General features: G+C 32.6%; 5 protein-coding genes and 1 non-coding gene across 9 annotated transcripts; 2 read left to right on the top strand and 4 right to left on the bottom strand.

The window, feature by feature from the left end:
* Positions 1-16830: 16830 nt before the first annotated feature.
* LOC132315925 (NAC domain-containing protein 100-like) lies at positions 16831-18700 on the bottom strand. Its single transcript, XM_059814376.1, has 3 exons — positions 18182-18700; positions 17790-18067; positions 16831-17661 (listed from the first exon to the last, which is right to left on the bottom strand). Exons 1-3 carry the CDS (start codon positions 18366-18368, stop codon positions 17038-17040), a joined length of 1089 nt encoding a protein of 362 aa, XP_059670359.1. The 5' UTR covers positions 18369-18700; the 3' UTR covers positions 16831-17037.
* Positions 18701-27241: 8541 nt separating this feature from the next.
* LOC132267430 (casparian strip membrane protein 3-like) lies at positions 27242-28445 on the bottom strand. Its single transcript, XM_059768590.1, has 3 exons — positions 27967-28445; positions 27767-27890; positions 27242-27457 (listed from the first exon to the last, which is right to left on the bottom strand). The coding sequence occupies exons 1-3, from the start codon at positions 28185-28187 to the stop codon at positions 27242-27244; spliced, it is 561 nt and encodes a 186-aa protein (XP_059624573.1). The 5' UTR covers positions 28188-28445.
* Positions 28446-35793: 7348 nt separating this feature from the next.
* LOC132315923 (KH domain-containing protein HEN4-like) lies at positions 35794-40949 on the bottom strand. Of its 2 annotated transcripts, none has more exons than XM_059814371.1 (8): positions 40808-40949; positions 39012-39615; positions 38002-38430; positions 37641-37898; positions 37249-37515; positions 36922-36992; positions 36417-36487; positions 35794-36235 (listed from the first exon to the last, which is right to left on the bottom strand). In XM_059814371.1, exons 2-7 carry the CDS (start codon positions 39585-39587, stop codon positions 36439-36441), a joined length of 1650 nt encoding a protein of 549 aa, XP_059670354.1. In that variant the 5' UTR covers positions 39588-39615; positions 40808-40949; the 3' UTR covers positions 35794-36235; positions 36417-36438. The 2 variants fall into 2 exon arrangements, with proteins under 2 accessions (XP_059670354.1, XP_059670355.1); XM_059814372.1 differs by having other exon boundaries at positions 39012-39609.
* Positions 40133-40219, bottom strand: LOC132268038 (small nucleolar RNA Z221/R21b). The gene has a single exon (XR_009469180.1). It is a non-coding gene; the product is annotated as a small nucleolar RNA Z221/R21b (small nucleolar RNA).
* Positions 40950-42128: 1179 nt separating the features above from the next.
* On the top strand, positions 42129-50045 carry LOC132315924 (polypyrimidine tract-binding protein homolog 1). Of its 3 annotated transcripts, none has more exons than XM_059814375.1 (10): positions 42129-42517; positions 43639-43848; positions 44719-44781; positions 44874-44947; positions 45103-45198; positions 47316-47373; positions 47446-47550; positions 47629-47710; positions 49108-49173; positions 49440-49606. In XM_059814375.1, exons 1-10 carry the CDS (start codon positions 42335-42337, stop codon positions 49457-49459), a joined length of 957 nt encoding a protein of 318 aa, XP_059670358.1. In that variant the 5' UTR covers positions 42129-42334; the 3' UTR covers positions 49460-49606. The 3 variants fall into 3 exon arrangements, with proteins under 3 accessions (XP_059670358.1, XP_059670356.1, XP_059670357.1); XM_059814373.1 differs by having other exon boundaries at positions 42131-42517; positions 49108-49220; positions 49440-50045; XM_059814374.1 differs by lacking the exon at positions 42129-42517 and adding an exon at positions 44476-44569 and having other exon boundaries at positions 43726-43848; positions 49108-49220; positions 49440-50045.
* Positions 50046-60254: 10209 nt separating this feature from the next.
* LOC132315922 (expansin-A10-like) lies at positions 60255-62037 on the top strand. The gene is made up of 3 exons (XM_059814370.1): positions 60255-60459; positions 60605-60893; positions 61312-62037. Exons 1-3 carry the CDS (start codon positions 60300-60302, stop codon positions 61616-61618), a joined length of 756 nt encoding a protein of 251 aa, XP_059670353.1. The 5' UTR covers positions 60255-60299; the 3' UTR covers positions 61619-62037.
* Positions 62038-71868: the final 9831 nt, after the last annotated feature.

Below are 71868 nucleotides of genomic sequence, written 5' to 3'. Positions count from 1 at the left end.
CTGCCCAAACAATTTTACTGACTTGGATTTGTAATTTGCAATTCACTAGTTGGGCAATGAGAAAAAAATTAAAAAATTAAAAAAAAAAAAATAGTTGGCAGACAAAGATTGAATATTCATACCATGGTCCTCGTCTGAAATGGTGAAACTGAATTTTAGTAAAGTCTAAAATGATTTTTAATTTTTTTAAAATATTTTTAAATACCAATATGTGTGATTGGAAAGAAATATATATATATATATATATATATATATATATATATATATATATTTTCAAGAATTTAACCTTCAAATTAGATTATTTTTGTAACTTTTCTTTGGATTAGATGCTGCTTACGTAACATCTCAAGATTTTGAGAGGAAATGTTGGACTTGACCTTGAAATAGGCACAATTTTATCTAGAGAAAAGTTTTAAATTTCGCTTTCAATGAAAATTTTCTAACAGAAGAAATTTTTCTGAGAACAGGAAAAGAATATTCTTTAACTAAATGAACTTAATTTTGAACGTTTTATTTTTGTTATATGATAGTCTAAAAGTACTGTTCTAACAAATTTAAAATACCCCCTAAACATATTAATCATGTTTCAAATGACAAAACGCAATTAATGGAACAAAAAGACTATTATACCCTTCAATCCTTTCGACCAAATGTTATTATGTTTTTCTTCACGCTACCCAATATTGTGCAAAGACTTTTATACCCTTCAATCCTTTCCACCAATGTCTCTCGTGCTGCCAAAATATTGGGCACAATTGTCTTTGTAATCATCCTATTGTCTCATTCAATGCCTGTCCCTTGCCGCCTCTATATATTAATGGGTGTACGTATTAATGTTGACCACGTCACCAATGAAATCATTACAATGATCTAGTCAATTGATTGGGGACACGAGGGCAAAATCGTCAATTGATGCATGTTATGTCATTTTACAATAGCGACTCCGTTTGAATCGTATATTTTCATGGTCTATATGTTGTTCTATTGTGCTCGAGTAATTGGACTGTCTTGATTGCCAGCGAGGACGGACCTATTAGCTAGTGAGGGGAGGGTGAATTTTTAATTTTTTAGTAATATACTATGTTATTTTTTTTTATTCATTTTGGAATATATATTTCTAAAATATTACTAATGCCGCTCCTAAAATTATTACAAAATTTAGTCTTGTTTCCCCGTGATTCATAATATCTATCACGGACGGTATAACGGATTCGGACAAAGTTAATATAAATTGACTGATACGGATTGCGTATCGGACTTAAAAAAAGAGTCGCGTATCGGTCGATACGGTGAACTATATCCTTACCTAAAGTTTTAGGTCTGCCCCGATCGCCAGAATTGAAGATATGTTTTGTTTGCTTTGAAAAAAAAAAAAAAAAATGTTTTTCACAGTTGCGTACTCATTTATTGAAATTTTGGGTCGTAATTTATTTCTTTATAATTGTTGAGATTGACCCTAGAGCTAAATAAAACAATCTTAAATCACATTCAAAAGTTCATCAACTTATATAATCTCATGTAATAAAATATAAAATTAACTTGGTTGAATGGAGGTTTGTCCTTTTGTATACAGTCAAGAATGAAGTTCATTTTGGAATTTCATCATTTCTATGGCCCGAGTTTGAATAATTTACACTTTGTTTTGTTTTACATGAAAGACATTGAAATGTGGGGATTTGAATCCCTAGTTTTTGAAATCAAAGAAATTTAAAATATAAAATAGATTTCATAGAATTTGAGGACGAAATTGTTGTCAATGCCATTCAGGATATGTCCAGATTAGAAATTCGGTAGCTCGTGCACTTGGAAAGTTTTTTTCAGTTAAATATAATGTTACGGATAGCTTAAGAGGTGAAATTTGATCGTATTTTTTGTCTTAGAAAAATATACCAAGAAAATTGGTGAAATTTATAAATTATTTAATATATGAGTTTGGAACTTACTCAATTTTTCGTTATTTTTAATAAAATATGCGATTTCAATTATAATTAATAATGATAAAATGATTTTAAAATATTATATATATTTAAATTTCAGTTTATTCAATTTATTTCACATCAAAATCTCAGAATACTTTTAGTTCAGACAAAGTGTCACAATAATTGAATAATTGAATCCCACATGTGAGTTCTATAAAACCCAATAATTATGGATTTCATTTCAGAAAGTAGGCCGTGAAATTTATATCCACGTCCACACATTCATTTATTAACTTAATTCCGAGAATTGTGAGGGTGGTACGGTAATTTCACTTGGCCATGTGAAATTTACAAGGGTGGGCCATGGAGCTTGTGAGAGTGGCATGTCCGGTGATTTGACATATGAAAATACAAAAATGGGGCCCACGAAGGAGCAAAAGGGCTTGCAAATGAAAAAGTATATGGTGTTTTGTGGTGAGGCAAGCAAAGGGCCTTTAAGGCCCAAAGATACGTATCGGTGGTAACAACACAACAGTGGGGTCCACCTTCTTAAATTGTCTTTGATTATTGCCAGCTCTATCCCTTTTATATATATGGTCCAACTTTGCCTTAATTATCCTATTAAATAACCCACACTAGACTTGTCCAAATCTTACACGTCCACGTGGACAATTTCCTCTCAACACAAAAAATATTTAAAAATTAAATAAATAAATAATTTTAAAAGATCGTATTGAAATGGGTTGGTTTATCTTTGTTTGAATTGAATGATTTTAAAGAAATGAATTTAGATTCAATTATGTAAGAAATGTAGTTTGATTGATGTGAGAAGATTTCAAATGAATGGACTAGAGAGTTATATGTGTGAATGTCAAATAACAAGGTGTAAAGAATTATTTGAAATTTATTGGGGATAAAATTCAAATAGCACTTCTAATAAAATGCTTCTCCTATTTCTCTAATCTAATATAACTTGAATTACCCAATTTAAATAATTTACCTATGTAAACACAATTTCAAATCCATTTATTTATTCAAATGGACTCAAGATTTGACTTTATGATGACCTTCTCAATATCACAGAGTATAGATCCTCCTCTGTACTAAATCATGTTGTAGCATTATTATAGTGTTTTTCAATGTATTTAAATCACTTTTCAACACATTTGTTTTTTATTTTAACATAATCTGGAGAGGAGAATAACTTGAATGGGTTGTATACCATATTTTTAGGATCATTTTGAAGACAAACTCTAGATTTATTCACTTTACTCTATTAAGATATAATAAGAGTCTTCCACTTATTTATGTGACCAAGGGATTGGGACGATCAGGTACGTTGAACGCTGCAACACAGCAGCGCTTGTACTCTATTAGGTAAAATCAAAACAAATATGTTGAAACATGATTTAAGTACGTTGAAACTAGAATGAATGTGGTAAAGAGATTTTCACACATTGAAAACTAAAACGAATGTGTTGAAAATGAATTTAAGTATATTAAAATCTAAATTAAGTGTGTCGAAAATGGATTTAGGTTTGTTCAAAAAAAACATTCAGTACCCTTACAATAGGGACTACTACTGCAGAGGATTCAAATTCCAGACTCTAAACTAAATTTTAAATTTTTAAATGATAAGAAAAGTAAATAGAACATATTAGCAAAAATCTAGAATATTGAAAAAGTAGAATTATAAAAGTTGATTTTTAGTTTCATAAGATAATGACTGAAGGTACTGGTTTCTGACAAGCATTAGAATTCAGTGACAAGGAAACAAAGATGGACTAGATTGAATTAGCCAAAGGATATTTGTTCAAATGAACTCAAGATTTGACTTTATGATGACCTTCTTATGATGTTTTTCAATGCATTTAAATCACTTTTCAACACATTTGTTTTTTATTTTAACATAATCTGGAGAGGAGAATAACTTGAATGGGTTGTATACCATATTTTTAGGATCATTTTGAAGACAAACTCTAGATTTATTCACTTTACTCTATTAAGATAATAAGAGTCTTTCACTTATTTATGTTTATGTGACTAAGGAATTGGAACGATCAGGTCTGTTGAACGCTGTAATACAGCAATGCTTGTACTCTGTTAGATAAACACAAAACAAATATGTTGAAACATGATTTAAGTGTGTTGAAACTAGAAAGAATGCGGTAAAAAGATTTTCATAGTTTGAAAACTAAAACGAATGTGTTGAAATCTAAAATAAGTGTGTTGAAAATGAATACCCCTACTAATGGCCAACTAAATTTTAGAATTTTAAACGATAAGAAAAGTAAATAGAACATGTTAGCAAAAATCTAGAATATTGAAAAAGTAGAATAATAAAAGTTGATTTTTAATTTCATGAGATAATGACTGAAGGTATTGGTTTCCGACAAGCATTAGAATTCAGTGACAAGGAAACAAAGTTGGACTAGATCGAATTAGACAAAGGATGTTACTTAGGTAACGGGCATGTGAGTACATTGAATAACCGATATGTTTGAATTGTAAGTATATATATTATCATTATTATTATTTTGCTAGATGTGAGCCTGCCGATGGAGATCAGCTGAAATGTACCACAATTTACCTTTTTCCATTTGAGTTGTAATATCACCTCTAATCTGCTACACTGTCTCTTTCAAGAAATGAAATGTTTTTCGACATTGTTATGATTTGATGTTGTTTATCACATATTGATAAAGATCTAAAAAGGATCTTAGGGTGCGTTTGATTGTAAAAAATTACGATCTGATAATTTGAGTTCGATTCTCAATGTGTAACATCTTAGTATAATTTGGTAATTTTACCATAAAAGTTTGAAGAACATTCTGCAAGCTGATTATCACTATATTATCATTACTTTGCATAATTAAACTAAGTCTCACAATTTTATTTTTTACTGTTCCTTATTCAACCTCTATTATTATTATTATTAATTTTTGAAAATTGACTCCTAATTCCACCTCAGCGTAGTTTTCCCTTCAAATAGTAGTCATGTGAGACCCATAACATGGTGGAACCTAAAAAATCACCATACTATTGATGGTGACTGGGGATGAAAATATCATGAGGGCAAGGAATGGATAGTTACAGCACAATTGTTAATGTGGTTATTGTAACATATATGTGTTTTGCGATCAAATTTAAAAACTTAAATTATGTGTTTTGCGATCAAATTTAAAAACTTAAATTATTAGGTGGAACTAACACCCAATCTATATATATTTATTTACTTTTTTATTATGATTCGATATGGGACAAGTTCTCCCTTGTTACATTCTTTCTCTACCTGAACTTGTAACACCCTCATTCGATTCAAAGATGGCATGCTCGAAAGCTTAGCGTAATACCGGATCAAGAATTTGATCGGACTCTGATATCAACTGTAACGGGTGAGTGCTTTATGATCTGACCCAAATATTTAAACTAACGTGGAACAAATCCACCTTGTTACATTTAACCGCTTTTCAAAAAATAGAGAGCTAATGTGGAAACTCCCAAACCGATCAAACAATGAGTCATGAATTCATGCTAAAAAGTCTAGATTGTTATATATATGTGTGTGTGTAAGTGGGGTCCACTCATATTTATCCGAAATATTAGCTTATAAGAGAAGTTCCTTGCTTAACTTATAGAAGAAGCTCGTTACTTAGCTTATAAAGGAAGTTCATAATCTAACTTTTAGAAGAAGTTTCTTAATTAATTTACAAAGGAAGTTCGTTATCTAACTTTTAGAAGAAATTTTTTAATTAGCTTACAAAAGAGGCCCATTCTTTAAGCTATATATATATACACTGTGATCTTATGTTTGATAGATGTACTTGACAAGTGAATAAAAGAAAACTTTTTACTTTATTATTTTCTGTCTCATTGTTCTTTGATCTTCGTTTAATTCTCTCTCTTCTTGTCAAAAGCTTGGCATTCTTGTTGCCCTATATATATATATATATATATATATATATATATCCCGTGATCTTATGTTTGATAGATGTACTTGACAAGTGAATAAAAGAAAACTTTTTACTTTATTATTTTCTGTCTCATTGTTCTTTGATCTTTGTTTAATTCTCTCTCTTCTTGTCAAAAGCTTGGCATTCTTGTTGCCCCATAAGGTACAGAGAAGTAACAAGACCTGAAATAAATGGTATTTTATGCAGTTAAAAGCCCACAAACAACTAGCAGAAGTTAGAGAAACAATAAATTTGGGCCCTTACACAACAAAAAGATAGCCCACACAATAGGCGGACTCTAGCCCACATTAGTCTGAGTACCATGTTTTAAGTTAAATCCACATTCAACATTGCATCAACGATTTCAAGCTCTTTAATCTTTAATCTAATTTAAGGTGCAATTGTAGGAAACATTTTCATGAAAACTAAATCTGTTTTTGTTATTTTACTAACATTTCTAACGAGTTTAGATGATGGGACAATCTTATTAGCCTAATAGAAATAATGTAATTTTTTTTTTTTTTTTTTTTTTTTCTCGTAAATAATACACCTATTATGTTCTTCTGAAACTTGGGACCTTCTACTTTAAGAATTGGAGAGATATTCTATTAATAATACACCTATTATGTTTTGTAATTTTCCCTTTTTTTCTTTCTTTTTGGCAACCTGAATTCTTGTTTCATTATCACCCTTCCATTTTAGGGGGGAGAGCGAGAGAGTTAATGGTGTTTTTCCACCAAGATGTGCCTCATTTCATGATTTTGAACAACTCATGGACCACGTCAGTTAGCCAGGTAGTTTTGCTGATTAAACCCTCTTTTTGGTTACTCTTTCCGTTCTAAAATAGTTCACTATTTTGAAAAATGTGACTCTCCCAAAGTGCCAGAATATTTTGGAACAGAGGGAATAGTTAGTTTCACAGTTGTTCATTGCATATATGCTTTATATTAGTGTGTGTGTGTGAGAAAGAGAGAGAGAGTGTGTGTGTGTGTGTGTGGTGTTTTTCCACCAAGATGTGCCACATTTCATGATTTTGAACAACTCATTGACCAGTTCGGTCGGCCAGGCAGTCTTTCTGGCTAGCTAGTTTCATCGTTGTGGTTCATTGCATGTATGCTTTATATTAGTGTGTGTGTGTGTGAGAGAGAGAGAGAGAGAGTGTGTGTGAGTGTGTTTTTCCACTAAGATGTGCCACATTTCATGATTTTGAACAACTCATTGACCAGTTCGGTCGGCCAGGCAGTCTTGCTGATTAAACCCTCTTTCTGGCTAGTTAGTTTCATCGTTGTGGTTCATTGCGTGTATGCTTTATATTAGTGTGTGTGTGTGTGAGAGAGAGAGAGAGAGAGAGCACCGAAATGTTTGATGATGCAATGGATCAAATCTTATCACATCAACTCATCAACTAAAGCTACTGCATGTTTCGTACGTTCACATTCATTATTGTTTTAAATATGGATGTATTGTGTTATGCTTTTTAGGCCCTTATCGTTTCCTTAGAAGTAGATGGATACAAGGACATTAAGTTACTTGTTTGCACGTTTAAATTAATGTACTATACATGATTTTATGAGATCAGATCTTCATCAGTATATATATATATATATATATATATATATATATATATATAAATCTTTGCTATTTTTTTTCATACACTATATATATACGGTCATTCACAGAAATATCTCGGATGATGAATGATATATACTGATGAAGAATATATATATAATTTTTGGGTTTTTTAATTAAAAAAAAGGAGCAAAGATTATCTTCAAGATTTCTTAAAAGGAAAGATATGTTGATTGCATTTCTTAAAAGAGGTAAAATCGTGAATGAGTTTGACACAACCATGCCTATCTGATGCCAATTCATCGTAGAAATTCAGTAATGTACATGGTGTTGAAGCATTAATTATCTTATGAAATTTAATTTATGAGACTAGAGAAAAATAATAGTTTAAATGACTATACAATAATAACTTTTTATAACAACTAAATCATATCCATCAGGGATGGAGTCAGAAAATTGTGTGAAATGAACAATGGTGTAATTTTTTAATAATTTCAGTGAGGGATGGTAGTGTAATCTTGTAGGTATATATATCAAAATGAATAAATTAATAGAATATCTATATCTATTTATTTATATTATTCTAAAAGTGTAAGTCCCTCTCCTAATTTCTTAATATTTTTTATTTTTTTTTTAAATACAGACAACTCTAAAAAGATCTCATTAAAGCTGAATTACATCTCTAGTTTGTTTTTTTCTTTTTTTCTCCTAGGCAGGAAAGTTAGCTTGTTAGTATGTTGAAGGGGGTGTAGATTCGAATCTAGGCCAAAAGTCTCAAACATCACATTCCTTGCCACTCGACTATCACGCCTTTGGCCCAAACATTACATGCCCTACCACTTGACCACTACACATATTTTCAGGAGTTACAACTCTTTGAGTTGTCCATTTCTCCTTATTGGAGTTGCCCATTATTTTATATTTACTCTATTATTTGTTTTAAGAGATACAATTCTTGAATTGTCCTTTCTCCTTATTTTTATATTCAAATTTAATTATTTCATGAGTTACAACTCTATCCATTTCTTCATTTTTTATGCATGTTTTGTTTATATATAATTGTTATTTATTTCAATCGTTACAAAAAAATATTAAGTACCGAACAAACTCTAAGGGCATGTTTGGTTAGACAAATTTTTTTATAGAGAGTGAAAGTGAAGTGAAAGAAAGAAAAATCAAGTTTTCATCATGCATATGGTTAGCAAAAAATATTTTGAAGAAAGTTGGAAGAAAAAATTATTTTATTAGTTTGGATAGTGAAAAGGAAAAGAAAATGATCTACTTACTAAAAATACCCTTATAATTTTAAATAGTAAAAAAATAAATAAATTTATGTTAGATCGATAAATATTATTTATACTTAATTATTTATTTTAGTAAGGAAATAGTGAAATGTGGAATAGAATAGTATGTAATATCAAAATATAATTTTTTTTACTTTCTCCTCTCTCTCTATATATTTACTTGTTTATGTTTTATTTCAAGATAATGTTTGATATTAGATATGAAACATATTGTCTTAAGATAATGTAGATTAGTTTTCACCTAAGACTTTTGTTATCAACAAATAGTTATGTATATATATAATAGCTCTTAATCATTATTAATTATAGAAAAATATATTTTAATTATTTAAGACATGTATATCAAAAAAAAAATGAAAAAAATTAATTAATTTTGGATGCACACATAAAATTAGTAATACTTGATTTTATAAAAAAGTAATTTACAGAAGAAAGAAACCCTCCGGTATAATAGGAAAGTAATATATAAAGTGCACAATTTTTGCGGGAAAGTGAATTTTCGTGTGTTTTTTGCACGAAAAATTTTGAGGAAAATTTTCAGATACGGGAATTCTACTTTAATTCTTCAAAACTTTCACTTTCCCTTTAACCAAACTTTCAAAAAATTTAAATATTTTTCTTTTATTTTCCTTTCGGGTTACCTGACGCTAACCAAATGAACCTTAAAGGTGGATAGATCAATAGGAAGAAGACCATAAGGGTACTTCGATGGAGAGAAGATTGTATGTTAATTTAACATGTTCACTGCTATTACAAAATGATAATTTCATTTGAAACCTTGTATTCTAATTTTTTTTTTTTTTCGAAGGGTGGTATTCTGATATTGATTTTTAAGGATTAAAACGTTTGCGAAACATAGTAGGAAGGTAGCAGAAGTAGGGGACTCAAATAACAGAGGAAGGCGGAGCAAAGGAGTCAAGCTCTCAAATGAGTCTGGACGTATTGAAGAAGAAAATGCACTAAATAGTTATTGTCTTTGAATTAGAGGGGCATGTGTTTATTTATTCAAAATGATATTTTTCTTTCAAAAATTTGTCACAAAAATTTTAGAAACTCAAATTTATTTATTTATTTAATGTTGTCTTTATTGTATTTATTTTATTCAAAATGATATTTTTATGTTATCATTATGCGTATAAGTTATAAAAAGAAATTTCTTATAATAATAATAATAATATGACTTTCTATTTTTTTACAAAAATAAAAATTTGGATGATAAATTCTCAACCGGACTTTTCAATACACACTTCATTCCTCGTTTAATATTTCCTACACGCTAAAAAAATTCTAACCCAAATGGTATAACCTTTCATTCCCAAACGAGGGTTGAGGTCCCATTAAAGACACATGAGATATAGATGTGTTGTTTGCTTTAAAAAAATTATTTGCGTTATCACTCTAAAAAAAAAAAAAAAGAGTGAACAAATATGTTATTTCTCCATTTTTTTTTTCCCCAAAAATATTACACTCTCAATTCCAATTATAATAGTAAGAGTGTTTTCATGAAAAATGTGATTCTTAATTTCTTATACCCCTATAATCATTGTGTTTCAATACGGAAAAGTAAGAAATTATTTTTATTTTGCCTTTATTTTTTCATTGAAGTAATTTCAGAAACAAAATTTAGGTAAAAAAAAAAAAAAAAGAGATCAAGAATAGCTTTTTTAATAGAAATATATTTCAAGAATATAGATAACTCTCTTAATATAAAGATACCTCTTACAAGTTTTTTTTTGGTTGGCATTATTATGAAATCCATTACATACAGCAAGTTTTCATATTTTATATTATATCTATAATGTTAAATGTTAAAAATATATTATATCTATAATGTTATATTATATACTTTTACTAGCAAGTTATTCATCAACTCTTGAACGGATTAACTAAGATATTTAACAAATTTTGTACTTATAATAAAAAAAAACATATTAATTTTTTAATTTAGTATTCGCTGTAGGTTTTTAATCACGTGGTCTTTTTTCCTAGTATCACTAATATATATATATATATATCAGTGACAGACTTGTGAATGTATCTGTCGCTAAACAGTGAAAAAAATTATTATCATGGTCCTGCAACTAGTGTGATCCAAAAATACTGGGAAAAAGTCGATGCACGTGGCAAGCAAGTGATGGCATGATTGTATGGAACAGAAAATGGTGGAGGTCCAACATGAAAGCTATGGTCTTCGACGCACGATGGTTGAAGGCTTTGGCAACCAAAGAAAGCAGGAACACGTGTCGAGTAATGAAAGTATGGGTAGTGGGCTCCTCACATGCTTCTCTATGGAGTGAAGGTGGACCTGCCACCTGTTTTCGCCTAACCCAATCACAATCTTATCATAACGTCGGCTCACATTTAAGAACTTCCAAACATTTTATTTTATTTTATTTTTATTTTATTTTTATTTTTATTTTTTTTACGTGCATTGATCTCACAACTTATATACCATTCAAATGTACCATTTAAATCAAAAATATTATTTAAAAGTGAGACATTAAGAACTTACCTCTCAAAACCCCATTGTAACCTCAGGGACAAGGACCTCCAACCTTAACCCCACTTCTTTTGTCCACTTTTATTCTTTGTTATTCCTGAGTGTAATAATATATCAACAGCCAAGATGGCTTTTAGATGCCTTTAACTCTTGATTGTGTTTCTTCTTTTATTCTATGATTTGGTTCTCCTGCTTGGTGCAAAAAATATATATATATATATATCAAGAGTAAAACATTTGATTAAAATTATATAAATAAAAAATAAAATAATGATAATATATTATAATTAATGTCATTTATATTCATATGGGTTATTTTCACTGACACTCTCCTCAGATTTGATCAAATATCACATTTAATTATTTGTCAAATTTAACTATCATTCAGACCCCAATTTCCTTTTTTCGTTAAAAATATACAAAATAACAAATTTATCCCTATTTTTCAATCTATTTTAATCCAAAATATCAAAAATTTAAAATAACTAAATTGCCCTCATTTATTACTCTGTCAACCCAAAACTCTTCATCTCACTCTTTTCTCTATAAATATATATGTATATATTTTGTGTACATGATGAGATATATATATATATATATATATATATATATATATATATATATAAAGAATAATTTTAAAAAATAATTATAAATTTATCATTATAATTTGGTTGGTGTAAATAATGAGAAATATATATATGTATATATATATATAAAGAATAATTTTAAATTTATACAATAAAGGTCAAAGGGTATTCAAGACATTTTAACCCTTTTTTTTTTTAACATATTTTTAGAAGGGTAGTAATGTCATTTTACATACAAAAGATATCTGACATACTTGAAGTATATGTAAAAAACGAATCTAACCATACATTTATAATGCGAGTGATAATTATTTTTAAAAAATAATTCAATTTAATATTTGACCAAGTTTAAAAAGGTATTGATGAAGTTAACCCCATTCATATTTATAGTAAGACTTGAAATCTCAACGCTGTATCTTCATTTTAGAGTGTGAAGGGCTCGAAACCCTTTGGTAAGTCCATCCATATCCTAGTTGATTTTTGTACTCTCATATGATCTTTTAAAATAAGGTATAATTTCCGCATGTCAATTTGAATCTCTTATTATTTTGATTTTTTTATTAGTTTCAACAGTGCTTTCTAAAATTTAAATTGGATGTAAATTGAAATTTAAATTGAATTTTTGCTATGACAATCCTCTCAAGTTAAACACGAATTTTTTTTAAAAAATAAAATTGAATCTAAACCCATTCTCTTTATTGATGATTTCATGTAGGCGATGATGAAATTTTATTTATTTATTTTTTTACTTTATCAAGTGAAACATTTTACTTAATCATTTTTTTTATGATAATATTTTAATAAATTTTTTTTCCTCTTTAATAGAGATTCATCAATAACTTAAACTTAAATCGAACTCAAAATTTTGAATGTTATAAAAAATAAAGTCGTAGAGAGTTCAAGTTAAAAGACAAAGTTAAAGAAAATAATTTAGAGTTCGACACTCAAATAATGTGTGAGTGGATGCTAATATTGTCATCATAATATTCGCTCTCATTCAAATAAAATTATTCTAATCTGTCCTATTGTCGGACTTTTATTATTTACTCAAAAATTATTTGTTTAACCAATTCGTTTGATTCATTCAAATTTGTACACCAACTTAATAATTGCAAACATAATTCATTCTTGTAACATATGAATAAATTCCAATCCTATATAGAGTAGTTCATTCTTGTAGCATACGAATTGATTCCATTCTTTGAAACAAATAATTGCATGATATACTAAAATACCTTCCCATGAATCTTGTATTGCACATGAAACGACGATTGAAGAGAGGGACCCAATTTTGTCTAATGGCTTCCCACTTTACGCCACAATTTTTGTCTTTTTTGTACTTGAAGACAAAGAAGACTAAAAGCCAAAACTTAAAAACTTAAAAAAAAAAAAAAAAAAAAAAAAAAAAAAAAAAAAAAAAAAAAAAACTGTATATTTTTTTTTTTAACATGGGATGGACCATTTCGTGCAATGCTAAGGAAAATTATTTTACTATTTTTAACTTTAGTATATATCACATGTGGGGAAACTGGAAATTAGTTATGGAGCCAAAAAGATTAATAATTGCGCATCATGTCATTGGTCACAACAGATTGGTACTTTAGACTTTGTCGTGTGTGTATTTATATACTCCATAAAATATATATACAGATTTTTTTCCCTCCTTCCCCTGACATTAATATATGAATAAAATGTAATATAATACTGGTCTACATTGTATTATTAAATTAAAATTAATATACATTGTGATTTTATCATTAAATTAAAATTAATATTCATTGTGATTTCGTTTATTGGAATGTGGCCAAAGATAGTTAATCACATGAGTCTATTCTGTTGGGTTTGTGGCTCAAAATTTGTGCGCAGAAAATTAGTTTCTTTTTTTGTTTAGGAAGTTGCAAGAAATAGTTTCCTGATTGGTTTTAGAAATTAATTTTAGAGTTGAAAATGGATATGATAATTCCTTATAAGTAAGTTGATCCTTGTCCAACAAGGAATTGAATTTGAGGAATACTTGTGTAACAAGGAATTGAGTTTTGAAAACTCTATAAATAGAGATGGGTATGAGGGGTTTAGAAAGGAAAGAGAAGAGAGAAAAGATATAAAGGGTTTAAGGGTGAGTGTTGTGAGGAGAGAGGAGAGTATATGTAATTCTTGAGTGTATACATATAATCTCAAAAGAGATGATGAGTGAGTGAGTGAGTGGGTGGGGGTTTTGACATGTGGTTGTATATTCTCTTCTTTGATTTATAATATTAAAATCTCTTCCCCATGGACCTAACCTAGAGTTAGGTGAACCATGTAAAATATTATGTTGTGCGTGAATGTGTGTGATTGTTATCTCTATATATGTTTGTATTGATGTGATTTGATAATATTTTCGTTGTGTGTGATGAACGTGGGATTTAACTCTCAACAACAATTAATCGTCGAACGAGTTAGAAGGAATTAATTATTTTCAACATATTCTTTGTAGTGTTGTAATTACATATGTTTAAAACATATTTATTATATATTTTAACACAATTAAAATATAAAATAACACGAAAGTTAAATTTATTTTAAATAATTTGTTTCTTGTTTCAATATATTTATAAATATATTAAAAATAGATGGTATGTATAACATACTACGAGAAGTTGGACTCATGTCATATATACCAAAAGTTACTTTATCTTGATCTTGTCATATTTGAATATGCTCACCGACCCAGACTTTTATCACCACCATACCAATAATGGGTGTAAAAGTCTTCCATTTCTTTAAAATCTCCACAGATTCCATTAAAACCAATCACAAAGATTACATGAGCATTTTTTATACTTCTTCTACCTTTTTCTAGTTGATTTGAGTATTTACGTTCTCTTATTAGGTAAAACTAACTCATTATCAATGTTAGATAAGTTTTTCCTCGTAATATTTTCTTCTATCCGAACTCGTAACGCTCTCATTGTGGTCGAGCCACCCTATTTATCCAGAATAATGTATCTAGATATATTCGAATTAAACGCTTAACGTGATACCGAATCAAATACTGAGTTTAGTTTAAATATCCATCTCGTTTTGATATAAGACAAGTCTTTTTTTATATTCTCTCTGTTTCATAAAGTGTCACTTTTAAAGAATCGTAACTCTTACAAATTGAACTGACATAATTTCTCAAAAACGACACTATTTTTAAAACGGAGAAAGTAATACACAGCATCTATTGCCAGTTTGCCACACCGTATGAAATCTAATTTTCATAGATAAGGTTTCACGCGTGCGATTACACCAACTAGTCTAACCAGCCATTAATTTCACAGGAAATGTATAATAAAATGAAGAAAAGTTCAAATAAATTAAGCTAGCAGCTTGATAAAAAAATTTTAAAACTTTTGTCGTGATGTATTAAAATAGTATAAATCTTTGAGGAAGCCTATAAATGTAAACCGTGCTTCATATATTTATCTTTGTAAACTAATTCGGTCCATATTCTGACTAGACTAGGTATTTATATCATGAACAATTCAATGCCACCCAAAGATTATTTACATAGACAACTGGATTATATCTTTATTTTATTATTGAATTAAGGTAATTGCTTTTTTCTATATGGAAATGATCTTGAGTTGGACTTTCTTGTTCAAGAGTTTTTTTTTTTTTTTTTAATCGTGATAAATTAGAAGACGGAGACTCAAATAGAGGTATATTCGTTCGTAAAATTGGTGCTCCATCAAATTATTGGGTAATATTTCTTACCCAAGTGTCTGCTATTATTATTCTAGAGGAAAGAAACGTTTTATAATTTTTATTTTTATTTTTATTTTTTGCCAGGGGAAGATGGACTTCAAAAAAGCAAGAAATTAAACTGTGGACATGGTTTAATTGCAATTTAATTCTAGTTTGAAGAGCTTTTTATATGGGACTAATATCATTTATGAACTTGACTATTCAAATGTGTGATCGGTACCCAAATGTTGATGGATTATGCGCTTTGAACTATTTAAACATTCGTAATTGCCAAATTAGACTTCATGTAGTTTAGAATAGCCAGAAGTCAGATGCAACAAATACTATATGTAAAAGTTACAGCCACAACAAAATGACTTGGATTTGAATTGTCCCTATCAAATAGGGGCTATTGATGCCCAGGGCATAGTGGCGTTAACAAGGGATTCGGAAAGTAAGCTATTAAGATTTTGTTTTTGAACTGTACTCCTAAGTTAAATAGTGTGTGTGTTGTTAGGTCGATATACATACTTTAAGAAAGAAAAAAAAAAAAAAAATTAATAATAAAAATAATAATAAGGACTATTGATAAACATGATTTAGAAATAATCTGAACAAAATAATAAAAATATCATTCAAGATAGAAATCCTTTTACACTTCGAATTACGAATAACGTTTTGTTACTGTCCCGCAAAATTTCAAAAAAAAATTAGGCAAAAAATTTATTCAGTACAAAATAACTTACGTAAGTATCAATACATTTGCAAAATAGTCGAGTACTACATACATGAAATTAAGAAAGTAAGCTTAAAGATTAGGCATCGAGATTCTTTCTTATAAAACGAATGTCGTACCGATATATCGACTGGTTTAACGCTTATGATACATATTATATGGAATGTGACATTGCAATGACTTGACTTCAAAAAATGTAAGAGAGTCCGGTTTTGAAAATTTAATTTTGAGAAGAAAAAAAAAAGGGTTAGTAATTTTCTTTGAACAACTAGGGATGCAGTTGCAAATTATGTCATATATTCTTTAATTAGCCACGAAAATTTGGTTGGTGGCCTACCATATAAATTATATAATCCTACAATTGATATGTGTGTGTGTGTGTGTGAGAGAGAGAGAGAGAGAGTACTTCTAATTCATCACTTACTATGACAGGTCCTAGGACTGTAAAATATGTTCCATTACTAACTAATTGAGTTTACATCTATATATATATATATATATATATATATAAAATCTGTACACACACAACAGTCTAAAAGGAGCATTCAAAATTTACAGAAGACAAAAAGATTAGCAACTCGAAAATGAATACAATTTCATATAATACAGACAGGGCATTTCCTTTCATATAATTCGGATTTGGAAAATCTGTACACACATAACACAACAATCTGACAGCACTAACATTATTGAAGACATCTAATCTTCCTTCCTTCACTATGTTTTTTTCTTGAATTGCTACTATTTCATCTTCAAATTCAGTAGCTCCATAAACAATCAAGGTTCACTGGTCCACCTGAAGTAATTGGATCCTCTTGATCATCATAAGACCTATGATGTCCCATTTCATGGTTGGACACAACTGAAGACATGTCAATACTAAATCCTGTGTCCTGTGAGAACTCTGCTCTCGAATTTTGTTTCGAGTTCAACCCATTGTTCTGGAACAATTGCTTCAATATGGACTGATCTTGAATTAGAAAAGAATCCGAATATTGAAAATATTCAAGATTTGGGATAATTTGTGTGGGAAAGAATGATGGATTAGGAACAGAGACTTTTGGAGAAAGCAATGAAACAGGGGAGGTATGATGAGTAGGTTTTGTGGATGATGAAGAGGCTAATTGAGGTGTGTTGAAGCTATCAACCATGTCTTCCTGGGACTTCTCCTCCAATGGGTTGGAGAAGCAGGTCACGTAAGATGCATCGACACCAGTGCTTCGAGTCTGGCCATCAGAAACTGAACAATCCATTAATGGAGGCAAATTTGAAGGCTTCAATTCATCATTATCACCATAATAGCTCATCCTCACCATGCCTGAAATATGTATTTTCTTCCCTCCTGAAGTCTTTTGAAACACCCTGCATATCACCCACTCATTCTGAAAAAAAACAAATGAAAGAAAACATTAATAACCTACCAATCAAGCCTGTTATTTGTACTTCAACCCTTTGAACAGAGTTTTTCAAATAGAAAACAGAGGAAAACAGAGGATGAGCTATTATTCACCTTTGATAATTTATGGTGATTATAGATGGAAAATTTGCCCTCCAATCTATATTCATGCATGACCCAATTGGTCTTTTCGCCTTTAGGAGCTCTGCCTTTGTAGAAAACCAAAGTTTTCTTCATTCCAACAAGTGCTTTTGCCTTGTAAATCTCCTTGTCTTTGCCTGTTGCCTTCCAATAACCAGCCACAGTAGCTCTATTTGTCCTTAAACCAGTAGGGTACTTCCTATCTTTCACAAAGAAAAAATACCACTCTTTTTCACCCATTTTTGCCTTCCCTAATTCATTTATAAACAAACACAAAAGTATGAGAATGAGCAAACATATATGAATGAGTTCATAGTATGATTAAAACAAGTTTGAAAAACAAAAGATACAACATTTTCACTTACATGGCAAATCCCAAGGCTCAACCTTGTTCAAGTCAACCTCTCCAATTGCTGTTGCACAGAAGGAGATGTCAAGAGCCTTTGGGGATAAGTAGTGAGTTATGAGCTCTTCGTCGGTCGGGTGGAATCGGAAACCTGGAGGCAATTCCAATCCTTCATCTTCCCCACTAAGGCATGAAATTTTTTCCATTCCTATAAATGGGTAAAATTTTGATGAACAAGATCTAAATTGATAATCAAAAAGTGAAATAGCAAAAACCCAATACTAAAAACCTCTGAATTTGAAATGGGTTGCTACTAAAGATCTAAAAAATTGACGATTGAAGTGAAGAACTGAGGAATTAACCTAGGAAGGAATCAAAAACACTAATATGTTCTTAGCCAAAAGAGAGAGAATTATGGGAGTTAATTGTGAAGTTTGAATGAATATATATGCTGAAATAAGAGAGAAGAGAAGAGAAGAGAAGAGAAGAGAAGAGACTAAATCTTCTAACAGAGAGAGGAATATGTTGTTAAGAAAAGTGAATGGTCTGTGGAACAGAACTCCCTAAATAGTGGTTCTTGGGGGAGAAAGAAACGTGCTTTGTAAGGCAACTTGGTGGGTAATTTCTGGTTTTTAGCGCTCCCTTTCACATTCCTGTAATTATCATATGCTTTCTTTCTTCTTCAATTTGACCAGGAACAACTCATCTCTACACCCTGCATGTACATGTGATAATAACTCATTTTGATTTAATTGATGTGTGTGTGTGTATATATATATATATATTTGTTGTGTACTCTTAAAGTGAACAAAATTCTATCTAGTGTCGTGTTCAGTTACGTAACAAGATGTACTATTTCACCGAAGAGGATCATAGATCACTCTCAAAATATCTCATAATTTACATGTTCAGGATGCACTGTTCCACTAAAGAGGGTCCAAGATCACTCTTAGAGTATCTTATAGTTCACTAACCGATGCAAGCAGTCAACATTCTAATTGTATCAGACAATTACCCAAATAAAAAATAAAAAATAAAAAATAAAACTCTAAAAATGACTCCAAAGTAATTCCAATTCTGATCTCCAAGAATTACTATTAGTTAAAGAGACAACTTTTCAAAAAGACTGAAGATAAATGTGTTAGTTCTCATTTGTTCAACCACAGTTATCTATTATGTCATATAAAGTAATTTAAACAAAAATTAAGAACATTGTTTTAAGCCAAAAGAGACATCTCTTGACAAACCTGTTACCAAAGCGATTAGTATTTGAATGTAAAGAAGTTTACACAAGAACTTAAATCCATTAAGTACAAAATCAGCACAAGTTTTTCCATATATTTTTCTTGGGTTTTCTTATATCAAAATGACCAATATGCCCTCGTGACCAAATTTGTCCACTACATGCGCACCACATGAACTCTTGTTTATATACAAATCATATAATAATTTACAAGAACATTGTTTTAAATATTTAAGTATGGAAAGGATGGGTTTGTTAGACCAATGGTCTAATAAAGGTTGTTGTGTGTGTAGTGTGGGAGAGAGAGAGAAAGAGAGAGAGGGAGAGATGATAATCCATGAACATGCCCCCACCTCTAATCCAAATCAACTATTGCATCAATTTTTATTACCTCAATTAGTGTTGCAAGTGAGATGATCAGTGATTCAACCATAGCAAAACAGGACAGAATAGCTTGCGTCCTTATCATTAAGTGGTTGTGTTTTTGAACTCAAGAACAAGTCAAAACTTTCCCAGTCAGCTAGAAACCCCATTATTGTACTGTACCATTCTACCTTTATCACAAGAAAGAATTATGTAATTGGTCTGTTTGTTTCCTAGGAAAAGTAAATCCACATACATTGTCTCCAAGCACCACATTATTGGATGTGGTTTACAAGTCCTTTGTCATGACTCTGTACTCAGTTATCCCATAAATCTCATAATCATGGAAAGCGACTAATCATTTTTTTAAACTATTGATGTAATTTTGGATAATATTTACAGGACAGAGGTTGAATAATTGTTCTCATAGCGTGCAAATCTTTTCCGTACACCAATGATGCTTCTTCTTTCATAGGATGTGATTGAATCACATGGTACCATGCCTCAAAGGCATGAACAATGTTTTCGATGACACAATTAAATTAATCCTATCATTAAAAAATTGACACGTACCGTGTGTTTTTATCGACACACTATTTGAACTTACCTGATGAATTCAAAATTTCTTGATTTCTACATAGTGTTCCTACTCATTTTCAAAGGTTGGTTTGTCTCCTTAGACATTTACAATTATCCGAACAAAATTCGGAAAATAACCCTAATACTGAGAAAGTCAACAATTTCATGTCGTGTCAATTGAAAAATTGAATTGGCTCATGTGAATTGCCAATTTCTAAATTTATGGTGACTTATAAAAGAAAAAGGGTCATTCCTCAATAATGGTATATTCTCAGTGACAAAATTGAATAAATATTTATTTTTGACATTATCTTATGATAACTTTTTTTTTTTCCTACTAAAGGTAAAGTAGGGTGATATGAGGACTAGTTAGTGCGGATGTATAGTGTCCTCCAAAATTGTATGCACTGATCAAATTTCAACTTTTGTTAGCACTAGAATCAATCCTCAACTTTCACTGAAATGCACCAAAACTTTATATCTCAAACACTGTCAAAATCACAAATTTCAACAAAAATGCTTGTCACACCACAAAGTTTGGCCAACTATAATTTTTGTCCTCAGTGAATAGGTAATGTCAAACATGCCTTAAGGTGGTATAAACAGAGCCACGAGTCATCAATACAATAAGATTAATCGACCAATTGTGTAATACTATCAAGAAACACGTAATTAGTTGTTCTTTATGATAAGTAATGCTTCAAAAGTACAATAAAATATGGAATTAGACAAAAATTAAAGTACTAATCAAAATAATAATTTGCTAATGTGTATTCCACATGGTGCTTTATGTAAGATTCCTTCCAATCCAGTACTATGAAAAGATTTTTTCTATCATCTAGTGGCTAGTGCTTGCTACCTAACCTTTGTGGAGTGAGATGTTCACATTCTGTAGTTGTCGTTACCTTCAAAAGACTAAAAACTCCAAAATACCCTTTGTCTTAAGCTTTTTATATATGTCAACATAACCATCTACTCATCTTCCCAAAAAAAACATAACCATCTACTACTCTCTCTCTCTCTCTCAATGAGTAATTATACATTAGTGTTGGGATCACACACTTGCAATGTTGATATTACCATTGAAAATGTGAGAATACACCGGAGAAAAAAATATGAAATTTCACTTTGTGTGAGTAAAGAGGTTACTAACACTTATATGCGTAGATGTTTTCTAAGTGTGCAAACGTGTTTTGAATATTGTGAGTACACATTATATTAAGTAAACAATATCTACACAACGAGACAGTTCAAGAGTCATGACAAATGATATTAGAATCAATCCCCAGTCAGAAATGGAACAACCAACGAGGATGTTGGATCCTAAGAAGGAATAATTAGAATTAATTCCCAACCGAAAATGGGACAGCCAACGAGGATGCTAGGAATAATCATAATTAATCCCCAACGGAAAATGGGACAGCCAATGAGGATGCTATGTCCTAAGAAGGAATAATCGTTTGGGTGAAGAGGTCGTTGACACTTATATATGTAGATGTCTCCTAAATATATAAACACATTTTAAAAATCGTGTGTGCACATAATGTGTGAAATGGACAATATTGTTTCGAAATAAAAGATGAAGGTTCAAATGGCGAGTTAAACTCTTCCCATTATATATTACTTTTATAAGGTCATGATGGTCATTTTAGGAGCACCTAATTAGAAGATCCAAAACAAGGGATATAGTAGTCATTTTATTCATAGGTTCTAAATTTTTGTTACTAGTTTGTACACATTATTAATCAATTCTTAATCCAACTCCAAAAGTAAACCTTTTTGCACGAGGACACTAATAATTAATTAGTGATTATTTACCAAGCAAGACGCGTGTTAACTATAGATTGTTTGAGGGAATTTCAATCGTTTCAGAAACTCTTATCATCGGACGGATGAGATTTGGTCTATAGTAAACAGCCACATTTGCCACCTAAGATACGAGAAAAATGAAATGGACACTGCCGCCAATGCCGACGAAATACTACTACTAATTACCACGTGAGGAGTTCTGATTGGTTGGATAGAAAATGTAATACCGAACCTACTTTTGCTAAGCTAAAACAAACAGTTGACTATAAACCCTAATTAGCAATTGTGGGTCATGTCTCCCCTCTTCCAACATGGCACCACCACGGGAACTCACACGTGGCAAAATAGGATTCGTGGACAAGTGTAATTGGTATTATGTTTGACATGATTAACCAAAAGTTAGGCAACCCCATTTAAATATAATATAATTAATATATACATATGTGTGTAGAATGCAGATATGGTTATAGTCAGCTATGTTGAAGCCTAAACCAGAGAAATATATATATATATATATATAATGAGAAGTCGCTCTAAAGCTATAAAGTAAACTTCGAATATGTATAATTATTTACAAAACATATTATTTAAAGTATTATGTTTTTGCGTGATGTGAAAGTAAAACATCTACGGTCCAAGTTTATGGACCGTCCCAAAAAGCTCATTCCTAAAACAAATCATTGTTATTTACACATTTGAAAATGATAATGATTTCAAGTATTCAAACCTCAAATTGAACACTGATCGTCACTCCTTTACATTTTTCTTAAAAGCTGGTTAAAGAAAATTTGGAAAAATGGCAAGGATCGATATTTGAACCAGTATTTAGTAGTGAAAGAATTGTTTACAACTTGTAAATATTAGTTTTTTTCTTTTTCTTTTTTTTCATAAATATTAGGTTTTTTCTTCTTATTCCTAGTCGATCAGTAAATATTAGTTTTAGATCAAAACAGCAGATTAAGTTTTTTAGCCAATCACTTTTTTAAGATTAACAAATCCATTTTAACTTTTTGAGTCTAGGTTAATCAATTAATATTAATGCAAATAATTAATGTGCAATGTGATCGAACATGCAAATACCTAACTTAATAGGCAAGGAAATAATACGTTTAATGTGATTATATATCTTTGTATTAGCTAGGTTCATGTTTATGATTGATCAAAAATTAGGAAATTAGGTAACAATGGATATTGAAAAAGTTTGTGTTTCAGATTCAGTGTTCATATATATATATATATATATAATCATTGATTGATTGAGGCCAAGATTTTTTTGTTGATTCCGACTTAGGGAACATGATTCAAAGAACCTCTTCAAATAATGGTCTGAATTTCTGGTAACAAAAACATGAAGGTAAGAGATAAGGTTGAAATGTGTCTAAACAGAAGGTAAGAGATAAGGTTGAAATGTGTCTAAACAAAAATGGCAAGATGCTTTTTTTTATTATTTTTGTTTTCATACTAAAACTTGGGTAACTAAGTATCCTCTTTACAAGTGTGAATAGATATGAGAGAGATCATTATAATATATATTTAATTATTTCCATTATAAAAAAAAATTCATATATATCTGGCTGGATGTTGTACCACTGTTATCAAAGTCAATGGAAACACTGTATCTTTGAAGAATGAAGGATAATATCTTTGCAAGATTATATATATATATAATGGTTTGTTTATATTTTAGACAATTTAATTATATATATTTCTTGTTCTTTAAGATGTCATGTCATGCATAAGCCTAAGAACTTTAGGAGGTGGTAGATCCTGGTTGGTTTATTCTATAACAACCAAGGATTATACCAGCATCCCTAATCACTTTAATAATCATTCATTTATTTTTATTTAATTTCAATGTGTTTAGCAAGAGCAAGTCAGTCCTGAATCGACACTGTTCAATCAATATATCAACTTCAAGTAGAATTTTTTTTAGAAAAAGAATCAATAATATATGGTCAGTTGTTGTGTTACTAATTGATTGATTTGAACACCTATCTTCTACTTGAGACTTTAGAGAGAGAGAGAGAGAGAGAGTTGATAAATCAATTATTAGAATGGACAAGCGAGTTTACAGGTTTAACTTTAAACATGGAAACTTATAGTGGATAAATTACATTAATCTCCTCGACTTGACTTGAGGTTTGGACAAATAACATATCCATTCAACCTTTATTATTTTGACTTTCTCTGAAATTTAGATGTGTGATCAACAGATTTAGAAAATGTTAAAGTAATAATGAATAGTATCCGTGTGTAATTTATCCAAATATAGAAGGTAATTAGTATAAAATACCCATTTGCCATCATTACCAATAATAATAATGATGATGATGAAAATAAAAAATAAAAATTGTGGGTACTCAAATATGTCAAAGAACCATAATGGTTTTTTTTGGTGTGAAAAAAAAAAAAAAAAAAAAAAAAAAAAAAAAAAAAAAAAAAACCCACAGATGTTGGGAGGGATAATAAAGTGAAAATTTGACTTTAGGAATTTTATATGCTTAGAATGGAACCATGCATGTTGTTAAAAACTTTTATATATTTATATATATATTAATCACCTTTAATTTCAATGTTTTTTCAGTTGACTGTGACTTTGCATATCAAAATCTAAAACTAGACAATAGTGCTTTCTGTCTTCTTAAATTGAGGTAACCAAATTTGTGTTTGCAAACTTAAGACACCAGCTAACATATATATATATATATATATATTCAAATTAAAGATAAAGTTTCAAGTCCATAATTTCAACTGCAGTTTGGAAATTTATATTTATATATAACTGCATACCTATATTCACATTGGTGAAATATGGTATAAATTCGGCCAACAATATATATCAACACTTTGATTATTGGCAAGGTTTGCTGGAAAATGTCAATGAAAGATCATTTTCTCCCTTGAAATTAATTGAAGACTATGTCCAAAAAGTAAAAAATAAAAAATAAAAAAAGGCCAATCAATTGAAGTACTGCGCACGTGCATGATATGTTTTTCTTTGACTTTAAAGTGTAAACATTGATTTGATCAATTGTTTTAGGGACGTGAAAAGACTTTGTAGAGTATGAAAAATATGCTACCACCAAGGTCCAAAGTTGAACTCTATATCCATTAAATTTAAATCTTTGAGTGCTTTACTACTTTGCATATATAATTATCTCATGTATTATAATACATTGAGATTGAGACGACATTTATCTAACATATGGACAACTTTTTTCACATGTACAATATATTGTAATGAATATGAATCTGATTTGATACTGCGAAGGGTATGAATTTGATTTTCAAAAGGCACCTTATCTCGGCAACGAAGTTACTGATATCTGGGAGTCGGACCGTTTTTGATAAAATTGGATTTTCGTGGAAATCATCCAATAAAAATTGATCAGCCCTCCCGTTTGACCTTTTAACAGTCCAAACGGATTTTAAAATCTAGTCCTGCAACACCTTGCTAAAACATTCCTAGAGACTTTAGTTTGCGAATCGACATGATTTATTTATTTATTTGGTCCAACACTGATAATTAAGATCAAGTCACAAAATTTCTAGCATCTATATATTATTCAAAGAAAATGTCGAATCTAGCTAAGATTTGGTCAGTCTACTTAGAAGCTCATGAAATGATAAATTAAAACCAATTAAGATGATGTGATTTGTTATTAAATATTTGTTGGGGGAGAAATCTCTGAAGAGTAGAACCAAATCAAACCTTGTTTTCAGAAGGAAAGGATTTGTCAATACTTTCATGTTTAACAATTAATGACTATTTATTAAAGTTGAATATGAAACCAAATCAAGATTTCGACTTACCAAAAGGTGTCAATAATAGAATATCGAGATCATTATTATACATTATCATGTAGTGCTAAGAAGCTCATTTCTCTTTTTCTCCTTGTTGATCTAGTATTTTATTCACAATCCCATTCATATGAGATAAAGACGATGATGATGCAGTATTGTATTCCATGATGCAGTATTGTGAGATAATTACATAAGAAGGCTAAGGTTATTGATGTAAGCCATGAGCACTAGGAGTGACTAATTCAGAATATTTCTCTGTGGTCTAAGGTAAATTAATGTACCCATCAAGTATTACACGTTCCTAAGGAAATATAAGAATATTTTTAATACTAACATTTGCTTTCTTTAATCTTATCAAATATGATTCTATAACATTGCTTTTTGTGTCAAGCATCCCAAATGATTTATATCTTACTTAATTTGTGTGGATCACCATAAAGTGTTGATCATCATTGAATAATGATGAAGATGATGATACTTGGAAAAGATAGTTTAATAGAAGTTGGATGGGGATGTAACTGTAAAGAAAATTGTGTGGATAGGGACAACACAATTTAATAAAGTGGTGAAGCAAAGAGACACAAGTATTGAGAAAGGAGCTATTATAAAATAGCTAGGATTTTGTGTTTCGTGTTCGATTTATATATTTAAATTCCCTATTTAATTAGAATTCACATGAGTTCGGATGATATGATCTCTCATTCTCTCTTCTTTAAAAGAGAAAGTTGAGTGTTCGAAAAACAATTATTAACACCGACTTCATATTAGTAATATATACATAATAGTAATACTCTTAGATTTGTGCTGGTTTAGGGCATGTTTGGATGTTGTATAATCTTTATAGGAAATGACAGGCTCGCCAGTTTTAGTCATCATTTTGAATAAGATCTTTACAGAAAAGTGAGTCAATTGACAATGTTCTGAAAAATGGTGTTGGTAAGGACTCTTAAAAATGGTGATGTTTGGCCAAATATTTGTGTCTTCAACAACTATCATAATTTATAATTAAACAATCTTTGGATCATTTGGTTTATGTCACATTGAATCAAGGTCAAAGCACCAGGATTACAAAATCATATTATACCATGCAAGAGTATAATACAGAGAAAACAGAGAATACAATATCTCCAGTGAAATTGCAATTGAAATCCAACATATTCACTGCAATCTAAACACAGACAAAAACCAGATAGCATAAGAAACACACATTTAGATCATATCAAGCCCAAACAAACACACATGAATCCCAATTCAAAGGGAAATGAAAGATCAACACGAATATCAACGTCGAGAAAGAGCAACAGCAGACAACAATATCAGCAGCATAAGCACAAGAACTCCTGCAAATGACCCAATCAAAGAGCCAGAGATGCGTTCGCAGAAGGAGTTGAATTGCTGGCAGATCGCGAACCAGTTTGCCTTGGCATTGCCCTTGTGTGCTAAGTACACAATAGATGCTGCTGCAGAAGCTCCAGCAGTCAAAAGTGCCAGCATTGCCTTAACAAGGAACTCAATTTCATTAGACAACTTGGTAACACCATACATAGACAAATTCTTGGAGTACCTAAATAATAATATGGAGTATGAAAGTCGGACTGATTTATGCAAGTGAGAGCTAACATCATCATGATGTCATTAATATTCTTGATGTCATGATAACATCAACATTTACTTACATATGTGTCCGACTATCATACTCTATATCATTATTCAAACTAAAAACTTTTAATTTTATGCAATAGACATAACTTTAGCTACACATTAAATAATGTGCACACTACTGACTTGATCTCTAAACAGAATTACCGTATCAAAGAAGATCAAGATTATCCTACTGCCGTTTGCATTGCTCCTTGCGATGTGGAAGATGGATAGAGCCAGAGAAAGAACCAGATAGGAACATACAATTGAATTTGCAACCACAAAGAACCTGTTATAAAACACATTAGTGCTAAACAGTAAGGGACAGCTTTATGATAATTTATTCAATGAGCATGAACACTTACGTGAACATTGGGAGATCGTCATACTTAGCCCTAAACTGAGTGAACTGTGTGAAAAAGGGAAGTGTTTGATCAGTTGTTCCCATGGCAATTGCACTTCCTAGGGTTCCGATAATGGCAATGAGTCTCAAAATGAAGTCTAGAACAGAGACACCTCTGTTCACCGTGCTTTTCAGAGTGGAATCCTTGGAGGCCTCACCAAGCTCCAGAGCACCAGCCTTCATCTTCTTAAAGAAATGGTTATGGAGTTCTAGGGTTTACAAAGGGTTTAAAAAAATGCTTGGTAATGAAGTAGTGCTTGGAAGATGAGAGTGGCATGTAAATTTATACATGTTTAGATGAAGGCAAAGTCAGTCCCGGTGTATGTGCATGGTAGGCATTAGCAGGGGCGGAGCCAGGATTGCAGAGTGGATTGGGGGCTAAGAGGAAGAGTAATATTGCATAAGAATCAGACTAAGAACTGATGTACAATATTACTAAAAAAAAAATTAGACCTTGACTATAGTCCGAATTAGCCCTTCAGTAACTCCGTGCTAAGTTCGGTAATCTTTGGTGGCAATGTCATGATGTGGCAGGTATATAAAATGTACTCACTAAAGCTTGTTTAGGGCTTCTTTTAAGCACTACCAGCCAATCACTTGCTCTCTCATTTGGATGAAATTGTGGACCTAGTATGATCCATTACATGTTCCAAATCCACCAAAACTTTACCTATTTTGGTAATTGTGACAGGTGGACCCATTTTTCCACCATGCAGGGAGTTGTAATATGGGTTGGTTGAGATAAGGCACCAATTTTTAAGAACACATGAAGGTTGGGTAGTTGAATAATTTTGCTTTTATCTCATTAACCAATCCAATTTGATCCCTTATTCATGTGACATCATGGAACAGAAAATTCAAGTTCACCTCTTTTTTTTTTTTTTCTTTTTTGTGTGTGTGTGTTTTTTTGGGGTCAAATTCAATTCATTGACAGAAGGCTCCTAAAATACTCTGACATTAGGGTATTAAGCAAGTACCAGTGGGTGGGATTTAAGAAATTTGCTTGACCTTAATCTACAAGCTCCACGAAAACAGTGCAATGTAGGTCATTAGTCCATTTGATCATGGGTGAGAGCGACATGAATGAAAACTCTCTCTGAGTTTTTTTTTTAGAAATCATGACTAAATTTTTTTATAAATAAATCGATTTTATAGACGAGCCAAATAAATTGATTTCATGTAAAAGTGATCGTGTTTCTATTCAAAATCCTCTTCTTCTTTTTATAAAAACCTTGTGAATTCATTTGTTTGGACGAGAACTTGGACAAGAGCGGATCCTCAAATTGTCAAGGAGTGGACTAATTTTACAAATTACTAAAAATCACTGTGGCCCTGGCCAAAAAGTCAAGGGGCATAATGCAAGTGTAGTTCAAAATCACTTGCTAGTCAGGCCAGACTAGGTATGTCAATTTATTCTGTGGCCCAACAAGTATCCGCTCATACAATTACAAATGAATTGAGTTTTTCAAGAACAATTCAAACTCAGCTCGTTAAAAGTTTAATTCGGACTCATTCATTTGGATTGAATCGATTCTAAATTGGTTTAAACACATTGGTAATGGGGCATATTAGGCCAACATGGGCTATAGACTTGTAGTAGTGAGTTTGTCATAGGCCCAAATCAAGGTTCATATGTACTAGTCAAAGTTAGTTCAGTTATGAACTTTAACAAAAATGAAACTCCAATCCAAACAACCCAGATGTGAAACTTACATTCAGACAATAATTTAAAGATAATAATACAAGTTGGTCCACCAACATAAATAAAATATTCAAATTAATCTCCTCCAAGGGTTGACTTTTTGCTTTGTGAGCTCTAAAAATAGTGTTTTTTTTTTTCAAGCTTCACAGGCTGAGTTTGCTGAGGAAACAGAGATCTCCAAAAGGGTTGACTTTTTGCTTTGTGAGCTCTAAAAATAGGGTTTTTTTTTTTCAAGCTTCACAGGCTGAGTTTGCTGAGGAAACAGAGATCTCCAAAAGGGTTGACTTTTTGCTTTGTGAGCTCTAAAAATAGGGTTTTTTTTTTCAAGCTTCACAGGCTGAGTTTGCTGAGGAAACAGAGATCTCCAAAAGGGTGAAGAAATGAACCAGAAGTTGATTGCTCTGCTTATTGGAGTTGTTGGTGCAGTCATCACCTTATCTGCTTACACACAAACTCTCATGTCTCCCACAAATTGTATCACAGTTGGCCTCCTTGTGCTGGTGTTAGGTCTCCTTGTCAGGGAAGGTCTAATCCCTATCTAGCTTTTTTGCTACTCTTTAATGATCACTTTTATTGTATTAGTACTTTTTTTTTTTTGTTTAAATCGACATGTTTGGTTCTGTATTGCTTATGAGATTTATGTAATTTGGTATTTTTTTGTTTTCTGAGTTTTTACTGCTTTGTGTTTTGTGAGTTTCAAGCATCAACACTTTTTGTGTTCTGATCTGATTTTCTTGTTGGGAACATGGAAATGAGAAACTTAGATGTATATGTTAAACAGGTATCCGTACCAATAATAATACTAGTATCCCGCCCATATGATAACTTATACACTAGTTCTTTTTTTATCTATTATCCAGGAAAGTGGAGAGTGTTTATTGAAATATATATTTTTTTAAGAATCATTCATGTTCTGTTACAACTTACACATGGATTCGGATACGGATACATATGTCAGACATGGGTATATATCCATGAATTGAGCGTGTCAAATTTCTAAACAGTGTCAAATTTCTAAACAGAAAGACACACGAACACAGCTAAATATTTATTTTATTAATTATTTTTTTTTAGAGTAAAGTAATATAATGTTCAGTATAAATATTTAATTCATTTTAAAGTAATAATATAATGTAAGTGAATAATTGGATATACCAACGAAGCAGTGACCTAGGCATATTATCTTGGAAAAGTATGAAAAATAATAATAATAATTGGATATGTTTTTTTTTAAGTACGTGTTCAACAAAAAGTGTTTCGAACACACATCTTATACCCAAATTTAAAAGATACGTGTCCGATATGAGTACTTTACCACTTTGAAGAGTCCACGTAACGAGTTTATCTTATATTCCTTTTTCTTTTTTAAATCTCTATGAGATCTCATGCTAGCACTATTGCAGTACTGAATTACATAATTCATAGTAGGAAAGCAAGGAACTTATACTCTCTAAACAAGTTTAGAGGGATGGAATTGATGGAAGAAAAATAAATAAATAAATAAGCAAAAAAAAAAAAGAAGTAATGCCTATTTTATTACTGACATTAAAATATCTAATTTTCTAACCAGAACTGTTATGTTGAGGAATCGGATGGTACAGACTCAACCTGCCAAAGCATGCATCATCTGAATCACTTAATGGAGTAGTATATCTGCAAAAACACAATGAATATTAAAGTACATAAAGAAGGTTAAACAAGAAAATTAAAATAAATTTACCAAAAAACACCAAAAAATTAAAATTAAATTACATTGACACTTCCATGCAAAATACATATTGTTGGCTGCTTATCAACATTACCATATAAGCATTGACCATCAACCATGTCTATTCATCTTTACCACCATCATCACCGTAAATCTGGCATGAGAGTACGAGGCAAAAATGTAGCCAAAAATAACTTGCCGATCAACTTATTGAATTATTAATAAACATATTGCCGGCAAGTCATCCTTGGCTACACCTCGTAACCTCGTGCCCACATGCAAGACATGAGATGAATAAGAGCGTCCCCATTGGCCATAACCTAGCACTATTTCCTATCTTATAAATAAGAAAATAAAAGATTTAAGTCTTTGTAGAAGCAAAATAAAAAATAAATCAATCCTTGCAAGCATCAAAACATGAGTGTATGATGTATCAGACTCTTCTTCTTGATTTTTCTTTTATTTTTTCCCTGTTTTCGAAAATACAAATTAAAAGAATAGGGCTAAACTCAAATTTCCCCAAAAGGAGGAACAAAACATTCTTATTGAGTGAAAAAAACAAACATTTCCCTTTTGGAACTAACAAAAAACAAACATTTTCCCACAGAGAGTGTCTGCGAAACCAAGTAGAGAAGGAGAATGAGATTGGACAACAACACACACATGACAGGGGTTTGGACGAATGAGGATTGAAGCAACAAAGAGGCTCTTGGAGTTATTTAAAAAGAGTTTTGATTGGTTAGAAATTTTAATATTATTTAATGATGCTGTGGGTGTGTTCAGATGGGACAGCTTTAGAACTGTCGAAACCATGTCCTTGTCCAATGGGTAATGGATAAAAGGGTAAAGTGCAATAAATCCCCTTGATTTATATATGTCTCCCAAAAATCCCCCTAAACTTTTATTTTTTTAAGTAAACCCCCTAACTTATCCCACTTTTTTGCAAAAAAACACACGATGTCACTGTTCAGTCCAAATTTTTCGGTTAAATAGGCACTGTAATTTAAATATGACAATATTACCCTTACAGGGTTAAATCAATAAAAACCCCAATTGGCTAACCCTAACTCTAATTAGCCTCATCCCAACCAAATCGCATCTCTCTCTGGTAGTCGATTGGGTAAAAATTGTTTGAGAGAAGATTTTTGCTTGATTGGTTGACGTTATGGTGGCGTGCCTTTAAAAAAATTGATGGTTTAATTGGTTCGGCGATGATGGTGGTGGCAGCAGTGAGTTTGTAGGGTTCGATTGAGTAATTTAGTTTTCAATACGATGGAGTGCTTGTGAAAGACTATGGCGGTAGTGATGGTGGCAATGGCGGGATTGCGGCGGAGATGGTGGTGGGAAGAGAGAGTGGGACGGTGGGCATTGACAGCCGGATATGGATTCCGGCGAATGGCTACAATCTCTTCTCCGACGCCATGGATGATCCAGATGAAGATATGTATGCATAGATTGATTGGGCTTTGAAGCAAGCAGGAAGCTTGGTCCGTGATTGTAGTAAAATTGGAGATGATTGGCCACTTTAAAGATGTTCCTCTTCACATCATGGCGGTGTTGGTTTGGGCTTGCTGCTGATCTCTGCAACCTCTCCTTTGGCCGTAGTTGTCGTCATCTCCTCCGACTGCGGCGACGGCATTCTGGGCATGGCGGCGGCGGCATGTAATTAGCGTTTGTCACACTCTAGTTGGATTTTTTTTGTAAGGGTAATTTGGTAATCTTGCATCTCTGGTTACCTCTCTTATCGGCAATTTTTTATTGTGTCCTCAATTTGCACTTTTTAAATAATTCAGAAGGTAATATTTAGTTTAGGTGGGTCTTGTGCTATTAGCTGATAGTTTAAAGGGGTGTATTGCACTTTACGCTAAATAGAATTGTGTAATTTTAAGTGTTTCATTGGGGAGCTATATTGGATCATGGATGTGACCTTGCATTGGCGCCAAAACCAATACGAAACCCTAACCCTAAAGATCTCTCAACATCATCTTAGCTCAGACTTTGGCTTCTGATGTCTCTTAAAAGACAATTAAGAAGACACCTGTCACAATTCAGACTTCCTGGTCAGTCTTGGTGACCCTCTTCAACTTGTACTCTTTTAGATTCACATTTAAATTAGTCTTTTTCGATTTTAATTTCTTCATCCTCTAATATGCAACATTATTTCAATTGGACAAAGCTTTGCTAAGTAAGCTTCTGGCAAAATTCAGTTGCACCAGTGTTATTGCAAAATTTGAGAATGTTACACTTGCACAATCTTATCTCTGTATGTTGAGAGACATTTGATACATGATCACACATGCCACATAGTTTCTATTAGGTGAGTTGAGTAAAATCTACTAAATGTGATTAATAACTCAATTTATATTATTAATTTAGCTAAATTTTAAGCTTTGTCCCTGATAAATGGTAACACGGACAAATGTATTCTTATGAATCTTATGATGAGAAATCTCTCTCTCTCAACTTCCATGACAAACAATTTTTGATTTCTAAACATGAATTTAAATTCAAATTGCATAACATTAAATAAAACAGACGTATAAATTAATGGTTTTTTATTAATCTTGCCTAGTTTAATAGCTAATTTAGCCAGAAGTTTGCTCGAGTATGACCAGTGTACGTTTTAGCAGTTTTCAGCGGAATATGTGATTACAAAAACTTGAATATCTCTGAATCCGCTGTTCGATTTCGGCTATGCAATCACTTTCAGCTGCAAAAAGTGGTGGGTGCAAGCTTGGACTGTCAAATCCATGACACTTCGAATTTACTTTTACTTTCACCATCATAAAAACGTGGGTAAAACTGCGAGGGATTAGCGCCTACTCTCTGTTTTAAACAAACCAACCGTCTGAAAATATATATATATATATAGATACAAAAACAATCACCTACAAATCATACATAAGCTCAAAGATGAACTTTGGATATATACAATCCAATATATATATATATAACTTTTGATCTATGTTGTTATTATTTGCAATGGTCTCTGTTATTTGTTCAAGGTAACCTTTGAAACAATTCATTAGTACATGGAAACTAATAAATTGTTTCAAAGGTACCCCTACCAATATAGCACTTTTCTTTTCTTTTTTTTGATAAGATTTTTTTATAAAAAACACTCAAAAGGAGAGCGAATTCCAAAAAAACAACAGGCCACAAAACACGGGCCAAAAAAATTAACAATCTCCTCTACCGATTGAAAATCTACCCGAGACCCAACAAAAAACAATATAGCACCTTTCTTATTTCAAATGATTTTGTTCAATAATGATATTTGAAGAAACCCAGAAAATTGTTCATGTTGACAATATCCATACTAAAATATAAAAATGATAGTGTATTCAAAAAATAGCTTTATTACCTACATAGCCAAAATGCAACAATATAACCCACAAATGAAAAATCAACACGTTTCATTTTGATGATCATGATAAATCAACATGCTTCATTATAACAATTGAATTCTTCTTACAATGAAACATATTTTGCTTGCAGTACCATGCTTACATGCTACAAGTCGCATGTCACCTAGTCCATTAACCAAGTTGCAACACTTCACAGAGGAACCCAAAAATAACACAATCTAGACAGACATTAGCACACGCAGAGAGAGAGAGAGAGAGAGAATTTTGCATATAAATTTTTGAGGGAGATAACACACCCTATAAAGAGAAGCAGATAAACTAATCAGGCTTGTTCACTCTCACCCACGTAAGCAGACTCACCTGCTTAGAATGTTATATTACCTGTTGTATTATTGAGGAATTTCATCGAACCTGACAATTAATGGCAAAGAAGGCATAAATAGTGCATGTTGCATCAGCATGAAAACCTCGCATGTAATAGATACATAATGTAGAATAAACCTACCAACAAAACTCGGTGTCGAGCCCCAACAATTACAGGCACCCTCCAAGTCGCCACAGAAACTAGTTACATGCGTGTGCATAATTAGGTCCATAAGAATAAAACAATGCTGATGAGATTATGCAGGATTTCATATAATAAACGATGGAAATCATGACCAACCTCAAACAGATGTGCCAATGCAGCTCCCTATAAGAAGTATGGGACATCATACCTGCTTTAGTTGTGAGCTCCCCGTATGCAAATATTTGGTAGATATCTAACTTTATTAAATAATATTAAAAAATTGTTGATCAAAAAGGCAAAGGCATTAGTCATTCACCATTTGAGCTCAACTGGCCATTTAACCAAACCACCATAATCAAGCCAACAAAACAGTAACCCACGGCCTTTTTCTTTTTCTGAAGATTACATATCTGTACAGCAGAATCTATAAGCAAATCTCACTACTACACTGCATGAGCACAAGGTCAGATTTTGAGGCAAATACCAAACTCAGCAACTGAAAATAGAGAGAACAAATTAAACGCATAATTAAAATAAGGGAAGCTACTCATGCAATTTAGATAACACGACTTCTGCCACTATATAGTCTAACAGACAGATTTCAAGGTGCTAAATTCCACATAATAGATTGAAGCACGCATCTGAGAACTGTTAAACATAATAAACTCATCATCCTAATACAACTGGTAGAGGAAGGAAACAACATGAACAAAGGCATGCTGGCTACAAAGGTTCTTGGAAGCACAAAGATATAGAAGCTTGGTGCATGTGGTGTCAGGACATGGCAAGTTTCAATAGTATGACCTTCAGCTATTGGTCCTCCTAAATAAAAGCATCAAGGTGGGCCATGAGTTTTCCAAACCCTGTTTCATCTGGTCTTCTGGTTTAGGCGGGAGGCTTCATCAAAATGGACAGTGGGCTGGCTTCAGGCTTCAAAGATCTCAGCTGTTTTTATGGGAAGGGAAAGGAAACAAAGGGAAAACAAGAGCATCAGAATTTCATATATGGGAGAGATGGGCTAGGTTACACTACCATACTGTCATGAACTAGTAAGTGGTATATAACTAAGAATATGTAACCAACTAAATCGGAGACAAACAATTATGTCAAGGAAACCAAACTCTACCTGCAGGTCTCATCATCAAACTCTAGTAACCATAATTTCTACGTCGGGAAACGTGGTTCTGCCCAGATAACCTGGTAACAGAAGCTAAAGGTCAGGGACGAGATGAGTGTAAATCAACAAAGACGATAAAAGATGACAAAAGAATAATAACAATCAAAAAACAAAATTAGAAACTTCCCTTTCTATGTCTGATAAGACGACCTCTATGAACATGCATAATGGGGAGGCGGAAGACATTTCAAGTTCATAAAAATGTCTAACTAATTGGGGTGGCTGTCAACTGAACACAACCTCCTTCAATTAAAATTTGAACTGATTTTTTCACGTCTCATGTGACTCTTTTTTAAAAAGTTTCAACGATCATATTTATGAAGTTCAACTATAGGCACATCACTGGCTTTCAACCTAACGGAACCCTCGTCCGAGATGGAAAAAGGTGACCGAGTAAAATGACCAAAAAAATCCACGAACAGAGCACACGCAGGAACCTATAGGAAATTCTTACCCAGAACTTCCAGTTCGTCCTGAAGAATAGCCACCATAGCCTCCATAACCACCACTACCACTACTGCCACTCTGCAAATGACATTAAAATTATGATTGTACAAAAATAACATACAATAAGAAATCAGGTTCACACGCATGTAACTGAGCACAAACAATGGTACTGTCAGAAGGTGCATACGGGATATAGCAAGAATACAAGACAAAACTAAGGATAAAAAGAAAAATTCCTTGTGAAATGTGAAAATATAAGCAAAAACACAATTTTTTTCTTCCATGTTCTATTTAGAAGATAACTGTATATAAAGAGAAATACAAAATAAATTACCTGCAAACCACCATAACCTCCATAGTCATCACCAGCAGGCAAATCACTTGAACCACCATATCTACCAGAATAAGAATGCCCACGTCCATATCTTTTACCATCTCCAATTTCATATTTTAAAACATCTGAGTTATCAGATGACATGGGAAGATACGGAAGAACAGGAACAAATGAAGATACAGCACCCTCCCTGTCAAAAAGGTTTGCCCTTAACCGAGTAGTTACTTGCATTAGAGCATCCTTAGCAACATCAAGTTCTCCAGCAATCTAATAAATATGGAAGAAAAAAAATCACTAACATTTTCCATATGATATCAACACAGTTGAGACTGCACAAAAACAATACAATTTTCAGAAAATTAAATATCAACGTGCTACAATGAAGTCTTTACCTGCACCATCTCCTCATCATCATCTGCAACTCTTGGAAGGCTTTCCTTTGAAAGTATACGAATACTAGCTTTGGTAGTTCTCCTCATCTCATTAACTATGGCTCCTCCTTTCCCAATAAGGGAACCGATCCGAGATGATGGCACAAGTAAACAAGTTGTGAATGAAATAAGACCTGAATCTCTTTCAACTCTCTCACTGCACCTGGGTTGCAAGCGCAATGCTGCATCAATAGTTGGAGAGAATGTGTCCTCAAATACCTGATATAGCATGTGATAATATCATTAAAAACATGATACATTATACCAAATCCTGTCACAATATGCTCACAAAAACCAAATCATGAAACAGATAAATGTTTACCTCCTTCGCTGAAATAGATATTATGCAATCATCTCCCTCTGCAGCTGAACTATCAACTTTGATAACAGCCCCAGATTCCTGTCTGATTTGATTGATTATGGAACCACCCTTACCAATTACACCTCCAATATTTGAAGTAGGACACACCAAACGGAGAGAAAATTCCCTTGAAGATGCTTCATCCCGTGGAGCAGAGTAGAACGAGCGTGACCAGTCTCCACTGTCACGTTTGTATCCTCCATAAGGACCCATCAGAGGGGCCAATCCCATAATTGGGGGACCACCACTTGGACCCAGAAGTGCACCGCTGGAAGGATACACATTCGGTACAGCGGAAGCAAGTATGTGCTGGGATCGAGATGGATTGTCATGAAGACGACAAGCAATTTGATAAAGAGCCCTCCTCACTACTGAGGCTTCACCAGATATCTTAAGCCCACAAAGCGAGAAGTAAATAACAACTTTAAAATGTTAGCTTCATTCAGCTCAGACAGAACACCTCTATGAATGAAATTTTAAATCTAGTGATAAAAATCTAATGCATGTAAAATAGGGAAATCCAATCATCCAGAAGAAAAATACCATCACCAGATGAAATATGCAAAGAATTGAAAAAGAAAATGAACAATATATGTCTTCACAAGTGACAAGTTTCCTGCATGAGATGACCATGATCCAGGTAAAGAACTCAAACCACTTTCAAAATCTTCACATAAGGCATGTAAGGCTTGATTATTCTACCGATAGGCTGATTATCTCACACATACAAAAAAATAATAATAATGGCAAAAAGTAATCAATGAGATGTTGCTAACAAGAGAAACTGTTTGGAAAACCAAACAATAACCATGTGGATATTGTAGACAAGGAATATTAATTGTTTAAAAATTTGCCATTGCTTGCTACTGACACTTGCCATGAATTTCGGAAGAATCTGTAAAACCACAATCAACACAATGAAATCCGATATGTGAGTATAACAACAACAAAATGGAATTGGTCCAGATTACCTGCACAAGTTCATCAGAACTCAAAGCACAAGGAGGCAAGTGATCATCCTTCAGAATGCGAACCTGTGCACCAGTGTCACTGCGTATACTTTGAACTATCTGCCCACCTTTCCCAATAACACATCCAATCTGATCTGAGAGTACGAGAAGCCGAACTGTAACTTGTGGGGCTTCGTCAGAGTCATCAGCGGCCATGTCATCAGCAACAACTCTGTCATGCACCTTGAAAAGAGCATCCTCGGCCGGACAAATGGGATCATCAGTGTCATCAAAGACATTTGTTTCCTCATTAGAGCTGTAGATAGTGACAACCCGCTCCTCGCATCCCGGTACTGTCTCACCAATCTTAATATTTGACTTACTGTCTACCCTTAGTTGCTTAACAATGTCCCCTCCCCTCCCTATAATACTTCCAATCTTCTTTCCGGGGCACAAGTACCGGTATACAGTATCTTCTGGCCCGATAGACGAGGAATCTCTATCGTTGCCAGATTTTCTCCTTTTATTTCTTCCATTGTCAGGATAGTCAGACTGTGAATGTGAACGCTTTCCATAATTATCCCTCTGACCAGCCATTTAGCAAAATTGACTATATTATCTGTTTCTGATTCAAAAAATTCACAATAAAAGAGCAATATATGAGAAGCATCAAAAAGAAAAAGAGAAATAGTAATGGTAGCACAACAAACTAAGATCAGCATAAACTGATAACACGATGATTTAGATGTGTATACACCCCAAGTATTGATGTTTATCGAGTTTTCTAAACTTCCACCTCTAAAACTAAAAAAGTGAGAACAAACCAACAAAATAAATGTTCCAACAAAACAACAATAAATATATCAACATAAAACAACATAAGAATAAACGCATATGATGCAATCATTTCATTTTTTACCAGAGAAATTTACTATTTACTTTCATAACAAACCATTTCTCTATAAGCCAATTGTACTCCAACATAACCAACATGTAAAAAGACCAAAAACTCACCAGCTAATTGAGGATTAGTAACACTCAATGCAAGTTCTAATTTCCTAAGTTTTAAAGCACGCAACCAGCTCAAAACTTCAAGCACCAATTCTTAACACATAAAACCCTTGTTTTCTTTTCCTTTTTAAGGGCTCAGAAAAAATGGGTACAAGAAGTTTATCATCACTGATAAAATCAGAGTGGTGCATGACTTTCTTCAATCCTCATCATAGCCCTCTAACCTTACATATATAGACCAAAATCATCATGAAACCCATTATAGATACCTCAAAAATGCATTTTCATAAAAAAATATATAAACAAAATAGATGAGCTGTGCATGCATTGAGCAGGGCTTAACCTAATATATATAATTTTACAAAAAATAGTAAAAGGTACAATGGAATAATGAAAATTGCCAATATCAAAATCCATAGACACAGTTTGTTGAATAAAAAAAACCCCGTAGTTTATAAATTTCAGGCTTAAATAAACTACATTTTCATTGAACCAACTAAAGACACAATAGAATTTTCCTCGATTATTCCAAGCAATGAATTCTTCCGGGAAACTTTTTCGATAAAAAATAACAGAACAAAACGGATGGTTTAATTCTAATTCTATAACTAAACAGATGTATGATCGATACATAAAGACGGATCTGAAGAAATCACGCAATGTAAATCACTAAAACCTAAAGAAACGGAACAAAGAATTACATATATATGTCTTTCAATGTTGTATAGTAATGATGTGCAGAGAATAAACTGATGAATGAGACTGCGAAAAACGGTGCAATGTTAGAGAATTGGATTTGCATATACCTGAATAGGGTTGAAGAGATCTTCAGAATCGAAGCATAGAGAAAGAGAGATGGCAATAAAACACGGTCAATTGGGATTTGATTTCTAGGGCTTTGACCGGAATCTTCGTGCTAAAGTGGGTACCACCTTCAATATTACGCAGTGCGCGCGCTGTGCACCTGTTATTTATTTATTTTTATTTGGATTTTAGGGGTAAGTAGTTCATGGGCCTGTCCATCTGGTGTAAATTTATTACGTCAGCATTCTGGTGGGCCTCGAATCTCCATGTCAAGAACAATAAAATTACCTTTCAAAAAAAAAAAAAAAAAAAATTAAAATTAAAATTAAAAAGAACAATAAGAAAGAAGGTAGGATGGGCAATTTATGCTTTTTTGTTTTGTTTTGTTTTGTTTTATTTTATATTGTGAATAACATTTAAATAAATATAGTAATACAAGTTTTCACAATGTAAATGTATGAGGTTAACTAAAAAAATGTCCTCCAATGATAGCTTCCAGACATATAATAGTATGGCTACAAATAAGCCAAACCAAAATTTCATTTTATTCTCTCATTATTTTAAATGTGTAGGACTCGTTTGCTAATCGTTGCCACTTCATTACTATCGCCTACCATCACCACCGTATAGAATAGTGATTATCATTTTATTCTCTCATTATTTTATATTTATAACTAAACAATAAAATCAGACCATTCTATTTTGATTCCATTTCTAATTTTATTTTGTTTAATTTAATTCTTGCATATCAAATTAGGTTTAAAGCTTCAATTAAAATGAAGATAAGTTGAGCTAATAGAATTTGAATCCCCCTTGTTGAAAGTGTTCCACATGATCCTTGACTAAAAACTAAAGCGATTTGAAACATCGAAAAGGCTAAATTCTTTTTTTTTTTTTTAGGCTGACATCGGAACTCACATGAGCAAGGCCCTTCAGAACTCACCCCAAATTACAAATCGGGGATATTGTCGACGACCTCACACCTTAGCAACAATTTCAGTGGAAGGTTACAACCGCCATGGACGGATTCGAACCTGAAACATGAGCGTTTTCAGATTGTTACTTTATCAACTCGGTCAAGCCCTTGCGTTTACAATATCACATTAATAAGTTAAGGGTACATATTTATTCATCAAAGAGAGACATTTAAAAAAAAAAAAAAAAATTTGGTACCGTAACATTTTAAGAATAATAATTTTAATTAAACGCATTTTGGTCAGCACTCAGCACATCCATTATTACGATGGTAAGTAAAAAATATATTTTACCTGATTTAAAAGCAAGAAAATATTTTAACACTCATAAATAGCCCGTGACGTTATTTATTTGTTATATCATATCACCACCTTAACCAGAATCCCAAAAGCATAGACGAGATACAACCCCGCAAAAACCCAATTCTCTGATTTCTCTCCCAATAATCGCCATATCACTAATTTCAATAAACCCTAAATTCACAACCTTCATTTTACATCGGTCTCGATTCGAAACTCAGAACCCTAAATCTTAATCGAAACCCTAATCGGCAGATGTCGACTTCGGGGCAACCTCAGTTCCGGTACACGCAGACGCCGTCGAAGGTCCTCCACCTGCGAAACCTGCCATGGGAGTGCGCCGAAGAAGAGCTCGTCGAGCTCTGCAAGCCCTTCGGTAAGATCATTAACACCAAGTGCAATGTCGGTGCCAATCGCAACCAGGCCTTCGTCGAATTTGTGAGTTATTGTTTTATGATTTTTGTACACAATTTCAATTTAATTTGATAAATAAGGGTTTTGTTTTGTCGTAAATATGATGAATGTTTAAATGTGTTGCGTTGTTAGTGGGATTTGTATGATAATATAGAAGGATTAATATTCTGGTGATGGATTGATTTCAATACGTTACCAAAAGCCCTTTCCGCCATGTCACAGTGCTTTGAATTGAATTTCACGTCCAAATACAAGTAAAAAAAAAAAAAACAACAACAACAACAACAACAATAAAGATTTAATCGGACGAATGTTAACTATGAATTAGGTTTGTTATTGTTTGGCAAAGTAACCTAGAAGTATATAAGATTGAAAAAACCATAAAGCATAACCATAAGATGATTTACAAAATAAACCACAATCCAATTCATTACCCCGAAGGTTGAATAGAGGGAAAGAGAACTCAAAGAGAACGCAACCAGAACAATATCATTGCAGGTTCGAAGCAATAGAAGTGAAGAATTAGCTGCTGAGAATTGACTCTGGTGTGTTTTATTTGTGCTGCAAGCATCTACGAGTCCGAAGCAGAGGGATCTGAGTCTACTCAAAGTTGGTCTTTTTGTGACAGTAATTGTATGGAGTGATACGAGACAAAAGATGGGCGGTAGCATTAAGTGATAGACTTACAATGTGTAAAATATTCACTGGACTACAAGTAATACCGTAATGTAGTGGACATGGAGTATGTACAACATTCATGGGATTATCTAAATATTGGTGACATTTGTTGGGTCCTATATGAATTTTTAGCACATTAATGATTTCTCCTTGTATAACTTGGACATGTTTCTCTTTATGTGGTGTGACTTGGGAGCCCATGAGATGTCAATCTTTCTGACCACAACATTCCTTTAAATTGTGTGTCTCACTTAGCTATCCGTCTGGTGGACTTGAACCGTTTAGTGTATAGCTCTGTAAGTTTCCCTATGCTTTTGTTCTAAAAGCATGTTTTTGCATGAAATAATACTTTTAGTGGTAATTAGATTGTCTAGGAAGTTACTTTGCTCTATCCGCTTGACATGACATACATATTATTTTCCCTGATTCTTAATGTTGACAAAAGCATATTTGTTTGTTTTAAACAGGCAGACCTTAATCAGGCAATTAATATGGTGACATATTATGCTTCATCGTCAGAGCCTGCATCAGTTCGTGGTAAAACTGTATATATCCAATATTCGAATAGACATGAAATCGTCAATAACAAGAGTCCAGGAGATGTTCCGGGAAATGTCTTGCTTGTAACCATTGAGGGTGTGGAAGCTGGTGATGTCAGCATTGATGTCATTCACTTGGTAAGTCCTTTCCGACCACAACTTTATTCTTATCCGATGTGACGAATCATTGTATTTTGTTGCTGATCCAAGTTTGTAAAAGCTCTAAATGTGGAGTAGTTTTCCTTTCTTCATACGTAAATTTTTATTATGACTGGATATCGACTCTTCGTTAGCAGTTGACACATCTTTCATGGCATCATGATCAAGCCATATTTTTCCTGAAAATTCCCATTTACTTCAATGCACTAGGGAACTATCTTGAATTGTTTCTGAAGAAGTTGTATGTGGTGTCCCATGCTTAATTTGTAGTTACTTTTGTGTGCAGTGATTAATATCAAGTTGTGACCGTAACATCACATGATGCTTTTTTGTGGTGTCGGTTTGTTTTGGACATCAAAATTGTTTATTGATTATGTCAAAATGTATGTTGCTAATACTCATGTCTTCCACTGATGCAATGATGTGATTCTATACCATAGGTTCTAACTTCTAACCTTTTTTCTGTGTTGAATTGGGGAATTTAGGGTAGTATTTTAGGCTCGCAACAAGTTGGATCAATTTTTTTTTATTGTCTTAATTCTTCCTTAGAAATAGCGCCCTGATTAAATTATGCATCAATTTTGATTGAAATCGGTTGAATCACAGACGATGATGGTTCTTATGTAAATTCTGTTGTTGGAGACTGTCTGGATATATTATCATGTGCATCATACTCCTTTCTTCACGCTTACTTATACAGGTGTCATTCTGTACTTATTCTGGTCCGTTGATATTTTTTCCTTTCTTGTTCCATTGTAAAATATTTGGGATGTTTGTTATTGCATACCATTTTTTTTAGTTGACCTTTTCTGCTGCTATATGCTCAACTATGATTCAAATTTGGCGTAGGTTTTCTCGGCTTTTGGCTTTGTGCACAAGATTGCTACTTTTGAGAAGGCTGCTGGATTTCAGGTAAGATGTTGAAAGCTGAATTTGGACTTTTTTGCAACTCTATCTGTATCTCTATACTTACCTCAATTTTGCTTGCTTGGACATCTTGGCAGGCATTGATCCAATTCAGTGATTCTGTCACTGCATCTTCAGCAAGGGAGTCATTGGATGGAAGAAGCATACCCAGGTTTGCACCTTTCTCTCTCTCTCTCTCCCCCTTTCTCTTACCCATTTATGTTTCAATTCTGAGTTTATCTTATACTCATGCCTTCCACTTCTGAGTTGCCAAGTATGGAATAGTGGCATTTCTCACTTTGGTGAATATGTGGTTGTAATGTCCAGGTACTTGCTTCCAGATCATGTTGCTTCATGCCACTTGCGTATCTCGTACTCCGCACACACAGATCTGAACATTAAATTTCAATCTCATCGGAGCAGGTAATAGGGAGTTGGCAGGTTATTACAATTTTTTTCTCTGTTATTCTGTAATTGATGACAATCCAATGCTTCATTCTTTCATCATTGTTTGTATGCTTTTGACTTGGCAAATAAGGTCTTGCTAATTGATGTGTGTGCTTTTTGTCATTTAGGGGTTAGTGAAGCTCGGCAGCTAGAACACAGATGTGTTTTTCATGGCCTCTTAGTAATTTTCTTCATCTTATTGTAGTAATTTAATTCATACTTATTCTTTAAACGAGTGAACATGTTAGAGTTCATTAGTCAATATTTGGGAATATGTTGAATGAAGCAATGGTCTTTCATGTCTTGCATATTTATATATCTTGGATTACCGCAAATTCCGAAAAAAAATTCTACAGAGCAGATATTGTACAATTATGTTGTAGACACTCCACTTTTTTTTTTTGGTGTTGGGGGTGGTAACTGGGGCAGTTCTAATTGCTTCAAAATAAATTGGTTATGTGGAGCTCCCATATCTTTGCCTTTAATAAATTTGCTTATGGAGTATACAATCCGTTTTGCCAATGTCAAGAAAGACCCATCTCTGGTTCTCTTGTTCCCAATCAGCACTAGTATCTGTGATCCTCTATGGCAAAAGGAAGTATAATGTGATTTGCAGTTGCCTCTAAAATTTCAAGTCAATCCAGTTGACTGCAAATGCCACGGAGAATGTTGTGGAACTAGTATTATATATATATATATATATATTTGTGAACCATGTAAGTGGAGTGTCATCTGAATGGAGAAATCTGTGAAATTGTCAATATGCAGCTGCGATTTGTTATATGTGTTTCTATTTTCAAATTTTTAATTTGCTGAAGTTCAGTATGTAGGTGTTCCGATAGTTATTTATTCCATCTTGAATGCCTTCCTGACTTTGTCAATAGATTTAATCCATATTGCCTTTTCGGCTTTTCCACTTTGTTTATCTTGTCAATTTTTTACCTAGCAAAACAAAGTGATGAGTTGATCCGATCTCTTCCATTTTACCGCTTCAGGCAAATTATAACCCATAATGTGACTATACTTATCAAAAAAAAAAAAAAAAAAACCCCATAATGTGACTATATTTTTTACTTATAAAATAAAAATAAAAATAATGTGACTATATTTTGATAATGCATCAGTTTGTTAGGTCTAGCTCCTTTTCTATCTAGTTCCATATTCTCCTGAATTTGGTAATTGTGCCGTAAGGATTACCCAAAAAAGCACTTTTCCCATGGTTTCATTATACCTACAACAGACCTGATCTTCTCTTGATCCATCTAAATCACACCCTTGCTGATCCAATGTCCAAGATTCTTCAACATCAGTCGGTTTGGACTTCCATGCAAAGATGCTCCTCTGAAGCTGGACCAAGGAATTGTCCACTTCTCAGTGCACTTGCAGGGGTTGCTCACACACTCATAAACGGATACTACTTAGTGCAAGAATGATTCTATTTGGATATATTCTAAAGTTTTCACGTCACCTTTACCATTTGCCATTTAACGGAAGCAATCCTTTAGTGGCCATACCGAACGGGATCAAAGTCAAGGGAAAGTTTATTGGCAACAGGGGACCGTTTCTCACCAGCCCTACCTGCCCTCCCCCAAGAGAAACCAGGAGTTAGCAACCTCTCCTCTGCCCATGGGTCTGGTGAAGAAGTTTGGGGAATTGGCACCCCTCAATATAAAAGCGAGTCTTCCAGCTTAGGTAGCCAGTCTTTACTTAATTCGGCCGCAGCAATGCCCCAAGATTCCCATGCCTTCCATTTTATTTAAATGTCTCACTCTGTTGTCAAATGTGATTTGCATCTCAACTCTCTCTTTGCAGATTTAAATTCTCTCACTTCGTAATGTTTCATTAATATCTAACCTAGGAGTCAACAAACTGCCCCAGTTTCCTTCTTTTTGTGATACTCTCTTGAAACATATAATCTTTATGTGAATAACTGTGACATTCATTGCATTTGTATATGCCTTCTGATTATATTAGCTTTTTTATTATTATTTTTTTCATATCTTCTTATTGAGATTAATTTTGTTCGTGTTCATTAATAATGTTGTCAATAACGATCACCAGAACATTTGTATTTTTTCCGATTCATCCTACAGGGACTACACGAATCCATATCTTCCTGTAAATCCTACCGCGATGGAGGGATTTGTTCAGGTATGTATTTGTTATTGAACATCCATTGTATTTTTTAGTTGTTAGCAAGCACTAACCAACAGTAATATCCAGCCTGCTGTAGGTCCTGATGGAAAGAAAAAAGAATTTGAGAGCAACGTGCTTCTTGCATCAATTGAGAATATGCACTATGCTGTCACAGTAGATGTTCTCCACACGGTAATTTAACTTATAATTTCCTCACAAATTATTTTCCATTGGTAGAATTCTATTCATAAAATGGGTTTTTATATACAGGTATTCTGTGCATTTGGTAATGTTCAGAAAATTGCCATATTTGAGAAGAATGGTGGAACACAGGCCCTAATTCAGTATCCTGGTAGGTCCCTCCCTTGAGTCCCTTCTGAAAAAGTTCTTTTTTATTATTTTATTATTTATTTATTTATTGATGTGCCCTTATCTTTGTAAAAGACAATAATATATTATCTTTACTTTCTCAGTTTCTACTTCCTCTCCCTGAAACACCTGCCGAAATTCTGGTTTAGGGACTACTCATCTTAGTTAGGACACATTCTTCTTTGGAGCTTGCAGTGTCCTGATTTTGATCTGTGGATGTTTAGGTCTTGCATGCAGGGGACTAATTTGCGTTACTAGCTTCCTTGGTTTCTTGCCCTTTATTCTCTCTCTCTGTGTCTCTCTCTCTCTCTCTCTCTCTCTCTCAATTGCCCTTTATTCTCTTTCTCACAATAGTTTTTGGTTTTAAACCTTAAGAACCTTTTAAGCAATTAGATACTTTTCAGAGTATTCGCTTGCTTATATGTAATGGAAAATGTACTTGTTTGATTCTGAAATTAATGTGATTTTTGATTTTAGTGTCAATCCACGTATGAATAAATAAATATTTCTTCAAGAACCATAACTAATTCTCTTTCAGTCATTCGACTCATTATCACAATCTGTAGTGACTAGTGAATTGGACACGTATAAATTTAAATAGAAATTTCAAAGACATGAATATGTCACCTATTCACCTGGCTTGTTATTCCTTGCTATGTCTGGGATATCTAATCACCTCATTTTTTTTGCTCTCTCTCAGCATAAAGGTTGGGAGGATTTTATTTTCTATAATTTGCATTAGTTGTTGCAGCAACTGATGGAGGATAAAGTTTCCATATTCATACATAACTCAAAAGTTACCAGTCCTCATTTTTTTGGTTGTGATTATTTCATTAACAGTTAATTTTCTCGGGATCATATGTCCTGCTTTTGTCTTCCACGTGATTTCCTCCCATCAAACTTTTATTTTTCCTTGGTTTGAACACTCAACCTCCCCTTTGGGGAGGAGAGATCATACCAGCTACATTAATTAATGCCCATTGGTAATTTTGGCGTCATTGTTCATAACTAATTTATTCCACCTTTGAGTTATTTCTTAATTAGGAACTATTTGAATTAGTATTGCATATTATGCCTCTCCTATGTTGTTTGGTAAAACTGAAAATTGAGTACTGAATTTTAAGAGCTGAATTTTAAGTCCTTAAATTTAAAGTGCTAATTTAAAGTTGAGAATTTTTTTGATGATTTTTTGAATTTTAATTGTTCTTCGGGTCTCCTTATATCTAAATTGCGTTATCAAACACACAACTTACTCAAAAATTAAGTGCTGAATTAAGTTATCAAAAAATGATGTTCCTATTTTATATGCATGTGGGGAGTTCCTGTTGTAGACTATTTGGTAGTTCCTTCAGACTGATTTACAAGTTATTATATTTCCAGATGTCACAACTGCAGCGGTTGCTAAAGATGCTTTAGAGGGACATTGCATATATGATGGTGGCTATTGTAAGCTTCATCTATCATACTCTCGTCATACTGATCTCAATGTAAAGGTATTAAAATGTGCTTTTGAGTTGATGTTCATAAAAGAAAATATTTAAGAGGATAAATGCAAAGAAATCCTTACAAGAAATTTGGTTCCGTTGTTGGAAAAAAAAAAAAAAAGATTTGGCCTTTAATGTATGCTTCTTGACACTCATTTCAACTCTTTGGTTTTAATGTGCTTGGAAATCTCCTTCCATGAATATGATTAGTTACATATATGGTTCTAGGCTTACAGCGACAAAAGTAGAGATTACACAATCCCAGAATCAGGGTTGGTTGCAATTCAACAAGCTTCCGGCCTGCCTGCTGGGACACCAGTTTGGCAGAATGCTCAGGGTGCTCAAATGTTTCCTGGGAGCGAGTTTGGTGCTGCGCAAGCTCAAGCTCCGGTGTCACAAGTGTCCTCATGGGGTCCAACCTTGCAAGCTGGCAGACCAACTTATGTTTCGGCTCCGGGCACATTTCCTGCTCAGACATACGCTCCGTCCTCCGTTCCTGGTTATGTCAGTGCAGCAGCTCCTGGTGTTACTCAACCCCTTATGCAAGGCAACCCAACTAATCATAGTGTGCCCTCCATAAGAGTGTCTCAGCCTGCACATCACCAAAATGCGCGACCTGGTGGTGCTTCACCTCCTGGTCATCCTTCTTACTATGGTTAGCAGTATCAGCTCCTCTCCTAAAATACTTTACTTTTCCGCATTGACTGTTTTTTGTTTGTCTAGTGCAACAAAATCTTTTGTATCTTAATTTGACTTGCAGTTAAATCCTCTCCAGTTCAGTTCTTGGTGGTACCAAATTTTCAAATGCAGCATTGGAAATTATGATCTTTAGTAGACGGTATAGCACTAAATTTTTGGATGTCAAGCATTCTAGACACTGATTTTATAAATGACTGATTTCATAAATGAAAATTTAGTAATTCGTAAATGACTAGACCTATGTAAACCTCCTTTTGGTAGCATGGAATAAAACGTGATGTTTTGAAAATGCTAGTATGAACAAGGAGTCTAAACTCCCACGAGTCACAGGTTTTAAGAATTTGAACGCTATTTTTAGCAAATAAACAAACCCTTGTTTTATCAATTGGGCCATATAGCCAAATTACTCGGACGGGCACATGCAGCTCCCTGTCTCACATGTATTAGATAATTATCCCAACCTCTAAGTAACGAGGTCAAAGCTTGATCCTCGCCCTTCAATTTGAGGGCGGGGATCTTACCACCCACCCGGGCAGGGCCAGGTGGTAACCCGACATTGCATCGTTACCAATGACTATTACCATAGAGTTAAAAGTAAGTTGAGAGGGGTCCATATGGATTGTCCCTAAACTTGCAATGTTTTTAACAATGACTGATCCAATTGGGGATGGCCCTTGTGAGGTGAGTGTCTTCCTCACCGGTATGCTTAAAAAAGAAGAAGCTTGAAATGAAAACTCAATTGGATTGATTGTCCCACATGTCTCACATCACAAACACAGTGCTTTCAGAGGTGTCCAAGTCTTCCTCTGTAGCCATGTGATCACCATGTGTTGGCTGGCACTGAAATGTACTTTTAACTCACCAAGCCAAACTCATCAGCCCCTACGAAGTGTCCACATTGTTACCATCACCAACCAATCAGTTTCAACGCCACTCATCCGTTTCTCTTCGTTTTTTTCCCTTTTGAGTTCTCTGTGTCTACACACACACACACACACACATATGTATATCTACAAAAGTGAGCAAGAAACTTATTCATACATCGAGCAACTTCTTTTTGTATTCAACATGATAATTTGGACTTACATATATCAAACACCTTAAAAATTCACACGTACCATTTGCCGCAAGTGGGTTTTCATTAAGATTTCAATCAAGCAATCATCTAAAACAGATAAATCAAAACACGCAGGAGACATATGTACCATTTGTTATTTCCTTCAAAACATAATAGAAGTACACACACCTCAGAAAGTGTAAGAAACAAAGAAGATCTCTAGGATTCGATTGTGTCACTTGTAGACAAACAGAGTGAAATCATTTAAAAATCACTAAATTTACTACATACCCTCCGCAAAAAATGGCAATTTTTTAATTGGTTGATTTTGGTTGCTTTTTCTTCTTCTTCAATGCGTTATTACTCACAATCATAATCACCAGTGCACATCAGAAGTGGTCTAAAGCTGGATTCATTTATTCACTTGTGATGCTCAAACTCAATTTTACTTCTGGCAATGTCATGCTCAACAAGTCTGTATCAATAGATGTCACTTTTGCGGTGAAATTTATTATTTTCAAGTTAGTGCACAAGTCTATCTCAAGTTTGAGAAGGATCAGATGCATGTAACCTTGTTTTCACGAAAATGACAAATTTATTCTATTGATTCCTAACTTAGTGACAAATATATAAATTTGAATCCTCTACTATGTTCACTGTTGTCTTTTGATATACAACACGGTATTGTTACAGTTTAAGATCTGTGCTCCTAATATATATATATATATATATATATATATAAAAGATTTTAAGACATATACAGTATATTGAATTCTCTTGCATGTAATCTTATTTTCAGGAAAATGACAAATTTATTCTATCGGTTCCTAACTTAGTGACAAATATATATTTGAATCCTCTACTATGTTTATTGTTGTCTTTTAATGTACAGCACGGTATTGTTACACTTTAAGATCTGTGCTCCTAATATATATATATATATAAGATTTTAAGACATATACAGTGTATTGAATTCTCTTGACCCTATATGTAACATGGATAGGAGAGTAGAGAGGTCCCAAGTACCCTCAATTTCTTCTTTTTGGGACTTTTAATTATGAACGGTCATAACCTAAGAGCCTACTTAAACGTCTACGTGTCCTTTTGGTAGCTGTCACATTTATGGTTGATGGTCCACATTGTTAGCGATGACCAAGAATATTTCTCCCGCATATCTATCGATTCTTTGATTTAACTCTGCAACCACTAGCTATCACCTTAGGAGGTGTTTATGGATGCTGGTTGGTGCCCTAACCACACCTAGTTGGCCTTGTCTTATAAAGTTTACTAGGATGTATCTTTATGCTTGTGTCTTGACAACTACTCTCACAATATTTTTGGGAATTCTCTAACTTTCTATCTTTTACCTTAAAAAGAAGAAGAGAAATTACGAGCCTCTATGATTTACTTTTCTAAAATTAATTCTCAACGACTAAGAAAATCGATATAGTTTTAGAATAATCACTTTTACTATGTCACCTGTGCCACTAATCAACTGTATCTTGTCACACGAGTAATGCAGAATAGTCACTTTTTTATCATGTCACCGATGCCACCAACCAACTATATCTTATCTCACAGGAGTAATACATCTCGTTAAGTAAAACTATAACTACATGTCAGCATTTAATTATCCGATAATACATCAGTGTCACTTAAGGCATGCATGCCCTCCCCTGAACTTTTGGGAATACTCTAACTCTCTACCTTTTACCTTAAAAATAAGATGAGATATTACAAGTTTGTAAGATTTGCTTTTCTAAAAATAGCTCTCAATGACTTAAGAAAACATATGTGGTTTATAAAAGATAATTATCTAAAAATAAGTTTTTTATAATAATTATTTTTTTAAAACCGAGTTTTTTGAAAATAGTTTTTAGAAACTTAATCAAGTAGGTTTTTGTACAGTTTTTAAATTTTAAATATTAAAAAAAAAATTAAAAACTATTTTTAAAAAACTGAATCAAGAAGGCCCTATGTTGCCGGTGTCATCGTAACATGAATAATGCACTAATTTGAAGGAGTGCTATCATTACGTGTCAACACTTAATTATTTGTTCTCCTGACCTATGAGGGTGAAAAAACTAGTCTGGTTACATGATGAACTATGGTTAGGAAGAGAAGTTTGTGTATTTTGCTTTCTCACAAGCACATGCAGGCCAAAATGCATGCCACAACCATGTTGTATGATACCGAGGCTCTTAAGTCATGCAAGACACAATAATTTGAGTTTTAAAATAATCACTTTTTACCATATCACGGGTACCACCAAATAATTATATCTCGCCACACGAATAACGCATTTGGTTAAATAAAATTATAATTACATATCAACATTTAATTATCCGATAATATCACGTTATCGGTGTCACTTAAGGCATGCATGCTTATCTCCTGAACTATAAGGGTGAAATTTTTTGTTTGGTTACAAGATTGAAGGATTGTTAGGAAGAGAAGTTTTATAGTCCGTATGTTTTTGCTTTCTCACAAGCACATGTAGGCCAAAATGCATGTCACAGACTGAGACATGTGCCAACATGCAATCGAACTGTTGCTACGATGGTACTTTCCCTATAGCCTTTAGGAGCTACATATATATATATGGTTTGATGCCCATGTCAGGCCAGAAGCTTTAAAAGCCATGGCACTGTGTGCACTGTCACTTTCCATTGTGTGTGACCAATTATTGGTGCAAACTCTTCATCTTTGTATGCAGAAGCTGCCAAGTTCGTTTGGCAGTTAATGTTGAATGGTCTGTTGTACAATGAGAATTCCTCAGATAAAAAGTCTGGTTCTGAGGCTCTGAGTCACGAAAAACTTCTATTCATTCATTTATTTTTTACCCATTCAAATTAATACAAAAAATCATATGATATAAAATTAATAATAATAATACTTAGAAATAGACATATATACCCTACCCCAGTATTTGATTGTAGACAGGATATGATTTAGGCATGAGCCCAGTCACTGCCTGTACCATAACAGTTTGAAGTGTCACTTTCTTTATTTATTTCAGATTTATGGATGATACAACTCATGCGATATGCTTGTTTGTTATAGATTTGATATCTTTTTTGTATATCACACATTGTGTATCTATAGATGCATAGACTCATGGTTGATTAAAATTTTAGTAGGAAACATTTAAAATGGAGAGTATTCCACAATCTTATTATTCTGCAAGAAATCACATCAAAAAAAAAACTGCAAAAGTGGTAATTTGAAATTACAATAAACATGGCTAGTGAATTTTATGTTTAAATGATAGAAAAATAATGAGAGATGATGTCACGCTGTCTTTAATATAATTTGGGAAGAGTAATGTTAGGGTTCTTCAAAACTAGAAGATCGACTTTATTTCAAATCATCCAATAGCTATAAAATGAATTGAAATGGGCTACCTTAAAATATCTAGTGACGGTTGAATATTTCGAAATTGATTCTGGAAATGTTGAAATTGATTGGTCGAATTTTATAATACAATTACTTTGCATCTCAAGAATTCAGTTGTTGTTATTATTATTATTAATTTTTTTTTTTTTTCATTTGCTAAATAAGAAAAAGAAGCAAATTTTAAGAAAGGAAAAAGAATAAAGAAAAAACAAAACTGCAAACCTTAAATAGGACCATTATCCAAAACCAGTGGGGTTATAAGTGGATAATTTAATCAAATATAAAAGTGTCTTCAAAAGTCCCAAAAGCTAAGTGTATTAGTAGAATATTTACAAGATTTTAATGGCCATTGTCCACTTGGATTGCTTTGTGTGGGATCTGGATCTTTTGATTTCATACTGTGTGCATGTCAAACGTTGTCATTTTAATTATTGGACAAACTCTGTTTCATCAATGTTTTTAAATTATTATTATTTTAATTATCTCAAATTTTATTTCTCTTCTCTTATTGTTCCCATTTAGATCTACAAAGACAAGTCAATTTTACATTGTAATAGTTGTTGCATTTTGAATGCGACGGTGTTTCTGTTTTTTATGTAAGGATGTCGTATTGATGTATGAAATAAAGATTTTACGCATTCGTTGTAAAATTATTATGTGCATGCAGTACGAAAGGAGTAATGACTAGGGGCACATGTCCCCCCGAATTTTCTCCATCTATATCTGTAAATTAATTTCATATATACACTCATAAATATTAACTTATATGTATATATATTATATTATATTATATTATATATAATGGTGTACAATACTACAACATGTATATTATATTATAAAAAAATGGAAAAAAAAAACCTACGTGTCTCCTGAAAAAAATTCCAGATTCCATCCTGCGTGCATGATGTAAGATCACTGCTTGATTTTTCAAATATTCATGTAATTCCTGAAAAAGACAAAAACAAAGGTGCATTTTATTTATTTATTTATTGGAGATTTCACGATAATAATGTGGTGCCATTTTGTCCTGTCGGATTCAAAAAAGAAAAGCAGAACACAATGTCCGAGTGGAGGATCACGATCCTTCCTTCTGGGTATTAAATAAATTCACTCACGTCCGAAATAAAGATTTTACGCATCCGTTGAAAAATTATTATGTTGCATGCAGTACAAAAAGAGTTAATGACTAGGGGCACATGTCCCCCCAAATTTTCTCCAGCTATATCTGTAAATTAGTTTCATAAGTACACTCATAAATATTAACTTTTATATATATATATATATATATATGTGTGTGTGTGTGTGGTGTACAATACTACAATGTGTCTCCTCAAAAAAAAATTCTGATTCCATCCCGCGTGCATTTTTTTGACGATGATAATGTAATTCCTGAAAAAGACAAAAACAAAGGTGCATTTTTTTTTTTAGGAGATTTGACGATAATAATGTGGTGCCATTTTGTCCGTCGGATTAAAAAAAGAAAAAGAAAAAGAAAAGCAGAACACAATGTCCCAGTGGAGGATCACGATCCTTCCTTCTGGGTATTATATAAATTCACTCACAGAAGTAGAAAGATTAATAGATATATATAGACATCATGACCCACCCAATCTAGTATAAAGATACAATTCTCTCTCCTTTTTCCACACAAACACTATCAATGATCACACGGACTTGCACGAAATCCAAGCTTTTGGTAACAATTCTCCTTTCATAAATCAACACAAAACTTTATCCAAGGATACTTTTTATTTCGATTGGATTCTTTAAAGCGTCTCATAATTTATAATTATGATTTTTATCGTGCATCCATTTACCAATATAAATCAAGATACGAGATGAAAGTTTTTGCAGTTAGATTATCCCTTAAAAAATACAAATGAAGTTCACATATTTGTGAATTGGACTAAGCAACACTTCTACTACTACTTCTCTCTCTCTCTCTCTCTCTCTCTCTCTCTATATATATATATATATGACGATGATGGCATCAAATCTTTTAGAGAACTACATAACTATCACAAGAGGTATACAATTTTTTCGTCCCACGTGCACTAAGCAATTAATAGAATTTTTTTTGAAATTGAACTCATAAGAATTCCAACTTCCAACCTTCAAAATTTAAGGCAAAAGACTTTGGTATTAAGATGTAATCTCGAAGTTCACTCAATTTGCTTAGGATGGGCTATCAAATTAGCATGTCCACCCACATGTTAGCATTTATGAACGACCAAACCTTGGATACAATTATAATAAGCTTTGAAAATATATAGTGTCTCACAGGTAATGTCCAAGGGTTAAACCTTTCTTCTGCTCTCTACCACACTAAATAACACACTTTTACACCTACACACTGACATATTTGGGTATGGTAACGGTGGAAAATCACCTCCAATTAAATAATATGTCATTTGTTCCATTTTGAAATAAGTGGTTCAGAAATAACGACGTCAGTCATGTTTGGAATTTATCATAGGAAAGTGTTGGGATGCATTGTAAGAAAATATTGAGATACACCTTACCAAAATGTTGTGATGCACTTTCACTCACAAAAATAGAAGAACTGAACTGTGCAAATGGAGAGGATCCTGGTTAGGAGGGTACTAAACTAACCATAATGAATGATAATAATTGAGGACTGGTTTCGTGAAAAGGCACAATATTAAATGACATGCCTGATTTCATAGGATGAAATTGTACTAATATAAATCAATGGGTCCGTGGCTTAGCAGTATTAGGTTTTTCCACACAAACACTATCAATGATCACACGGACTTGCACGAAATCCAAGCTTTTGGTAACAATTCTCCTTTCATAAATCAACACAAAACTTTATCCAAGGATACTTTTTATTTCGATTGGATTCTTTAAAGCGTCTCATAATTTATAATTATGATTTTTATAGTGCATCCATTTACCAAAATAAATCAAGATACGAGATGAAAGTTTTTGCAGTAAGATTATTCCTTAAAAAATACAAATGAAGTTCACATATTTGTGAATTGGACTAAGCAACACTACTACTACTACTACACACACTCTCTCTCTCTCTCTCTATATATATATATATATAATACAATTTTTTCATTCCACGTGCACTGAGCAATTAATATAATTTTTTTTTTAAATTGAACTCCTAAGAATTCCAACTTCCAACCTTCAAAATGTAAGGTAAAAGACTTTAGTATTACGATGTAATCTCGAAGTTCACTCAATTTGTTTAGGATGGGCTATCAAATTAGCATGTCCACCCACATGTTGGCATTTATGAACGACCAAACCTTGGATACAATTATAATAAGCTTTGAAAATATATAGTGTCTCACAGGTAATGTCCAAGGGTTAAACCTTTCTTCTGCTTTCTACCACACTAAATAACACACTTTTACACCTACACACTGACATATTTGGGTATGGTAATGGTGGAAAATCACCTTCAATTAAATAATATGTCATTTGTTCCATTTTGAAATAAGTGGTTCAGAAATAACGACGTCAGTAATGTTTGGAATTTATCATAGGAAAGTGTTGGGATGCATTGTAAGAAAATGTTGAGATACACCTTACAAAAATGTTGTGATGCACTTTCACTCACAAAAATAGAAGAACTGAACTACTGTGCAAATGGAGAGGATCCTGGTTAGGAGGGTACTAAACTAACCATAATGAATGATAATAATTGAGAACTGGTTTCGTTAAAAGGCACAATATTAAATGACATGCCTGATTTCATAGGATGAAATTGTACTAATATAAATCAATGGGTCCGTGGCTTAGCGCTATTAGGTTTTTACTTCTCAAAGGGAAGTCAGGGAGCTCAATAGAGGCTTGTGTGTGTGTGACTAAGAAAAAAAAGTACTAATATAAATAATTCATATGGTTTGGTCACTTGTGCATTCACAAGAGATATTTACACAATTGAGAGGGACGATAAATTATTACATGGCCATGGATTACATAATTCCGGCCAATCACATTTTAAAATTTTTCTGAGAGAAACTAGACTTTTGGTATTTTCACAAAATGATTATTCTAAAATTCATATTACCCACACTCATGATACTGATACACTAAACGTTTTACCTTTTCCATGCTCAGTTTAGTCAATGACGGATGGACTGAGATCTTATGTGTAAACATGGAAAATTGTAGAAGATTGTGAGAAAAGGACCTAATGATATGTAGAAGAAAATACCAACTAGTCAAGCACAAGAGAAGATTGTGAGAAAAGGACCTAATGATATGTAAAAGAAAATACCAATTAGTCAAGCACAAGAGAAGATTGTGAGAAAAGGACCTAATGATATGTAGAAGAAAATACCAATTAGTGAAGCACATGAAAAGATTGTCTTGCCTAATAAAACTATCTGCAGTGTTGAGTAGACTGAGTAGCGCAAAAGGTTAGTTCGGTGCACGATATTTTTTTCAGTGTTGGGTACTTTGGAGAAAGGTCAGTCTTGGACTAACCTAATATACTCTGTACGTGGAGATGCAGCTTTCTTGTTTTAAATTCGTAACGGAGTCACAATGCAACAACTTTACTATTGCATAAAGGCCGCTAGTGAGGACTGCTATACAATTTGGTTTTAATTTTGACTTGTGACACTCACCACCAGTAAATCTCCCTAACAATGACAAGAGAGACCTAAAAGAGGGATAACAAAATTGAAGCACTAGGAATTTTGGCCCGGCTACAAATAAAATAGCAGCAGTAGCGTTCTTAATTTCCAATCATACCCTCAGTTTAGTTGATCAGAAGTCTTTTTCTTCTTGATGATTGGTTGCTGTGTGGCCTAACTGATTTCAAACCAGTCATAAATTGCACTGGATCCAGACCCACTCGAACCTGATTCATTGCAAATATCACATAAATCTCTTTTGCAGATGCTGAAATTTGTATCATTAACTAAGCTAAAAATATGGTGCTAATTTTTTTTTTTGGGGGGGGCTCTAAATTAGAATTTATCCAAGTTTCTCAAGCCCATGAATAGGTCAGACTAGTAATTTGCACTTGACTCTGATCAATATGAGTTGTCTTCATTCATGTGTGTGTGTCTTCATATGCGTAGAAAGGTCCTGAAACAGTCTTGACCTTTTTTTATTTTTATTTTGTTTGGTCCCATGGTTTCTTTCCTGTTGTTCATGTGAGACTCCAGTGGTTAACACTATGTGAGATTTCATGCATGCATATATATACATACATATATACATATACATATACATATAACACAAACATGCAGAAAAAGTTGAGATCAAGGGTGAACCTTCCTTGAAAGATTGCAAGAATCTAACTGAAGGTCACTTCATTTAGCTTGTCGATTGTGCATCAAAAAAAGGAAAAAGTGGTCCAATTAGATTGGTTTTATAAGACTTTATATGCAAACTTTTTACTTCCAACATCATATTCTACCTCACATTTAATTATAATTCAACAACTAACCATTACATTTAGATGATTTTCTTTATTAGAGCAAACATATAACCACTGTTGGAACTTATCACCATTTTTTACTGAACATAACAAAGTAGGCCCCATTCTGTTTTCAACCTGCAGTAGCAAAAGGTGGTTGGTAGTTTCTGAGGAAGAGAAGAGTAACAGAAGTTATATATATATATATATATATATTAACCTCAGATCCACTCTGTCCCACGTCGAATTTGAATAGAATTTGTAAATTGACAGGCTCAAAACCACGCGTTTTACCCATAAAACCACTTTCAATCCCATTAAAATGCAATCTTTCCACATAACAACTCCAAAAACTACTTTGGCAGTTTTCATGGTCCCCAAACAACAGCAGCTGAATATTGTCAGAGTACTAGTCTTTGATGCTGACCCTAGAAGTCCCATCCCCCCTCACCAACCTCTATTTATTCCCCCTCAAAACACCTCTTCACTCCTACAACCCCCCTCTCAAGGCTCATTTAAAAAAAAAATGCCTAGAAACCCTTCAATTTCTGAAGGAAAAATGGCTCTTAGTGTGTTATTTTTAGTGGGTTTTTTCTCCATGGTCTCATCTGTTAATGGGTATTATGGGGGGTGGATTAATGCTCATGCCACTTTCTATGGTGGAGGTGATGCTTCTGGGACAATGGGTATGTTGCAAAACTTGTGTTTGTAGTTTGTACATCTGTGTGTGTGTGTGTTTTTTTTTTGAAAGGTCAGTTTGTACATGTTTATATGATGAAATTTGACATATTTCTATGGTTTTGACATGTACATTCTGATTTTTGATTGTAGGTGGGGCTTGTGGTTATGGTAACCTGTACAGTCAGGGGTATGGGACTAACACTGCAGCATTGAGCACAGCACTGTTTGACAATGGCTTGAGCTGTGGTGCTTGTTTTGAGATTAGGTGTGTGAATGATCCACAGTGGTGCCTTCCTGGTGCCATTGTGGTCACAGCCACCAACTTCTGCCCACCAGGAGGGTGGTGTGACCCTCCCAACCACCACTTTGATCTCTCTCAGCCTGTCTTCCTACACATTGCTCAATACAGAGCTGGGATTGTCCCTGTGGCATACAGAAGGTAATTTAATAACCACATCTATGTTTGCATGTGTCTATATTTCATTCTAAGGGTCACACTTTAAAACGGAAAACAGTTTTTTCTCAATACTCCATCAAACCCTTCATAGATTCTACAGTTGCGGGAGCCTCGTGCAGCTTTATTGTGACTAAGAGGTTACGGGTTCAAAACAGTAAACAGCTTTCCTAATGCGGAGGTTAGGCTACGCACATCAAACCCCCTGCAAGCTCTATAGTGGCGAGAGCCTCGTGTATTGGACTAGCCCTTTGATTTGGGCTAATTTGTCACTATATCTTACTCCTACTAACAGATAATTTGTCTCTACGTCACTCGTGTACATGGGTTCTTTGCAATGTGCTAATTTGTCTCAATAGGGTAGGGTGCTAACTTTTTTGTTTTTCTTGATGTGGTTTTGTAGGGTACCCTGCAGAAGAAGGGGAGGTATAAGGTTCACTGTGAATGGTCACTCCTACTTCAACCTAGTCCTCATCACTAATGTGGGTGGTGCTGGTGATGTCCATGCTGTGTACATCAAGGGCTCAAGAACCAGATGGCAGCCAATGTCAAGGAATTGGGGGCAAAATTGGCAGAGCAACACTTACCTTAATGGGCAAACCCTATCCTTTAAAGTCACTACAAGTGATGGCCGTAGTATGGTGTCTTACAATGTTGCCCCTGCTGGATGGTCCTTTGGCCAGACTTTTTCTGGAGGCCAGTTTCGTTAGGGTACCATTTCTCTGCTAAATTTAGCAAGTTGTATGGTATAGACTATATAGTATATAATTAAAACTAGAATTGGGTAATTTAGTTAAAGAAGACTATGTTATGTGTCCAAATGAAAAGGGAATATTTTCAATGGCTCTTTTTTCATATTCATTATGTGTAGAGAGAGACAGAGAGAGAGAGAGAGAGAGAGAGTTGTGTTTAAATGTTGCAGTGGTTGAACTTTTCTTATGCTGCCATTAGCACATTGTGTGTATTTTCCCTTACTTGTGTGAGGTTTGTGTGATCAGCTTAAGCTGAATTTCATGTGACCAGTGTTGTAATGAGGCGGTGTTATGAATTATAATGTAAAAGGTACTATTTAAGCTTGTTTGGTCAATTGTGCTGTAATGAAATGGACATCTTACCTATTGTTGTTTAATTTCTATGATATTTTACATGTTCTTGTGACTTTGTGAAAACCACAAACTTCCATTTTGAAGTGAATAGTTAAATCATAAGGTTTTTGTTGATTCAAGTTGCAATTGTACCTTTCTCTTTAGGAATGTTAGGGACAGTCAAGGCATGTGAAAATTGTAACTCATCATTATAATTTTAGGATAAATTACATTGACCTCCTTCGAGTTTTGGACAAATTGTAGATAGATGGACCATTTAACTTTTATTACTTTGACAATCCTTTATATTTGAAACACGTGTTTAACAATACCCTTACCATTTTCTTTCGGACAATGATCCTCTCTAGCGTTGGAGAGGTCCAACACAGAATCCAGTGTTTGAGATTGAATTGATAAATAGAATCAACTAGTGATAATGCAATCTCAACCACTAAATTTTATGTTGAACCTCTTCAATACTGGAGAAGATCCTCATATAAAAATGATAATTTTGTCATTCCCTTGTATAAAAATGCAATATAATATATATTATTATAATTTTAAAGGCATTATTGATTTTTTACATTCAAATTCATTTTTTCGGCTGCCAATAAATAAGCTTAGAGAATATCAAAATAATAAAAATTAAAACATTTACTCATTTATAATTCATCCAAATCTCACGAAAAATTGATGTAAATTTTACCTCATCTAAGATGTTACATACAAGAATGTTCATTTTCTTTTTCTTGCAATAGTTGTTATCATTAATGTTGTTATCAGAGATGCTACCAGAGAAAAGTCAAAAGAATAACATGTGCGGTGAGACAGGATAAGATGTACAGTCTAATAGACAGTATAGTGACTCTGTGTAGTCTTCAATTTTAATGATGTAATCAAATTCTTCTACATAGATAATGACTTCGCTTGGCTTAATATCTAACTAAAAAGCATTATTACAAAGTTTGTTTCTTTTTTTTTTTTTTTTTTTTTCAAAAACTATATTTACAAATTTAAAATCCTAGCATAGTACTGCAAACTAGAACAAACATTATTCATATACTTTTGGTTACCCATCGTACCATTTAGGTTTTGAAATGAAATGGTCAAAACTCAAAAACCTCTAATTTTATTTTCAAAAAAAAAATTAGTGTTTCAAAACGAATTTGTGTCACATCAAATCCAGATAAAAAAGTGAATTAATATATATGGATCAAATATTAGACCTGCTTAATAATTTAAATTTTTGAGTAAAGCTAGGAAACACTTAAATTACCAATAAGATCCCTTACACAGGGAATTAGTAAGGGTGGTCATGGATTGGATTAGGCATCAATCCTAATCCGATCCGCTCCCAACGGATTAGGAAAATCTTAATCCGCCACAAATATATTATCCCACAGATCGAATCTGATCGGGTTCATGTAATAACGGATCGGATCGAATTGAATCCGCGAATTGTATTTTATTTAAATTATCCATTATTATGAATTTATCTTTTAACCATAACCTAATGGATAAAATTTTAATTTATTTATATTAATTCATATATTTAAATAATTATTAATTAATACATTCTTATAATCTATTAAATTATCATTAACTAATATATTATTTGAATATATATATATATATATATATATATATATATATATTACGGATCGGATTGAATCGAACTTTTAACAATTTAATTCGTGATCCGATCCGTGAGTTACGGATTCAATTTTTTTGAATTTGCCACCTATTCATGGGTGTAGCAATTCGATCCGATCCGTATGAATCGAACCGAATCTAATTAGATTCGTGAATTAATGAATTATTTGTCCACCCCTAAGAACTACCGTATAAATAGGGGTTAACAAGGAAATGAATAGTTTGTACGTTTTATAATAATAAAAAAATAAATAAAACTTCATTACTTTTCTACCACAATAATGTTTGGATGTTGAGAAAGTAATGATATGGGATATGCTTTTGCCCAAAGTCAATCTTCGTCCCAAATGAAACTTCAGCAATTGCAACATGAAATTCCTATCTCAGTTCTACCACAATAATGTTTGGATGTTGAGAAAGTAATGATATGGGATAGGGTTTTGGGCAAAGTCAATGTTGGTGGTACTTGTGAAAACTTTGGTATTTAATGCAGAAAAATGTTGGAAAAAAATAAAGGTCCCCAGAGAATGAACGTGGTTGTGTTTGATAGAAATTGGAAAGTGGAAACACCGACAGAGTGAGAAAATCAATAGGAGAGAGAAAGAGAGACATATTGTTCTGGTTTATAATCTTTTGATGTACAGAACTTGCATTCATTGTTGTTGTTGCTGTTATATCGTTTTCAAGGTTCTTCCAACTGCTTAAATTAATGAATTACCAATAAAGGAAGAAAAAAAGTCGCCCAATTCCTAGATTCTATCTTCATAAAGAGCAAAAATATTAAAATTTAAATAATATATATAAAGAATAAAGGCTTGCTGGATTCCATTTTCTAAAATAATTCTTAAGAATTTTGAAGATAATAAAATATTTCAATTTTTTTTTAAAATACTGTTATATTTAAAAAAAAATAAATTTTATAAAAGAACATGATATTCTGTTTTAAAGAAGAACACTAGGGCGTTTCACTTCTATTCTTTTGTAACTAAAATGACAAATATAATTCTAAACTTTTCATTTAACATAATACTTATTAGTTTTGAATAATTAAAAGTGTTCTAGGGATAATAAACTACAAAATTCAATATTTCACACTTTTGAGCTTCTATTAGTCTTATCTTTGTGTTTCTTTCTAATTAATTAGTGAGTCATATAAATGATGCATATGAAAATAATAATAATAATAATAATAAATAAAAACACACACACAACACACAGACAAACTAGTTAATAATATATACATATATTTTTCCTTAATGTGTGCATATGCCTAAGCACATGTTCTCTCTAGTCATTGTCATTTTGAAGGACTTAATTATACGCTCTCCTTTAATTGAGAAGTGCAAGTCTTAACGAATGAGACAATGCCATATATTGAAAGCGTGTATTGGGTATTGTTGGTTGTCTTCAACAATGATTTACTCCTACAAACAATGCCATAAATTATTAACAATTGGGGATGCTTTTGAAAGAATTGAAGATTTTCTATTATAAATTAAAGAGGAAGAATAAAGGCTTGCTGAATTCCATTTTTTAAAACATTTCTTAAGAATTTTGAAGATAACAAAATATTTTTTATTTTTTATTTTTAAAAAAACTGTAATTTGAAAACATATACTATATTTTTAACCAAGTTATTAAAAAAACAACTTTTATTAAAGGACTTGATATTCTGCTCTAAAGAAGAACACTCTGTGTTTCACTTCTATTCTTTTGTAACTAAAATGACAAATATAACTCTAAACTTTCCATTTAATATAAAATTTAAGTTTTGAACAGGGATAATATAATAAACTACACTTTTGAGCTTCCATTAGCATTATATCTTTGTATTTCTTTATAAGTCACATAATGATGCGAGTTAGAACGGCAAAATCTAAGTCACACAAAATGAAAATAAAAGCGAGAGCATGCACGACACTCATTTAAAATAATCGTGTGACTTAGGCTCTATTTGTTTCGACGTAAAATATTTTTTTGAAAAATATATATATTTTTTACACGTAAAATATTCTTTTATTTTTACTTTGTCGGTATCTGACAAAAGTATATGTCGAGATTAAGGTTAAGTCTATCAGGCGGGGCATATAAAATAACTTGCTTAAAATTGATGGATAATTTATTTTTGTTAAATTTTAATATTTTTTCTTCATAAATATTTTACGGCAATCAAATATCAGAAAATAAAAAAATATTTTATCTTCAAACAAACAGAGCCTTAAGTTCCTTTATTTTCTTATCCTCGACCTCAATGCCAATGGATACCTACTGAGTTTGCTCCTCCACTCTCACTTTCTAATTTTCTTCATCTCGGTACTGTAATGCATCTCGCTTTTGTTTTCCTAATGATATTTATTTGGTTTAATTCAATGTCAATTTTTTTTAAAGAAATAAAAGTGATCAAATTGAAGATATAAAGAGGACGATGATAAGAGTAGGGAGAGAGAAGAGTAGAAGGACCCATTGATCCTTAAAAAAAAAAAAAAAAAAAAAAACCTTACAAAAAATGAAAAAGTTGCATTAAAGGTTAATTAGACATATTTTTCTTCTTCTCCTTATTTTACTTTTTTTTTTAAAACAAATTAGTGTATTATCCTCTTTTTCTTTTTCTTTTTTTATGGCAACAAACTCCCACAATGTTGTTTTGGGAGACAATAATCTTCCACTTTTTACTTTAAATAAAGAGAAAATGTCACATACATAAAATATGAAATACTTTTTATTTATATTGATATTATCTTTTAAAAAAATATTCATATTAAAAAAATATAGAATATCATGTGTAAAGAATACCCTAAATTATTCTTTAAAAAAATAAAAAATAAAAAAATCATGCCCCCAAATTATAAAGTTTTTGGGTTGGCCCTGATTGATCCTATTTTCACAAATTCACTCCAAAGTATGGTGGGGTTGGTACCTGAGCTTTTGTAGCACTCTATGAGACTTCCTGACTGTCTCTGATTGATTAAAAACTAAATTTAAATACAAGCTAATGCTTTTTAATTCAGATAATTCATGAACAATCACATACGTTTTTTAAAAAATAAAAAATAAATAAATTGGAACAGTACATGCATTGGAGGAGTGTATAATAAATTAATAATACAAAACATTCGTATCCATTATATATAATGATTTGTACATTCAATATCAGTATATATATATATATATATATCACAAGAGTAACGTAGGACCCTGACAATGACCATTCAATGGGGTTGCAACTATATAGACCAGTAGTGTTAGGTCTGTAGTAGTTCTTGAAATTCGTGTACTATTTATTTATCAAACGACCAACCACTCAAACTTTTTACTGCTCAGTTAATTCACCCGTTTTTATTTACTGTATTTAAGTACCATTGCAGACACAGGTCATTCTTGTGCCTTACCTCTTTCTTTCTTTTGAATTCTGTGTGTCCCGTCCTCATATAATCATAACCTGCATTATATTTCTTACGTGGCTGCACTCCATCCGCACACGTGGCAATCAGAGATTCAGAATCATACTTTGATGGACTTGCCAGAATGGGCGCACAGAGTGCACGTGATGTGTTCAATCCCACAGTTCTTTGCTTCTTTTTTAAACGCTATTATTATTACAGTATTATTTTTATTTAGTTCAAAGTATTAATGGTATAATAATTAATTGATTTTCACAGCAATTTTATTAAATAGAGTTTAATAAACACTCTTGTTAGTATATTAAAAATTAAAATATTTTTCTTTAAGTGTTTATCTCAATTGTTGATTGCACTTTGCTACATCAATTGCTATGATGAATTGTATAGTGTTAATTAATTTTTTTTATTTTTTATTTAGTAAAATTATGCATTCATTTTTTTTTTAATGTGTTTTGATGGATTAATTTTTGTTAAATAAAAAAAAAATTGTCATGGCAGAAGTGTCCGTCTTTAAAATGAAAAGGACAAGTTTTTAAGGAAAAAAAATAATAATAATCAAACTGTTTTGTTACAATGATTATTAAATATCTGAAATTTCAATATAAATATGCTTAATTGTAAAATTCTCTGAGTCATTCCACTTTTTTACTTTTTATTTTTTGGATCAAATTTGATTCGTCACACCAATGGTGTGTTTGGAGAATAAATTTTAAAGGGTTCATCATACCATGCTAAATGCACATGGGAAAAAAACTTCTGAATTCCAAATTGTTTTAATTTTAATTATTAACTCCAATTCTCAAAATTAATTCCCATAATTTGGCTTATCACCCATTCACAATATCCGCAACCCATTTTACTTGTTTATCATTATTACAATGTATGTCATATACTAAAAGAAATTATTTCAAATCAGAGTCACCACCCCAATGACCAACCAATCCGGTGAAAATGAAATATGCAACTTGGTTTATTTATTATATTATTCACTTGGTTGTTTACAGATTAAGAAAGCAATGATGATACTAGTTTATGCAATATGAGATTATTTCTATGATTCATTATTTAAAAAAAGAACAAAAAAAATCAAAATATGTGTTAGCAGTTATCAAACTCGATTTAAAAATATAGGTCTGTCAATTACAATATTGACAAAGCTAAACCGCAAAATTATTTCAGACTACTTTTGATTATGAACTTTTTATTTGTTTCAACTAGTACTAATTTCATTCTTTTCTTAGTGTAGGGAAGACTTGAGCTGGTATGATACTCTATAAGGAATATGGATGGTTTTAGAGAATTGAGAAACATAATACTTTAGGTAAAAAGAAGGATTTTTCAGGAAACTAGATGATATAAAGTTTTTATAGACAATGTATTGGGTATTTATAGCACACTTCCACCACTTTATTTTTTTCTAGATTTCATTCTTACAAAATAAAAATAATAATGTACAACTTTTTAATATTTACTCTCTTCTAGATCTTGTAGATGTTTAGCACCAATTTAATAACATGTCAATATCTAGAACACACTACCTAAATTTTAGAAATATCTTAATATTTTGTTAATTTTGAAATTCTTTAGAAATGACTCACTTTTTAACAATACTATACCATCATGGTGTCATTATCTTTATCATCCACAAAGTTTTAATTTTGTTTGAACAAGACCAACAAATAATGCAGCTGCTCATACAATGCTTGTTAGATATGATATTAATTACAAACTTGCACATTCATAACATGATTTACCATGTAGAGTGCATTAATTGAATGGCTTGATGAATTGTCCCTATTTTTCGAGTTTGATCTCTTACCAATATAATTTGCACACAAAGCTTGTAATTTATTGAAAATTTTGAAGCATGAAAAAAAAAAAAAGAAAAAAAAAAGAGGCAATTTCAACATATGAGAAAATAAGAAGCCAAGAGGGTAGAAAAAATAAAATAAAAAGCATTATCTTTCTGTATATATGAGTAAGGGTTTTGTATGTTGTATATGTATAAAAAGAAAAAACTTTTGCGAGGCAATTGATTTTTTTGTTGCAAAAGTGTTGTAGTCCCATAACTTTTCATTTAGTTGCAAAATAGATTCAACACTTGTCAACCTGCATGACACCAAATTAAGAATTGGGTCATTTGTCATGGATTGAATGCTCGTGATCCTTATAAAAAAAAATTAAATTATTAAGTGATATTCTTGCCCTAATATACTCCAGACTCTTTCTGGGGACAAGAACCATGGCAATATACATGCTTGATTGCTCGGCCCACTCACATGATTAAAGCCCATAACATTGAGCCCATTAAAAGATGGGCCTAGCGACCCCATCGTATGCAGTCTGCACCTTAGAAGTGTGTCTTTATCCAGATTCTCCAACGCGATGGACTCAAAAGGCTCAACGCTGTCGCATCATTCTATTCACATAGTTTTTCTTTCCAATCCTTGGCAATTCAAGTGTGTTCGTAAATCTTGGCGGACTCTTATTAAAAGCAATAGTTTCATGGGCCATGAATATCAGTCATGTCAATTCCAATGATAAGTGACTCACACACGCACCATCTAACTCAATTTGAAATAAAATAGGATATTCCTCGTCCCAATATAAGTGTCACGAGTAATAATTTTTAAGAGAACACGTGGAACTATGTATTATTCGCCTGAAAAATTACTAAGTTGTCTTTCTAAGTTTTAAATATTGAAGTTTGAAATTTAAACTCAAAGGACATTTTTAGAAGGAAAGTGGACACTTATTTTGGTACAGATAAAAAAGGAAAGTATGACACTTATTTTGGGACGGAAGGAGTATAATACTGCTAACAATGTTTTTATTTTTATTTTATTTTTTTTTGGGTTAAAACACAATGTTATTACGTTCCTAAAACAAAATAGGATGACACCACACAGTGTCCATTGGTGCACTGTGAAGCCTGGAATTGACTCAATAATGGGCTCTACCTAGTGCATGGAGTAGATCCAGGTACATGATTGAGGCCAAAAGGGTTGACACAAGCCTTGAACTTCTATATGTAATCTAATCAGATGATAGTATGCTAGTAACCCATGCCTCCTAAAAATATATACATGGGAGATAACCCATTGATGAATGTACCCTTCTGAGTTCAGATTCGACTTCCTCTATCATCTCTCTCGTTTGGGTCGTGTTGGAGTTCAGATTCTACTTTATCATCTCTCCTCTCCCTCCTAGTCATATAAAAATTTTGAGTTACTGTATCATCTCTCCTTTCCCTCCTTTTATGTGACAAGGAGTGAAAGGTATATAGCTTTTGAGATCTCCCTGGGCCCAAGCAGGCCCACTAGTTTATTTTATTTATAAATATAGACAAATTACTTATGAAATATTATGTCGTACTCCCCTCCTGAAATTAATTATTTTTCTATAACAACCCTGTGCTTCTTTTTTTTTAATACATATAAGTACATAATTTTTCAATTATCACTTTTTGCCCCTGAAAAAAAATTCTGCCTTCGTCCTTGCCCATCATGACCTTCACAGCCTAGTATTTTCAAATTTAAATTTTGCTCTAAAATAATCTAAACTCTAAAAAAAAAAAAGGGCAAATTGTAAAAAAAACCTCTTTTACTAATACCTAATTGCGAAAAATCCTTTATGAATATTTTTGGCAAAAAATCTCCCTCAACTATCCCAAGGAAGTATTTTTAATTGATGTCTGTGTAAGTAGTTGTCTGAGAATTGTTTTTGAACGAAATTATCCCTTAACAAATTATTCTTCAGACAATTTATTTATTTTTTCTCTCTTCTCTCTCTGTGTCAAGCAAGCCTTCTCATTTCTTCAAACACAAAGCTAACAGCAGATCGAGAAACCTAATTGTTGAAAATTTATCTTTTAGCACTGTTTGGATAACATGATATAGCACATGTAAACAATAGTTGAGGCCCAAAAATACTCAGTTATATTCACTTAATTTATGACTTATTTTTATTTATTTTACTTTTATTATTATTATTATTATTTTTGGTCATGATTTCATCCATGTAATTGAACAAATCATTTGCATGTAAAAAATGTTATGTTTCCTTTGATTTCTTACCATCTTAATAATAAGAATTAAAAAAAAAAAAAATCATCTTAATAATAAGAGTGAGTAAACTTCCTAGAAATTACCCCTATACTTCGTCTAATGTAATTTTCGAGTAGTAGGTGGTGGAATCAAAACAATATATGATGAGATGATAAATGTATTTCTCTCAAACTAAATGACTTAAATGTCATTTATAATTAGATTATTGTGAATTGAATAGAGGGTAACGATATCCTTTCACATTAAAAGCATTCATATTTTTAGGTCTTTAACTTGAGTATATCAACTACAACAATTCCGTCTCAAAAAATTATTTTGGGGTATTTCGTGTTCTCGAAGTAAGAATTTTTTTTTTTTTTTTTAACACAAAAATCAGATTTGAAAAAAAGAAAGAAATTAGGTTGTTTTTTCATTACCAATTTTAGTCCACTTATAATGGGTAAAGAGCGTGACTCTACCGCTTGGTTAAAAAGATCCATTTTTTAGTAGATCGTGAGCGGGGTTACCAGACAGACCGGCTTATCCTTTTTTCGGCTTTATACATCAATTGATAGGGGCCTAAATGAAGAAATTCCAAAACGGGCGCAAATCCTCGGCTGTGAGCTTTCGATACGGTCCCCTGTTGTGAGTTTTAAATGGCCTATATTTTGCCACATCATTCTTCATTTAATAGCTCTTAAGGCAGCGTTTGAGTGGAATTGAGACAGTATTTGGATCCTTTTTGTGATACCCCTCGGATCCGAGACATGGGTTG

This window comes from Cornus florida, unplaced genomic scaffold (genome assembly GCF_030987335.1).
Source record: "Cornus florida cultivar Cherokee Brave unplaced genomic scaffold, ASM3098733v1 CherokeeBrave_3.0.0_Hap2_Chr07, whole genome shotgun sequence".
In the NCBI taxonomy this organism is placed as follows: Eukaryota; Viridiplantae; Streptophyta; class Magnoliopsida; order Cornales; family Cornaceae; genus Cornus; species Cornus florida.
Note: the sequence above shows the minus strand (reverse complement) of the source record. Positions and strands in the feature narration are given on the sequence as shown.

Excerpts from the sequence above, each read along its gene's own strand:
- LOC132315925 (XM_059814376.1), bottom strand. The coding sequence starts at position 18,368 with ATGGAAAAAATTTCATGCCTTAGTGGGGAAGATGAAGGATTGGAATTG. Across the intron at positions 18,068-18,181 it reads TGAGCCTTGGGATTTGCCAT|GGAAGGCAAAAATGGGTGAA; the intron begins GTAAGTGAAAAT and ends TAAATGAATTAG. Across the intron at positions 17,662-17,789 it reads ATCACCATAAATTATCAAAG|AATGAGTGGGTGATATGCAG; the intron begins GTGAATAATAGC and ends GTTTTTTTTCAG.
- LOC132267430 (XM_059768590.1), bottom strand. The coding sequence starts at position 28,187 with ATGAAGGCTGGTGCTCTGGAGCTTGGTGAGGCCTCCAAGGATTCCACT. Across the intron at positions 27,891-27,966 it reads GACGATCTCCCAATGTTCAC|GTTCTTTGTGGTTGCAAATT; the intron begins GTAAGTGTTCAT and ends GTTTTATAACAG. Across the intron at positions 27,458-27,766 it reads TCTTGATCTTCTTTGATACG|GCAATGCTGGCACTTTTGAC; the intron begins GTAATTCTGTTT and ends TTCCTTGTTAAG.
- LOC132315923 (XM_059814371.1), bottom strand. The coding sequence starts at position 39,587 with ATGGCTGGTCAGAGGGATAATTATGGAAAGCGTTCACATTCACAGTCT. Across the intron at positions 38,431-39,011 it reads GTTCTGATGAACTTGTGCAG|ATATCTGGTGAAGCCTCAGT; the intron begins GTAATCTGGACC and ends TGTGGGCTTAAG. Across the intron at positions 37,516-37,640 it reads ATGATGAGGAGATGGTGCAG|ATTGCTGGAGAACTTGATGT; the intron begins GTAAAGACTTCA and ends CATATTTATTAG.
- LOC132315924 (XM_059814373.1), top strand. The coding sequence starts at position 42,335 with ATGTCGACTTCGGGGCAACCTCAGTTCCGGTACACGCAGACGCCGTCG. Across the intron at positions 44,782-44,873 it reads AGAAGGCTGCTGGATTTCAG|GCATTGATCCAATTCAGTGA; the intron begins GTAAGATGTTGA and ends ACATCTTGGCAG. Across the intron at positions 44,948-45,102 it reads GATGGAAGAAGCATACCCAG|GTACTTGCTTCCAGATCATG; the intron begins GTTTGCACCTTT and ends TGTAATGTCCAG.
- LOC132315922 (XM_059814370.1), top strand. The coding sequence starts at position 60,300 with ATGCCTAGAAACCCTTCAATTTCTGAAGGAAAAATGGCTCTTAGTGTG. Across the intron at positions 60,460-60,604 it reads TGATGCTTCTGGGACAATGG|GTGGGGCTTGTGGTTATGGT; the intron begins GTATGTTGCAAA and ends TTTTGATTGTAG. Across the intron at positions 60,894-61,311 it reads GTCCCTGTGGCATACAGAAG|GGTACCCTGCAGAAGAAGGG; the intron begins GTAATTTAATAA and ends GTGGTTTTGTAG.